Source organism: Lactuca sativa, chromosome 9 (assembly GCF_002870075.4).
Source record: "Lactuca sativa cultivar Salinas chromosome 9, Lsat_Salinas_v11, whole genome shotgun sequence".
NCBI classification, from domain to species: domain Eukaryota; kingdom Viridiplantae; phylum Streptophyta; class Magnoliopsida; order Asterales; family Asteraceae; genus Lactuca; species Lactuca sativa.
In genome coordinates, this window is record NC_056631.2 from 218,049,805 (window position 1) to 218,121,893 (window position 72,089).

The 72,089-nt window shown below is 38.6% G+C and overlaps 1 protein-coding gene and 1 pseudogene across 1 annotated transcript; both read left to right on the plus strand.

Moving 5' to 3' along the window:
• Positions 1-30,436: 30,436 nt before the first annotated feature.
• Positions 30,437-31,650, plus strand: LOC122196158 (expansin-B15-like; annotated as a pseudogene).
• A 3,420-nt stretch (positions 31,651-35,070) lies between these two features.
• Positions 35,071-36,054, plus strand: LOC122196159 (expansin-B15). Its single transcript, XM_042898505.1, has 3 exons — positions 35,071-35,136; positions 35,453-35,642; positions 35,732-36,054. The coding sequence occupies exons 1-3, from the start codon at positions 35,071-35,073 to the stop codon at positions 36,052-36,054; spliced, it is 579 nt and encodes a 192-aa protein (XP_042754439.1).
• The last annotated feature ends 36,035 nt before the right edge of the window (positions 36,055-72,089 follow it).

Genomic DNA, 72,089 nt, shown 5'->3' on the forward strand with positions numbered 1-72,089 from the left:
AGGAACACTCCTTTTGATGTCCATGATCACCAGAGTTCACTTGCGCCATTGTTGCAGCCACGGCGGCTGTAACTGCTGCCTGGAAAATAACAGGATCGAACTGAGGAGGTGGCAGTGGCGGAGTATCGTTGTTCCTTCTTATGGGTCTTCTTCAGGGAGGCATCTTGTTCTAGAACAACCAGGAAGAAGAGGATGATAAGTCCCCTAAATCTGAATCAAGATATATGAAACAAGATATAAGAAACAAGATATATCTCATTATGAAAGTTAAAGTGTTCTACGAAGCGATGTCTAGAGAAGGGGGTTACTAATGCTAGTAACTATCGCTAATAAGAAATATGTAGCAACACTTGAAATGAATCCGTATACTAAATTCGACTCTAGATAAACTACTCCTATAGTATTTTAAGTTGTATGTTTTTGTTCTATCGATATCTGATGTATATGTACTTCGTAAGTTTTAGGCTTGCTGCAACACCACAGTCACTCCCAAGCACATGTTGGTCATGTCTCGAGTAAATATAGTTGACCAGGCTATATTGACCCTAGACATGATTACATAACTGCCCAGGTTTAACCATAGCGTCCAACATCCAAATACTTTTGCTTTGTTCTGCATATTGACTCTGGTTCTGTTATGTATGTATATTTGTATACTTCTAATAAAATACTTATATTTTGAAAATTTAGTTTTAGTTCTAGAGTGCGTCAGCCCCTTAGTATTTATAATTATATACCATGTAAGGTTCGGTACACTTAGTTCACTATAAACAAGGGCTCTACTACCAATCTATCACACCCCCAAATGGGAACGACGGAAACGTTCGGGGGTGGAGGACGTCATGTGTAGTATCACAACCATTGTATCATAGCAATCATAGTAAACACAACCATTACATTGATTACATATATGAAAAAGGTTTACATATGTTTAAGTCTCGTCTGAATACATCAAAAAGTGTAGTTAAAATATAAAGACATGACTTTAATCGCTCCGACTTCTCAAAACTCCAGGAGGTACCTGTCTACTGTTTGCCTGAGGATACAAGCAGTTTTGAAAGTGTATCAGCATAAAGCTGGTGAGTTCATAAGTGATGTTTTGTAATGAAAATCTGTTAATGACTTTGTAGAAATGTTTGTATGTTTCTAAGAAAATCCAATATTTTCTTAGGTAATGAAAATTAGTCTTAAACCCTAAGACCAATTGTAATTTCGTTATTGAATTCTGTTCTGTGGCAACACGAAATTTCTAACTTATACATTCTTCATTTTTATCAAAGTTAGCCTCGTTTTTCTGTTTTATAATGAAGTTTTGGGTCTATAGGAGTGCTTGAGACTTAGTATAATCAAGATATGAGTCGTAGAATGGGTTAGTATGTGTGTAGCATCACAAAATCGGGCCAAACACACCAAACAAGGTGTGTGCGGCTGCACACCCATCCCCAGCCACACACTCTCCCATATATATACTACACTTGTCATTTTTGAACACTTTTTCACTTCTTCAAAGCTAGAACACATTTTCGCTCAAGTACAAACCAAAGTTTCACGCCAAACTTCAATCAAGTGAGTGATTCATCATTTGTTTAGTTAATATGTGACCTTAACTAGCCTTTCCCCTTGCCTTGATCCATGAAAACATCCATTTTTAGTCAAGAACACCAAGAACACGAAGAACACGAAGAACACACACTAGTTTTGCACCTTAATCACCATTTCAAGCCTCTATAACGTGTATACACTTATCATAACTTGTTATATACTAAGAACACTTGATGATATGCTAGAAAAACATGATTTTATCATGTTCATAAAGGGTGTGCGGCCGCACACATCATGCTGGCCGCACACACCCTTTTTAGGTCCAAAAGTGGTAATAAACTTCATATAAGGCTAAAGCATGAAGTAAGAAACCTTCCTAGATGAGTCCTAAAGCCTTAAAATACATTTTGGCACATTCCATAGGGAGTGTGCAGCCGCACACACCCCCTGGCCGCACACCCTGTCCGCACACACACAAATGGTGTGTATTTTGACCATACACTCCCTTGTATAGCCATATACCCCTTATATACAATCATATATGGTTGTAACACTTCAAAATAAGTGTTTACTAGCCTCTAAGGTAGCTTTAATTCAATAATTAGATGTTATAAGCACTAATTATATTCATATATGTATCATTATATGCTAAATAGGATCCGCGTGTGTGCTCAAGTCTTCACTTGACACTTAGCATCCTATACAATCCGTTCATCCAAACCACTCACTACAGGTGAGTTCATACCCCTTTAGTTAACCTATTAAATGTTTTAAATGCTTTTATGCGGGGGGGATACAATTTGAATAATTATAGTTATTATATCAATCACATGTGATTAATAACTACCAAACAAGTGGTTTTCTTACTTTTCAAACTGTGATATCAAACTGTTTTACTTCAAACTGTCTTACAAACTCTTTTACATGTCAAATACTGTTTCTTAAATTCTTTTAAACCTATATTATGTTAAAAGTGTATCTATATAGATATAGTTATATAAGTAGGATTGAAAGGACTTAGGACTGATAGCTCACCTTACTTCATGTTCCTTGTTTGGTTGTGGACTTAGGGTATCAGGGTTATCTGTCCGGGGGTTGTTTGAATCCTAGTTATATATTATGTATATGTATATAGATATAAAAGGTTACTTCATTCAGTACAATACCTGTGGGTAGCAAGGGTATACAATAGATACTATGATGAGAAACTAATAAGAGATACTATAATGAGAAACACACGATAGATACTATGATGAGAAACTAACATACAGGCTAGACAGAGAAAGAACACACAATATAGCTAGCACATACATTAAATATACATTAATACAGTTATGTGAGCCATTAAACGGGGCATGGCACTACCTGCCATGACCTTTTTGTATCCAAAATCTCCTTAATTGGGGAGCGTATGAGTTTGCGTACAGATCTATACTGGATTGACTATCCTGCACCTTACTGCTCGCTATAGTGGGACTTGCAAGTCTACGGGTGCCAAATGTCATTTCTTACGGTGTCTTACATCATCGTTTTACTATCGAGTCGGTGCAGCGTACATGCCGATCACATGGTACTTTAAATAACAATTGGTTTAAGGTAGTTAGTACAGCAGTAGTTACTTAATACAACACTACAGTACGATATTATTTTCCCATTACATTCACTTCGTGAACATGCACACGATGTACAGTAATGTAAAAAATATATTTTTGGTTAATGATAGTCGGATTTGGGAAAATACACACTCTTACAAGAGACACACACACAAATACTAGATGCTTTGGTAGAAGGCTACTTTTAGTAAGAAACATAGGGTTTTCTAGGAGTGTTCAAACAAATACAAACATTACAAAACTTATACATTACATCTTACAAACATCTTACAAAGGCTTTCATACAAACACATACACTAATATACTTATGATCTCACCAGCTTTAAAGCTGATAAACTCTTTCAAAATAACTTTTATTCTCAGGTCACCAGTAGACAGGTACTGGTGCTAGGTTTTTGAGAAGACGGAGCTCGTTCAAGACTCCTCTTTTATTTTGATATATATTTTTGGTGTCTTTATAACTTGACAGAACACACTTGTATGAAATTATATTATTAGTGCAATGGATGATGTTGTTGCTTACTACTTTGCATTGTTGTTATACTGTACATGACGTCCTCCACTCCCGAACGTTTCCGCCGTTCCGACTTTGGGGTGTGATAGATTGGTCTCAAAGCTTTGTTTATAGTGAATCAAGTGTATCAACCCATAAAAGATATACAAACTATAAACACAAGCGAGATTAAAATACTATGATAAAGATTTTATACTTTTAAATAATAAAATATTTAACCAAGTATACATACCTACATTCATACTAAAATCAGTGTCACTAGGACAGAACAAAAGTATTACGATTATTGGGCAGCACAAGTAGACTTAGAGACATATGGTCAACCCTGGGAAGATGTAGCCTGATCAACTACATTATCTGAGGAGTGATTAGCATGTGCCTAAGTATGGTTGCGAGAATGCAACAAGTATAAAAACTTACCGACACTATTACAATGAGAACAGTAGAACATAACATTAAACTTAAAATACTATAGGAGTATTTTGCGTTTCTATAATTACTTATCTGAGAACTAAAGGTCTTTATTAGTATGTCAATAGTTGTTTAGTGGATACGCTAAAGTTATATGTAACTAGGATGTCATAGACTTAGAATCTGTGATCTTTGCTCTATTTCCTGTTCCTTGTTTGGTTGTGGACTTAGAGTTATGATCACTTATTCGAAGGTCTATCAAGTCCCGAAATACATATAACTGGTATGCTCTAGACAAATATTGGAGTAATTGATAAAGATCATCTTATAATTATCTAATTAGATCTACTTAGTGTTGGATTAGTGTCTAAGTCCATAACTATTTTGGTATGTACTTGACCCGATGGTGCATAGTCCTTTGGGTTGCCTTCACTAAAGAAACTTGATAGGATGAATTATGGAGAAAAATGAGTAACTATGATTTATTAATATATTATGAGAATAATATATTAAAGGAGATATCATATTGTTTAATTAATATTAGTCAATAATTAATTAAGAATTAATTTTGTGGCTAAAAGACATTAATTAAATAAAGGGGACTAGAACTGTCAATTGTGTGATAGTTGGATATTGGGCTAATGGACTCCATAGAGGATGGAGTGGAAGAATTCTATGGGTAAACCCATTAGAAATCGTCCAAGGCCTCTAAGGAGGGAGACCATGGGTTGCTTAGGGCCTAAGCAGTCAAATTAAGGTTTCCTTGTTAGATAACCCTAATAGCCTCACTATTTAAGGACCCCTAGGGCACCAAAAACCTGGCCAACAAACTTCTTAGGGTTTCTACATGTTTTTGGGTGCCTCCTCTCTTCTCATTCTTCATCCTCTTGCTCTTGGTGTTTGAGAGCCATTAGAAGAGTGACACTTGTGACTCTAAGCTTTCTAAAGCCATTACAAGGAGGATTTGAGATTGTTATTGCTGCGTAACAATCAAGGTAAGATCTAAACCCCATTCTTGTGTTAATATTGATTATCACATGCTAGATCTAGGGTTTTAAGTCTTGGATGAATTGCATGTACAATAGAGAAACCTAAATCCAAGCATTAGGGTTTGCATGAGCACATAGGATGTTCTTATGGCTAAAACCCATCAGTGGTATCAGAGACTTGATTGGTTTCTATTGTATTAATGCCTAGTATATTCATTCTTGCTGTAAAATTGAGTTTTTGGCCATCTGCCTGACAAACTCGTCGAGTCCCAATGTGGACTCGTCGAGTAGGTTGAACTCGGCGAGTCCATATAGGAACTCAGCGAGTTTAACTGCCAGACAGGCGGATTTTCGGGATTGTTTGCCTATTTTGACTTAGGATAATTGCCATAATTGTTTAAAATTAATAAAATTCGAATTTTATTGATTCCTTATGATTATCTTTGTCAAAATAAAAGATTTTGGTCATCTAATTAGATAATTGTTACCTTATTCGATAAATGTTAAATTATTTGGATTATTTGATCATTATCTTGCATGAAATTGAATTAGGTCATAATTAGATAATTACCAATTAATTGTTTAATTGCCTTATTTGTATTTTGATCTAATAGTTTTGAAAGGTTTCAAAACTTGCCCTCAAGTTTTGAAATTTAAAATTTTAATTAAAAGTTTAATTTCAAAATGTTAAATTCTAAAACCCTAAGTTTTGAAAAAGTTCAAATTGCACCCTTATGGTTTTATTAAATTAATTAAGTGTATAATTAAAAGAGAGTTAATAAATCCATAGTGATATGGTTTACATTTAATTAAATTAAAATTATAATTTATTAAATTAGACCACCTAGTATTTTAAAAGTGTAAAATACACCCTTATATTATATATAACATTAAAAGTCTAATATTATATATGTACAACTTAAACTGCTAGTCTTACCGTTAGTAGGCCTCATTCACGAAACCAATCTGTAAGGGGGAGTATAAGGTTATGGCCTATAAAATGGCCGTTTAATGGGTGTCCACTTTCACCCACCGCTTCCTTGGTTGGTGGAGGGTCGTTAGCCTAACGGGTAGGATAGGGCAAACCCTTTCCATTAAAAGTATAATGAAGTATAAAGTAACTAAATGTTTTATACAAAATTCCCAATCTTAGTTACTTTAGGCAAAAGTGAATTTGATGCAATTCCATGAAATTACACTTTGTACCTTTGCGAAGACGTTAGTGGAGCGTGTGTGGTTAACCGGCACACTAAATGGTTCTAAGAAAAGGTAGCAAAGGGTGACTTAATGTTTGTCATAGTTTGGTGGAGCGTGTGTGGTTAACCGGCACATCGAATAGGTGACTGTAACATTGGGGGCACCATGTAAGTTTGCATGGTTATTCACACCCTGTTATGTGATCCTCGGCATCCCAGTCACAAATCGAGGGGCATATCGAGATTTAAACATGCCATTGAAAAGTTCAATGAATCTCAAAGGATCTAGGAGTTTTTCAATACGTTTAAAACTTAATCTCTTTTTCGTTTTTCATGGTTAAAAATTAGTGAATCGTCATTCACTTACCTTCAAATGTTCTGGAATTTGGGTTACGACATCCCTCTCCCAAGTTGTGGAATATTGCGTTGGGTCCTAGCCTTAATATCTCATTTGGGTGATTTATTAAGGACTCAATCAATCAACTAATTTGAATTTTCTCCCGTTTTGTAGATGTCAAAGTATGACAACTATGGTCTTCCCAAATCCCATGGAACAAGCTTTCCACATGAAGATGATATTCCACGATTCGATCGAGGAACACGAGATCATGCTTCACTTCCTCCACCTCCTCCTATTGTTCTCCCTAACCCACAAGTTCAAAGGCTTGAAAAGTTCAAGCTCACTCAAGCCCTTTTGGCAAATAGACATGACGAAGCAAGTCAGTGTGTGCACACGTCTTAGAGATGAAGTCACACATTGATAGGTTAAGAATGTTGGGATCCATTGTCTGTGAGGAGCTGGCTGTTGACTGGGTTCTTCAGTCGCTTCCTGACTCATATAGTGAGTTCGTAAGAGAGTACTATATGATGAACCACGACGTGACCCTCATCGATCTCACCTATATGCTTATTGCTGCTGAATCAGCAATGATTTGGCGCACTAGAAAAGCAAGGTTGATTGGTGTATCTGCCTTCCAGACCTCTATGGATATAGGCAATGGCAACGAAATGCATGTCATGGTCGAAAAGTTTGATCATAAGAGAAAGGCAAAGTCTGAAGTAGTTCCGTGTGCTATTCCAAAAGAGTCAATTTGCTTTTATTGCGAAGAGAAGGGGCATTGGAGACAAAGCTGCCCAGTCTACCTGAGAGATCTAAGAGATGGGAGAGTCAAGACGTTTGACTCTACTTCAGGTGGAATCCACTATCTAACTCCATTAAGTTCCTATTCAGTGATTCTTAATACATAATGTGATAAGATTACATTTGAATGTTTTGCAGGATCAGTGAAAAGAGAGGAAGCTTGATGGAAGAGCAAGATGAGTCTGATCACGAAGAAATGGATCACGATCGCATGGATTCGAAGATCAGATTTTGAGCTTAGAAAGTTATGATAGAGTTGTTAGCAATATTTGATTACATAGATTTTTCAGTTGATTTTGCATTGTAAGGACATGTTTTCCGCTGCTTTTATGAATAAAATAAATTTTGATTTATCTTATTTATGTATATCCTTGCAATGAAATCGTTGTAAAAAATTGATGTTTGTGTATTTCTATAAATGGATGTGATTCTTAGTTATGTTAATTATGGTAGTATCAAAATTTTCTAAGTAAGGAAAGATTTCCATCACCCAAGTTTCAATTGGACAGAAACTTGGAATCATATGATTTGAATCATGTGATGTATGGAAATCTTGGTACTTAGGAAATTAAGACTAATTCCTTGATCACACAGGTATGTGAGTCAAGTAAAGGACTAAAGGAATAGAACACAATGTTATACACTATTCAAGTCCACCGCAAATAACAATAAAACTATTCGTCATAATTTACTAAAAGTCTAGTAAATGTGGTTATGCTTACAAGATTAAGTAGAATTCTGAATCATTGAAAAGGTTTCAATGAATGGCAGAACGAATTAGAAGAATCAATTAGGCAAAAAGATAAAAGTTTTCTCCAATCTAAGAAGAAGGGAGAGTACTTTTGTATCAGTTTTATGATCATCTTAAGGATTAAGAACCATATCACAATTGCTCCTCTAAGGACATCTTAGTGCACTGGTATGGCTAAGAAGAGGAATCAGAAATTGTTGAAATGGTTAAATCAAAAAGGATGAGTCATACTTTGTTCCAAAATCAAGTCTTAGAATCGTACTCCAAGATTGTGAATTGAGTGACACACATTCATCGAATGTGAAGTAGAAAATTGTTTTCCTACTCTTACACATTTGAATTTGGTATGTTGTGATGTCTTGAAGAAGCCAAAGACCAACTAAGACCAAATGTGTGTAATGTTTTGTCTTGATATATACACACACTAAATCTTGGATATTTGTTTATCAAGAAATGTTCTTGATAAGAGAATCTGATATGTCATGAGGTCAGTGGGAGTCTGAAGATCTTGAAAGGATTCAAGAATTAATCTAGAGTAAACACTAGCGCATGACTTGAGGTTTGTAACCTATCGTGTTGACAAATTTCTATTTCTGTGTCATTCCAGTTGAGTGATTATGCATATGAGTTCTACGAGTTCTCAATAGACTGCATAAGGCAAACACCTTGTTTAATGAAAGTACATTGACTGGAATAGGTGAGCTGCTAGATAACTTGGAAGCAATGGTGGGACCCTTGATGGAAAGAAATTAAGAATGGACAAGTTCTGTCCATAAGAGGTTGAATTTGCCACAAACATTATCTTTCGATTATGGTAATGGCAAGTTCACATGGATAGGAACACATACACCATAAAATCTAAGTGTCATAAGGTTTCTCTCCTTCATGAAAATGATTGTGAGGAAATGATTTCACTAAGAGAGATTTTAAGAAGATAGCAATTGTGAAAATTGAATTCTCAAATTCGATTATGCTTACGACATCCCTTTCCATTGTTCGAATTGTGAGATTTGGCAATTAGTCTAACATTTGGGACTTATTGATATAAGCTCTGAATTTTTTAGACACACATATGAGCTAAGGAAAAGGTGTATGAGTTTAAGCAGCTTAGATAAAGGCTTATCAAAGCATTAGGTAATAGAAATATGAACTTAAGAAATTCATTGGTATTGTTTTCTGGAAGTTCAACTGTCTTCTGAATACATGTCAAAGCTAGTGGGAGCATAAGTGTTATGCTTGTATGATAATAATCATCATGATAGTGGGAGCATAAGTGTTATCATTTTATGATTATTATGGCAAGTATTGCAAGTTAGCAATATTAATTATAGAAAACAAGAGTTATACTTTGCAAAGTCGTAAGGGTTGAAAAGTTGTTTTGCTATAATTAAGGGAGAAAATATTATGCTTCATTTCAAATATAAAGGCTTAGATTATGGAATTTTAATAAATTCAGTCAAGGGTATATTTATTCTCAAAGTTCGATTATGATTATGGCATCCCTCTTCGTAATTCGAATTTTTTGAGAACACGACAAATAGAAATATTATGACGATATTATAGTAAGAAACTGGTAAAGTATCACATTTTTTTATTATGAGTTGTATCCCATACGCTTCGGGTATAGGATCAATTGCATATGCTATAATATTTGACCATTCTAAAATTTTCCAAATGTCTAGCGCATTAAGAAGGAAAAAGGGCTAGAATCGGTTTTGACTAAAATAATTAAACAACTATCAAAGGACGATCCAAAGTTCGCTGAGGATTGGTCGCTTGTGAGTAGTTGGAAGTATGGTATTGGATGGACCATATCGACATTATTATGAATAGATAAGATTCTATTAAGAATGAGTTGTCATATGGCAAATATGGAAATGTTTCCATATTGGGAGTTGGATATTGAGAATCTATGTCTAGATTAGAAATGTTTATGCAAGAAGGATGTTCAAAGGAATGTACTTTGAGTGAGAGACATCATATCTATAGAATTGTTTCTAATAGAGATTGGCCAAGTCTTGATGATTTTGAGCTATGACTTTACGAAAGGATCATTGCATAAAATGTTAATATCTAGCATATTTTATAAGTGGCAAGAATTTGATATTCTTATACTTATGATAAGGATTGGGAGTTGTGAAATGAGTATGATTGGAAATGTGTTCATTTAATCTATTTCACAAAGTAAGGACCATAAGTAAACATTGTGTGCATGCTAAGAGCATGGGACAATTATAGTAATAATTCAAGTAATAAGTTAATTAACCGAAACAACAAATAATGAGTAATCGATATGGTGATAAATAAAAGGTGTTTTATTTATACTCAAAGGTTTGGGACCATATATGATTAGTATTATTCTTGTGTTTCACTTTGCATGTTTTGACTTCCTGAATAATTAATTATTTCAGAATAATCAAATTATTTGAATGGTCCACAGTCGTTCATATGTTGGAAGTAGGTATGAATGAAGACTGTCATGAATTGGTTTGTAGATTGTCTAAAGTGTATTAGACATAGCAAAGGTTTGTTACAACATTCGTGAGTGCTTATGAATATGATTTTGAGCATTGGATTAAATCCAGGCTCACAAGAATCACTTCATGGATTTTATCACGAGTGATTGTGAGTCGATAATATTGTATATTCTTGAAATCGAGACGTGTGAGTTGTTATTTGCTGGTCGGTTGCACATTGATTATAAGTAAACGCACCAGTAACTTGGTGTTTTAAACTTATTGTTGTGTGTGATTCGATAAGTGAATACGATTAAGCATTGAGTCGAAGTTTATCTGTTCCTTTTATCCAAAGTGGGATAAAAGCGATATATGTGGGCCCCTCGATGATTTAGTGATGACACTTAAGCGCTTGGCCAAGCCGGGACTAATTTGATGTGTTTAATTGTAGTCTGTTGTCAGTCGTCATAAATTGGAAATTGGGAAACAACACCTAGACAGAGAGAAGGATTTCAATCCATGTCTCACATCTATGTGATATCAAGAATGGAGGAATATATGATCCCTTATCTAAAGGACATGTATATGATAAGATCAAAGTTGACAGCAACTTTTGAAAGCTATGATTGCAAATCAGGATCTGAAGTCATACGCAGAATAGTTATTAGACTTATCCAAGTGGGAGACTGTTGGATTAGTGTCTAAGTCCATAACTATTTTGGTATGTACTTCACCCGATGGTGCATAGTCCTTTTGGGTTGCCTTCACCAAAGCAACTTGATAGGATGAATTATGGAGAAAAATGAGTAATTATGATTTATTAATATATTATGAGAAAAATATATTAAAGGAGAAATCATATTGTTTAATTAATATTAGTCAATAATTAATTAAGAATTAATTTTGTGGCTAAAAGACATTAATTAAATAAAGGGGAATAGAACTGTCAATTGTGTGATAGTTAGATATCTGGCTAATGGACTCCATAGAGGATGGAGTGGACGAGTTCTATGGGGAAACCCATTAGAAATCGTCCAAGGCCTCTAAGGAGGGAGTCCATGGGTTGCTTAGGGCCTAAGCAGTCAAATTAGGGTTTCCTTGTTAGATAACCCTAATAGCCTCACTATTTAAGGACCCCTAGGGCACCAAAAACGTGGCGAATAAACTCCTTAGGTTTTCTACACGTTTTTGGGTGCCTCCTCTCTTCTCATTCTTCATCCACTTGCTCTTGGTGTTTGTGAGCCATTAGAGGAGTGACACTTGTGACTCTAAGCTTTCTAAAGCCATTACAAGGAGGATTTGAGATTGTTATTGCTGCATAACAATCAAGGTAAGATCTAAACCCCATTCTTGTGTTAATATTGATTATCACATGCTAGATCTAGGGTTTTAAGTCTTGGATGAATTGCATGTGCAACAGAGAAACCTAGATCCAAGCATTAGGGTTTGCATGAGCACATAGGATGTTCTTATGGCTAAAACCCATCACTTAGTTATATCTTATACCTCTTTTCTCGCGTAGATTTAATGGTTGGATTCCATCTTCCCGGAGACCCGTACTACCCCCAACCACGACAATGCAGGATGGTTGGAAGAAGAACCAGAAGATGATCACCCAATCCCTTTGGATGATCATGAAGCTGAAGGCTCATCTGATGGTTCTGACTCAGAGCCGAAAGTCAACAACCAACCCCCAGCTGCTCAAGACCCAAACCCAAACCATCGTCCAACATTTCAAGGACCCACACCCCTGTGGGCCACAAACTTGAATAGATGGAGTCAGGAACAAGGTCAACCCATTCCTTACAACGGACACAGAAGCTTCTACAACCTTACTGAGGGAGGTCCCGTTGACAGAGTCCTACCCATCATAGTTTGTAGGATTGCTCGGAACACAGAGCAGGGTCGAGCAGCTATCCGCCGAGTCGGGGAGATTGACGCCAACTCTGGCGTTAACACAGTCTGCATTCGCCAGCTAGAGTCTGCTCATGAAAGGACTCTGGTCCACAATGCAACTCTGCAGAGAGAACTTGCTGAACCCAAGCTGAAGTCACGGAACTTCAAGCTCAGCAAGCAAGATCCGATAGGCACGTGAGTAACATGGAACGTCTTCTATCGGGGTCAAGAACTCACTCTGGTAGTTCTCGTCGTTGATAGATTCTCATCAACTTCTCTCTTTTGGATATAACCTAGTTATGTAAAACTCTGATCTAATTCCCTATCTTTGTAAATCTTAGGCCTGTTAGGTCTTGGTTAGGTTGTAGCCCTGTCAAAATTTTCCCATTTTGGTTGATGTAAGGCCTCCTTCTGTTGGCCATCTTCCTGAACTTGTCCTGCTCATGAAAGGACTCTGGTCCACAATGCAGCTCTGCAGAGAGAACTTGCTGAACCCAAGCTGAAGTCACGGAACTTCAAGCTCAGCAAGCAAGATCCGATAGGCACGTGAGTAACATAGAACGTCTTCTGTCGGGGTCAAGAACTCACTGTGGTAGTTCTTGTCGCTGATAGATTCTCATCAACTTCTCTCTTTTGGATATAACCTAGTTATGTAAAACTCTGGTCTAATTCCCTATCTTTGTAAATCTTAGGTCTGTTAGGTCTTGGTTAGGTTGTAGCCCTGTCAAAATTTTCCCATTTTGGTTGATGTAAGGCCTCCTTCTGTTGGCCATTTTCCCGAACTTGTTACATCTGTAATTCCAGTAACATTGATAGGTACCTAATCTCATGGGAATTATTACCCAAATGTTATCATCTATTAACTCTAGATCTACATTCAATCGTACTGTTGGGCTATGAAGAGTTAGTCCATGAATCATTCTCATCAAGTTTTCCTATCGATTTCTTATGAATATCATCATCTTTGTAAACTTATAGTTCGAAGATGCCTCCACGTAAATCACCAAGACGCAATCCCCGCACCAACACCACCTACTCCTCAGTTCGACACGATAGCTCTAACTGATGCTGTAGCTGTAGGTGTGGCTACAGCCATGGCTCAATATCATACATCCGGTTCCACTGGAGGAGGAACCCCTGTCCTATCTACTCATGGTGAAATCCATGTGCGCTTGAAAGAGTGCTCCTACAAGGACTTCACCAACTGCAAGCCATTGTCCTTCAAAGGGACTTGCGGAGTCATTGCCCTCTCGCAGTGGTTCGAGAAAACTGAATTGGTTTTCGAAATCTGCTCCTGTCCAGAGGAGAGCAAGGTCAAGTTCGCTGCTTGCACCTTTGAAAAAAAAGCCCTAACATGGTGGAATAGCCATGTTTAGTCACTATCTCTTATAGTGGCTAATGTTATGGGCTGGGAAACTTTGAAAGACCTCATGATTGAGGAGTACTGCCCGAGGGGCGAGATCCAGAAACTGGAGGAAGAATTGTGGAGCCTAACCATGAAGGGCTCCAACGTAGTCGCCTACACCGCCAGATTCTGTGAACTGGTGGCCCTCTGTCCTAACATGGTTCATACTGAGGGAAAGAAAATCGAGAGATATATATGGCGGCTGATGCCACCATACCAGGGAAATGTCTTGGCATCACACCCCAATACATTTGATAGTGCCAAACGAATGGTACAGCGGCTCATAGACCATGGGGTTTGTACCCCAGCCGCAACAACAACCCTAGCCATCTCAGAACCTTATAAAACCGCTGACCCAAGCGGAAGTTCTGGGAGGACAAAAAGAAGACGAAGGCTGCCAAAAAGCAGCAGGTCGTGGCAATTCATGTTGCGATAGCACCTGCCTCTGCTGCCCTGGTAAAGCAGTACGCTAGAAGTTTGCCCAAGTGCAACAAATGCAACTTCCACCACGTTGACGCCTACCGGGAAATGCAGTGTTTGAACTCAACAGGAAGGGGCACACTGCCCGTTTCTGTAAAGCTCCGGCGAAGCCAATCAACCAAGTCCCCGGTGCTGGAGTGGGCCAAACTTGCTACGGATGTGGCGAGGGTGGCCATTTAAAAAGGAGTTGCCCGAAGGCAGGGTTTGTCGGTGGAGTGGCAAGAGTTCAGGCCATAGGCCATGAGGAGGCGATTGCCAAACCCACAGTGGTCACTGGTATGTTCCTCCTTAATAAGTCTTATGCATGCATTCTATTTGATAATGGTGCGGAGAGGAGTTTTGTGAACCAAAAATTTGCTCATTTACTTAAGCAAAAATCATGAGCACTTAAAGAACCGTTCACAGTAGAAATGGCTAATGGCAAGACAGAGAACACTAGTAGTATATTAATCAGGTGTACCCTAACTTTAGATAGCCATTCATTTTCGATTGATCTCATGCCGGTCTCAATTAAAAGTTTTGACGTCATTATCGACATGGATTTGTTGAGTTTACATCGTGCCGATATCATGTGTTACGAAAAGGCTGTTCGCCTTAATCTGCCGTCTGGCGAAACCCTAGTAGTTTAAGGCGAAAAACCTGGCACGAACCTTCGTATCATCTCGAGCATTCATGCTCAGAAATTCTTGCTAAAGGAATGTCGAGCATTCCTTGCTCATGTGGTCGATGTGAGCCAAGAAACGAAGGAAATTCAGAACATTCTAGTAGTACGCGACTTTCTCGACATCTTTCCAGAAGAACTCCCAGGATTACCCCCGCAACGTCAAGTCGAGTTCAGAATCGACTTAGTACCAGGGGCTACTCCCGTAGCCAAATGGCCCTATCGTCTAGCGCCTGCAGAGATGCAAGAACTGTCCTGTCAACTTAACGAACTGCTCATCAAGGGCTTTATAATACCAATCTTCTCACCCTGGGGAGCTCCACTCTTGTTCGTCAAGAAGAAAGATGGATCGTTTCGTATGTGCATCGACTATAGGGAGCTCAACAAACTGACCATCAAAAATCATTATCCGTTGCCTCGTATCGACGATTTATTTGACCAACTTCAAGGGGCGAACTTCTTTTCAAAAATCGACTTGAGAACTGGATATCACCAACTACGAGTGCTAGGAGAGGATGTTCTGAAGACAGCCTTCCGAACTCGTTATGGGCACTACGAATTCGTAGTGATGCCATTCGGATTAACAAACGTGCCTGTTGTATTCATGGACTTAATGAATAGGGTGTGTCGTCCTTACTTGGATCAGTTTGTCATCATCTTTATCGATGACATACTTATCTACTCTCATAGTAAGGAGGAGTATAGCCAACATCTACGACAAGTCCTAGAAACATTACGTTTGGAGAAGCTCTATGCAAAGTTCTCGAAATGCGAATTTTGGATACGAAGAATCGAATTCTTAGGGCACGTGGTTAGCGAAGAGGGAATACACGTGGACCCTTACAAAATCAAAGCTATTGAGAACTGGTCAGCATCGAAGACGCCTACAGAAATTCATCAATTTCTAGGCCTCGCTGGCTACTATCGCAGGTTCATTCAGAACTTCTCCCGCATTGCAAAACCTCTTACAAAACTGACCCAGAAGGGCGTGGCCTTTGACTGGGAAGAGAAGCAGGAAAGGGTGTTCCAAACGCTCAAACGAGCCTTGTGCACCAGACCAATACTATCCCTCCCCGAAGGGATAGAAGACTTCGTTGTCTATTGCGATGCGTCAAATCAAGGGCTCGGATGTGTTCTGATGCAGCGAGGTAAGGTCATCTCCTATGCCTCGAGACAGCTGAAGACACATGAGGTCAACTACACGACCCACGATCTTGAACTGGGAGCAGTTGTGTTTGCTCTGAAGATCTGGAGACACTACCTGTACGGTACGAAAAGCACTATCTTTACAGACCACAAAAGCCTACAACACATATTCGACCAGAAGGAGCTCAACATGAGACAACGATGGTGGGTCGAGCTACTCAGTGATTATGAATGCAAAATTCATTATCATCCGGGTAAAGCCAATGTAATAGCTGACGCCCTCAGTCGGAAAGAATATTATGGTCGTAAAGTCAAATCATTGACTATGACTATCCATTCACACTTATCCACGCAAATTAAGGAGGCTTAGCTCGACGCTTTGAAACCTGAAAACGTGGTGGGTGAATCCCTGAGAGGGATGGAAAAGAATTTGGAAGTCAAGGGTGGCAGAGCCTTATACCTCATGGATCGGATCTGGACACTGAAACATGGTGGCTTGAGAGACTTGGTCATGACAGAGGCACACAACACTTGTTATTCCGTGTACCCGGGTTCAGATAAGATGTATCTAGATCTTAAAAAGTTATATTGTTGGCCTAACATGAAAGCAGAGATTGCTACCTTCGTGAGTAAATGCCTTACTTGCGCGAAGGTCAAGGTCGAATACCAGAAACCCTCGGGTTTACTATAACAACCGGAAATACCGGAATGGAAGTGGGAGCGGATCACTATGGACTTTATAACCAAGTTGCCCAAGACAATGGGTGGACTTGATACCATATGGTTCAACGTTGATAGATTGACCTAGTCTGCACACTTCCTGCCGATCAAAGAAGCAGACAAGATGGAGAAGCTTACAAGAACTTACATACGGGAGATTGTACGACTGCATGGTATTCCCATATCCATTATCTCGGACAGAGATAGTAGGTTCACTTCGAGGTTCTGGCAGTCGCTACAAAGTTCCTTAGGAACGAGGCTGGACATGAGCACAGCCTACCATCCACAGACCGACGGACAAAGTGAGAGAACTATCCAAACCTTGGAAGATATGTTGTGAGCCTGTGTGATCGACTTTGGGAAAGCATGGGATACTCATTTACCCCTTGTCGAATTTTCTTACAATAACAGTTATCACACGAGCATAAAGGCTGCTCCATTCGAGGCCCTCTGTGGCCGAAAGTGCAGATCCCCTCTGTGCTGGGCTGAGGTGGGTGATACCCAGTAGCTAACAGACGGGTTCATGACAGCACTCTCACAGGTCTGGAGATCATACGGGAAACGACAGAGAAGATCGTTCAGATTCATGAACGATTGAAAGCCTCTAGAGACTGACAAAAAAGCTACGTTGATAAGCGAAGGAAACCGTTGGAATTCCAGGTGGGCGACCGCATTCTATTGAAGGTCTCACCCTGGAAGGGCTTGATACGCTTCGGAAAGCATGGAAAGCTAAATCCAAGGTACATAGGGCCTTTCGAGATTCTAGCAAGAATCGACCCTGTAGCATACAAACTTAACTTACCACGCAAACTCAGTAACATACATTCTACCTTCCACGTCTCGAACTTGAAAAGGCGTCTGTCCGACGAGACTCTTGTCATCCCACTCAACGAGATCGATATCAACGAGAGCCTCAACTTCGTGGAAGAACCTGTAGAGATCTTGGGCCGGGAGGTCAAGAAAACGAAGCAAAGTTGTATCCCGATAGTGAAGGTTCGCTGGAACGCCAAGCGAGGACCGGAATTCACTTGGGAGCAAGAGGATCAGATGAAATTGAAATACCCTCGTCTTTTTACTTAGTTATTTGTAACTACTTAATTGCTTAAACTCTAATTTCGGGACGAAATTCTCTCTAACGAGGGGATGTGACAACCCAAAATTTCTAACTTATACGTTCTTCATTTTTATCAAAAGTTAGCCTCATTTTGCTGCTTTATAATGAAGTTTTGGGTCTATAGGAGTGCTTGAGACTTAGTATAATCAAGATATGAGTCGTAGAATGGGTTAGTATGTGTGTAGCATCACAAAATCGGGCCAAACACACCAAACAAGGTGTGTGCGGCCGCACACCCATCCCCAGTCGCACACTCACCCGTATATATACTACACTTGTCATTTTTGAACACTTTTTCATTTCTTCAAAGCTAGAACACGTTTTCTCTCAAGTATCATCCAAATTTTCAAGCCAAACTTCAATCAAGTGAGTGATTCATCCTTTGTTTAGTTAATATGTGACCTTAACTAGCCTTTCCCCTTGCCTTGATCCACGAAAACATCCATTTTTAGTCAAGAACACCAAGAACACGAAGAACACCAAGAACAAACACTAGTTTTGCACCTTAATCACCATTTCAAGGCTCTATAACGTGTATACACTTATTATAACTTGTTATATGCTAAGAACACTTGATGATATGCTAGAAAAACATGATTTTATCATGTTCATAAAGGGTGTGCGGCCGCACACATCATGCTGGTCGCACACACCCTTTTTAGGTCCAAAAGTGGTAATAAACTTCATATAAGGCTAAAGCATGAAGTAAGAACCTTCCTAGATAAGTCCTAAAGCCTTAAAATACATTTTGGCACATTCCATAGGGAGTTTGCAGCCGCACACACCCCCTGGCCGCACACACACAAATGGTGTGTATTTTGACCATACACTCCCTTGTATAGCCATATACCCCTTATATATAATAATATATGGTTGTAACACTTCAAAATAAGTGTTTACTAGCCTCTAAGGTAGCTTCAATTCAATAATTAGATGTTATAAGCACTAATTATATTCATATATGTATCATTAAATGTTAAATAGGATCCACGTGTGTGCTCAAGTCTTCACTTGACACTGAGCATCTTATACAATCCGTTCATCCAAACCACTCACTACAGGTGAGTTCATACCCCTTTAGTTAACCTTTTAAATGTTTTAAATGCTTTTATGGGGGGGATACAATTTGAACAATTATAGTTATTATATCAATCACATGTGATTAATAACTACCAAACAAGTGGTTTTCTTACTTTTCAAACTGTTTTACTTCAAACTGTCTTACAAACTCTTTTACATGTCAAATATTGATTCTTAAACTCTTTTAAACTTATATTATGTTAAAAGTGTATCTATATAGATATAGTTATATAAGTAGGATTGAAAGGACTTAGGACTGATAGCTCACCTTACTTCCTGTTCCTTGTTTGGTTGTGGACTTAGGGTATCATGGTTATCTGTCCGAGGGTCGTTTGAATCCTAGTTATATATTATGTATATGTATATAGATATAAAAGGTTACCTCATTCAGTACAATACCTGTGGGTAGAAAGGGTATACAAACAAGCTCATATACACAAACAACATTACTAGTAAACTATAATAGGTATAGTTTAGAGATATACTAATACTATTACTAGAACAATGAAGCATACAAAGAGTCAGTTCATACATGAGTCAATAACAAACAATAGATACTATGATAAGAAACTAACAAGAGATATTATAACGAGAAACACACGATAAATACTATGATGAGAAACTAACATACATGCTAGACAGAGAAAGAACACACAATAAAGCTAGCACATACACTAAATATACATTAATACAGTTATGTGAGCCATTAAACGGGGCATGACACTACCTACAATGACCGTTTTTGTATCCAGAATCTCCTTAATTGGGGAGCATATGAGTTTGCGTATAGATCTATACTGGATTGACTATCCTACACCTTGTTGCTCGCTACAGCGGGACTTGCAAGTCTACGGGTGCCAAATGTCATTTCTTACGGCGTCTTACATTGTCGTTTTACTATCGAGTCGGTAGCAGGGTACAGGCCGATCACATGGTACTTTAAATAACAATTGGTTTAAGGTAGTTAGTACAACAGTAGTTACTTAATACAACACTACAGTACTATATTATTTTCCCATTACATTCACTTCGTGAACATGCACACGATGCACAGTAATGTAAAAACTATATTTTTGGTTAATGATAGTCGGATTTGGGAAAATACACACTCTTACAAGAGACACACACACAGATACCAGATGCTTTGGTAGAAGGCTACTTTTAGTAGGAAACATAGGGTTTTCTAGGAGTGTTCAAACAAATACAAACTTCACAAAACTTATACATTACATCTTACAAACATCTTACAAAGGCTTTCATACAAACACAGACACTAATATACTTATGATATCACCAGCTTTAAAGCTGATAAACTTTTTCAAAATAACTTGTACTCTCAGGTCACCAGTAGACATGTACCGGTGCCAGGTTTTTGAGACGACGGAGCTCGTTCAAGACTCATCTTTTATTTTGATATATATTTTTGGTGTCTATATATGTAACACCGTAAATTTCAAAACAATTTTCCACATTTTATAAAACATAATTCATTTAATATTCATAAAAAAATCAATGTTTGAAACTCAATCCATGCCATATAAAAATCCCAAGATCTCATAACATAAAAATCCCGTGTGTGTCACTGATCAAGCCGGCGCCTTCCCACGGTCATCACTAGTACCTGAAACAAATAACACCAAACACTATAAGCACAAAGCTTAGTGAGTTCTCCAAAATACCACACATAACACATATTAGCCACTCGAGGCTATAACTCTGTGGGTCCGTGGACCCTACTCTGTGAACCATCTGGTTCTATCTATGTGAACCTTCCGGTTCCAACTCTATAAACATGCACATCATAAATCACATAGAAATAATGCAGTACAACACATAACATACATATAGCATACAAATACTCTGTCACATAACTCTGATTACCTACTCATGGTAAAGTATAGTGAGAAGACTCACCTCGCGTATCTCGATAACTTGCAAATCCCGGAAATCACTCGCGCTCGATCCCCCCGAGCTATAATCCTCCTATAACACAATATATCTCTAATTAACACTTTCACAACTAAGGTTGACTAACCCTATCAAGTCAACACTGGCCAACTCTGGTCAACGGTTAACGCTCAACTTTGATTGGACTCGGCGAGAGAACTAGAGCGACTTGGCGAGTCTATACGTGTTCACTGACTCCCTCGGATCCTCTCTTGACACATCGAGTACTTCCCTAACTCGACGAGTTCCACCTGGCATGAATCGTGGGGCCACCACGACTCAACTCGCCGAGTCTCAAGAACAACTCGGCGAGTTCCGGCTTGACCCAGCCCCCAATTGACTCTCCCTGACTCACTGGGTCATCCCCCAACCCGGCGAGTCTACTCGCTGAACAATTTACGTGAAACCCCAACCCTACTCGCCGAGTCTCAAGAACAACTCGGCGAGTTCATGCCATGCACAAACTCTATTGACCTTCTGAGGTCAGATCTGCTTCCCCAAACCATAGATCTGGCCTTCCCAAGCATGAATGTCACGTAAAGTTCGAAACTTGATGCTTGTATAACCCCCACAAGGCATAAAAAGGAGATTTGGTCCCAAAAATGACAACCTAGGTCCAAGAACTCCATAATACCCCAAAAAGCTCCAAGGGTTAGGGTCTATGGACCTCTTTGAGTCCAGATCCAAGGCACAAACTCGAAGAGGGACCATTTGCTTCACATAATCACTCTCCAAAGGGGTTAGAAAACCCTAACTCTAAAGATCAACCCTAAAACTGAAGGAGGTTCGAACTATTACCTCAAAATGAAGCCTCTAGACTCTGGGTCTGCTGGAATCTCACCTCCTCCTTGCTCTTGCCACCTTCTTCTTGCTAAACAAGGAACACAAAGGCCCAAAAGTGACTTCCTCTCTCCCAAAACGATTTAGCTCTCTTAGGGTTCTCTCAAGGGACTGGTAGCCGCAATGGGAGGCTATAAGTGCCCTTAAATAGGCTCCAAACCCGGGGAATTAGGGTTTCATTAAACAGCGTGGACTCGCCGAGTCCAGACGCGAACCCGTGCCCATAGCCGCGATCGTACTCGGCAAGTTTGAGCTCCAACTCGCCGAGTCTCCTCACAAATCACCAAAATTATAAGAATGAATAATACCTGGGAATCTGGGCTGTTACAATATAACTTGGCAGAACACACTTGTATGAAATTATATTATTAATGCAATGGATGATGTTGTTGCTTTTTTACTACTTTGCATTATTGTGATACTATACATGACGTCCTCCACCCCCGAACGTTTCCACCGTTCTGGTTTTGGGGTGTGACATGTTCTTATGTCTGAAAGTACTTGTATGTATGCCTGGTACCACCAGCTATATCATATGGTTTTGTATGAAAGTTCTTGTATAAAATCCATGGCTACCACCAATATTGTAAGTAATGTATTGTATGAAAACATTGGTTAACACCAATATGTATAGTATGAAAACCCTGACTAACACCAGTATCTATAGTAGTTTTATTACTTAAAATAAAACCATTGAAGAATGAAATTCCATAAACAAATGATTAGTTTATAATTGTTGTGAGTCGTATAACCATGCTTAAATGACATTTGTCACCTCAGGCATTCCTGCCTAACTGTAGCTAGCAGTTTTGGTGTGGGATTGTCAATCCTGAATAGACCTATTCACAAATCTCATGCTCTCCCTCCAGGAGACTCTGGTTATACTATGATAGGATTTAATTCAGTACACCTCTGGGTACAGTTTTGAAGTAGAGCCTCACAATGTTGTACAATCTAGTTTACATATAATTCTAAAGTGTTTTCTTGTATTAGAATCCGTTGGATGCGGTATACGGTAATAATTATACTTAAATAATTATGAAATGCAATGCCCTTGTAGTAAAGAATACCATAAACTAAATCCGCCATAGTTTATATGTTTAGTGGTGAATAACTTTGAATTCATAGAAGTTATGTTTTGAAAACCCCAAACTATACCTATTATAGTTTAAATGTATATGATGTGAATGTTGAATCTGAAAAACTATGCAATTTTGGTAGTAAGTTGAAAACGTCCCTTATGCTCAACACATTACAAAACGGATAAGATATTTAAATATTTTATACAAATATGAAAATCGTTTGTCTGAATCAATTGTATGAGTTTTATACTTGTTAAAAGTCCTTTTGTATTAGTTCACAAAAGCATTTGTGTTTGGCTTGTATTTCCCCCTGAAAACGTTTAAAAATCGTAAAAGTGTAGGGGTATGAACTCACCTCGAGTGAGTGGTTTGTATGAAGGATCGATAAGAGATGTTGAGTGTCAAATGAAGCCTCGAACACAATTGGATCCTATTTAACATGTAATAACACATATATGATTCAAATTAGGATATTTCACTACTAGACATGATAGGAAACCACCCTAAAGTCTTGGAAACACTTGAACTAAGTCTTAAAACCATAGGGGATTGAGTGAAGGAGGTGTATGGCTAACCTAAGGGTGTGTACAGCCCTGGGTGTGCGGCCCATGAGTGTACGGTCATACACTCATGAAAAAGTGTGCATGTTGAGGTGTTTCAAGGCCCTAAGAAGCATCAAGGAAGTGTTCTAGGTCCTATGCTTGGTAGTAATGCAAGTTTGAGGCCTAAAATGTTCTTGAAAGTGGGTGTATGGCCCTAAGGTGTGTGTGCGGCCCTACAAAAGGGTGTGTGGTCATACACTCTTCAAGTTCATGCCCAAGTTGTCGACTTTTAGGTGCATCAAGGCTAAGATCATGTCCAACTAGAAGATAGGGGCCAAACTCTCACTTTGGAGAGCCTTTAAGGAGGTGTACGTCCAACCTTATGAAGCTGTGCCGCCGTACTCCTTCAAAGGGTGAAGAACATGATGGAATTTGATGAACCAAGGCTTGAATCAAGAAGTCTTTCAAGTATAGAAATCATAAAGGATGGAATACTCATGTTTTTGAAGCCTTGAAGAGTTCACGGTTGAAGAAACTTAAGAGAGTAGGGAGTAGTGTGCATCCAAGAGGAGAAAGGAATGAAGTCAGGCGATCTATTCATATATATAGGGGTGGGTGACCGACCACCTTAAGTGTGCAGCCATGAGGAGGGGTGTACAGCCGCACACCCATGTGTACGGCCGTACACTCCTCCTAAGAGAGTGTATGGCCCGATTTTGCTACTTTACGACTTGATAGCTCCTCCCTACTCTCAACCTTGGTTGTACTAAAGTTTAAAACACTTAAACGAACCCTTAAACGATGCTAAAAGGTAACAGAATCGAGTTTAACATTGATAGAATTGACCAATTATACAAGGTAAAAGTTTCGGGTTGTCACATCATCCCCCCGTTAGAGGGAATTTCATCCTGAAATTCAAGCATAGAATACAAATCATGGACTTGGGAAAAGATGAGGTTACTTCTGTTTCATTGAATTCTCGCGCTCCCAAGTTAATTCAGGTCCCCGCTTGGCATTCTAGCAAACCTTCACTATCGAGATGCGACTTTGTTTCATTCGTTTGACTTCCCGGTCCATGATCTCAACCGATTCTTCCACGAAGTGTAAACTCTCGTCTAGTTTGACCTCATTGAGGGGAATCACGAGTGTCTCATCGGATAGACACTTCTTTAGGTTCGACACGTGGAAGACGGGATGTACGTTGCTAAGTTCTCGGGGTAACTGGAGTTTGTATGCTATGGGACCGATCCTAGCGACTTGATAGCTCCTCCCTAATCTCAACCTTGGTTGTACTAAAGATTAGAACACTTAAACGAGCCACTAAACGGTGCTAAAAGGTAACGAAATCAAGTTTAACATTGATAGAATTGACCACTTGTACAAGATAGTAGTTCCGGATTGTCATAGGCTCTCCCACGGTCATACAAGTATACCACATATACAACTATCATACCTCATAGAACATAACCAACTAACATGCCACATAACACTACATCAACTAGTGTACCACACATCATAAAATCGGCCGGCCTTGGTGCCTTCAAGGTGAACTAGATGTAGATTCTTGAAGCCCAATGCCACTCCAAGCTTTCTTAGAAATTCCTTCTTATTGAATGAACCCTAAAATGGCCACAAATACAGTCCTTAAGCTCAAAAACACTCTCACAAGGTATCTCTGGTGTAAAAGGGCGAAATGAGGCTATGGAGGCTGATTAGGGTTTTGTCCAAGAGGCTTAAGGGTGTTTAAATATGTGTCAAGTCCGAGAATTAGGGTTGTGGCCCTCTGTCGCGTACGTCCCGCGTACCTATATGTATGCCTTGCGTATGCGGCCACCCTCCGTGTTCATGCATCCTTAGTATGCTAAGCGTACTCTTGGAGTACGCCTCGTGTACTAAGGGAATTTTTATGCCATCTTTTCCATTTCAAGGGTCTAAACAGTAATACCCAATTTGGAGTGTTACAACTCTCCTCCACTTGGACTAGACTTCGTCCTCAAAGTCCGTAGACGCAAATAGATCGGGGTAATGATCCCGCATCTTATCCTTCGGCTCCCATGTCCCTTTGGAGCTTCTTTGGTGCTGTCATTGCACCTTCACCAGCTTCACCTCCTTGTTACTAAGAACCTTAGTCTATCTATCTAAAATCGCAATGGTTCTCTTAATATAGTTCAGGCTCTCATCAACCTGAATGTCGTCCAATCAAATAACTGTGGCCTCATCAGTGACACACTTCCGAAGCAAAAACACGTGGAAGGTGTTGTGAATCTGGTTAAGCTTGTCCGGCAGATCCAAACGGTAAGCCACCTTTCCCACCCTGGTAGAAACCCTAAATGGACCAATGTATCGGGGCCCTAACTTGACCCTTTTTCGAAACCTGATGACTCCCTTTCATGGCGACACCTTCAATAAAGAAAAGTCCCACACCTGAAACTCAAGATCTGATCGGCGCTGGTCAGCATAGCTTTTCTGACGACTCTAAGCGACTCACAGACGGTCGCGCACCTGCTAAATCAACTTGGTAGTCCTGAGCACCACCTCGGTGGTCCCCATGACTCAGCGTCCAACCTCGCCCCAAAAAATAAGGGTCCTACACTCCGAGGCTCCGACCATACAACATCTCAAACGGGTGTCGGTCGATACTAGTATGATAACTATTGTTATATGAAAACTCTGCTAATGGCAGGTATGTATCCCATCTCCCTCTAAAGTCCAATACACTTGCTCGAAGCATATCCTCCAGTGTCTGGATCTTCCTCTCACTCTGGCCATCTGTCTGGGGGTGGTAAGCTGTGCTGAAATGTAACCGAGTACCCAGTTCCTTGTGGAACTTCCTCCAGAATCTAAATGTAAATCGGACATCCCGGTCAGAGACCACCGACACTGGCACCCCATGCCTAACTACCACCTCTCGCACATAAATATCTGCTAGTTTCTCAACGGAGATGCTCTCGGAGATCGGAATAAAGTGGGCACTCTACGTCAATCTATCCACAATAACCCATAAGGCATCCACACCCCTCGCCGTCCTCGGTAACTTCGTGACGAATTCCATGGTGATCTTTTCCCATTTCCACATAGGAATGGGTATTGGTTGAAACTTGTTGTGAGTCCACTGGTGTTCGGCCTTGACCTTCATGCAGGTCAAGCACTGCTCCATGAACCATCCAATCTACTGCTTCATCCAGGGCTGCCAATAAGTCAATCTCAAATCCCTATACATCTTTGTGGCCCACGGGTGAATAGAGAACTTGGATCTGTGTGCCGCCTCCAGGATCTTCTATCTCACACCCTCGGTTACCGATACCCACACCTGGCCACATTGTGTCAGAAGACCTCGACTATCCCGAACAAACAAGGGAAACTGACCCTGAATTCGCTCTATCTTCCAGTTCTCTTTCTTCAAGCCCTCCACTTGATCCTTCTTGATCATATCTAGAAGTGGAGAGACCACCGTCATCCTCAAATAAACGCTCCTAATCAAAGAACCCATCGTCTTGTGGATCAAGGCATCGGCCGCCATATTGGCCTTCCCTAGATAATAAAAGATCTCGCAATCATAACCTTTCAGTGCATCCAACCACCTCCTCTGTCGCATGTTTAGGTTATATTGATCCATCAAATACTTCAAACTTTTGTGGTCAGTGAAGTTGGTGCACCGAACTCCCTACAAATAGTGCCTCCAAATCATGAGGTAAAACACCACTGCCTCCAATTCCATGTCGTGACTGGGGTAGTTCGCCTCGTAAGGCTTCAACTTCCTTGAGGCATATGCAATCACATGCCTTCTCTGCATCATTATTGCACCTAACCCCGAGATCGATGCATCACATTACACTACCAAATCATCCAGCCCCTCAGGTAGTACGAGAATTGGAGCCTCACATAACCTCTGTCTAAGGGCCTCAAAAGCCGACTGCTGATCCGGGCCCCATCGAAATGTCACACTCTTCGTGTTCATATTATTGTTGAACCTCATCTTTTTTTTACAAATCTCTATAACTCTGTGATGTAAACAAAGTTATCTGAAATCATGTCAATCTGTTGTATGTACAACTCAGTAATCTTCTAAAACCTATAATTCTTACTATCGAGTTCCTTCATGCGATTCTTGTGTGTGTACTTGGTTTTAGTGCAATTCATGTATGCATACTTCTTTATTATGCTTTTAAATTGCACAAATGTCATGTGTGTAGGCTTGGAGATGCAATGGCAAAGGCTTGTGTCTTGTCGCAATTTGATTACTAGGCTGGAGAATCGAATGAAGTTGTAGTCACCTAGCCACCTAAATAGCCTTGGAACCAGGTAATTGCCATTTTTACTTGATTTTCTACTTGCGTCTGCTTCAAATTTATGTAATTTTGATGATTGGGTTCACCATATGAACATACACGCCAAAATTACTTACAAAAATCCATAATTACACAAGTTCTTTCAGGAATTTAATGTGGTTTGATCAATGCAAATACACAAGCTTCAAGTAGTACATTAATCATGAATGTGCAACTATATGTAGAGTCTAGAGTGTAATATGAATCTTGATTTGATATAATTCTAACATCATGTTAATTTAATGGTTGATTCATCAGTAGGCAATGGGCACCATCTTCAGGTCCAACCTCCATTACACATGACATAGACAACTGGAGTTTTAGCAGGGTTTGCTTCATTTCTTTATTTTCATATACAAACACCTTTTGATTATTATAATATATCTTTTGAGGTGTTAAATTGTTTTATAGGATCCAAGTGAAAGCCAAACAGTGAGTCGCACAAACAGTATAAGATCAAATTTAAGTGAAACGAATCGTTCACGTAAAAAAGCTGAACCTGCATATTATTTTGTGGGAATGCAATACATATTTGATCAATGCAAATCCATGGGTAATTAATTTTCTAAGATCAATCTGTCCCCAATCCTTGTTTTATCTTTGTTACATTTATTTATTTTTTATAACATTTCTCCGGTTACTATAATAAAGTTTGGGAATATGACCTCTGATTTACTTGCATTTGGAGCAACGGATGGAACTTTGACAGTTTGTACTGTTTCTGAGCCACCTTCAGTTATGAAGAAGTTAACTGGTCACTCAAAAGATGTCACAGGTCGGAATATCTGGTATTTGGTCATTAGTCTTTTGAAAATCAGAAAACCATCTTGGTTTCATCTTACTTGCAAAATTTTCTCCAAGTCATGAGCTTCTCCCAATTATATATTTTCAAGTCTGAAGATGGTGGTGCAAACAAGTAAACATGGCTACACAATCAGTTTTCTTGATATTGTATGAAACTTTTATACGATTCCAAATTATGTTTTATGTTTTAGTAAACAATTGTATAAGATATTCAAATGTTTTGATATTGTATGATTTAATGTTTTTGTAGTTAAATTTAGTGTTTTTGCGCTTTTGTATTTGAGGAAACTGGAAAAGTAAACAAAAATAGAAGTTGAATGTAAATTCTATATAATATCTATAGAGACGGCATTTCGTAGCTATAGGTCTAGCTATGGAGACGACATGCCGTATCTATAGGTCTATCTATGGGGGCGACTTGTCATCTCTATAGGTCCAGCAATGGGGATGACAACCCCAAACCAATAACAACGATATGTCGTCTCTAAAAGGTACCCATGGCGACGATATCTATAGCGACGACCCAAATTATCTATTGCGACGGGGCTATAGCGACAAATGTTATAGAGACGAATTGTCGTCACAACCACCTATAGAGACGACTTTCTATAACCTATAGAGACGACATTTGTCGTCCCTATAGGTCTCGTTTCTTGTAGTGATATAATATTTCAATATAATAATTAAAATAAATGTAGTAATAAATGAATATCAATTTAATTAATGGACTTAGCTTATTATTTCAAAATTTCCAAATTAAAGCTCATTAGTGTATTTTATTTATTTATTTAAATTTAAAAGATAAAAAATCAATTTTAATAATTCATTATTTTTCTTATTTTTTATAAATCCAAAGTTCTTAAATATTTAGACATTTATATTTAATTTTTTTAAATAATCCATATAATATATGGGTCACACCTAGTTACAAAATATAACCCCATTTAGGATGCACTAAGAGAGATTTATCTACATAATGATTATACTGAATAAACACGACATTGTAAAATTCTAATCTCGTTGTCTTTAAAAACCAATGACCCAAGCCACCATCACCCATATGAGTTGCAAAATAGCCTCTTAACTCCATAAATGCTCAATTTCACAACACCCCCGGCTTCGTTGTGGTGGAGGCTGATGAGAACATCAACCTTTGGAGCATTTTTAAATTTGGTTGGGTGATTTACGGACTAATTCGAACTTCACTTTCATAACCGGCAGACAGAAGGTAGTGTACTAATATTATTAACGTTGAAGTACGATTTAATTAATCTTAAATAGATATGGAAGAAATATGAAAGCTTACTTTAAATGATGAAATAAATGGCAGCTTTGATTCGAATTCAAGACTTACTAATACCTGACATAAACTTATATTAATTACTTTTGAAAACTTAGTGAATAGATACTACAGTTAATTTTGATAACTTAAAATGAAAACGAGTTGCATAATTATGAAAAAAGAGATTACCTATATAATTGTATTTACAAATTCCCACAAACTAACTTATGTATAATGTTTATATTCTTGACTTATTTGCGATAACAATGTTCACAATAAATTTAGACTCAGCAAATACTGAAATACCTTTCTCAACAGAAAATTTACTTACTGATATTTTGAACATACTATGAAGATATAAAAATAGAAATGTTGAAAATTAAATACCGAGAGTATTTCAAGGACTACAATTATGACAACTAAATAAAAATATTAATTATCACATTCTTGTTACCAATATAAATACCAAAAGAATACCGAGCATATTCAAAGTAAAATGGCGTTCAACCTTCAAAACCCATTTTCCATTTTCATTTTTGTGTGTTCAATTGCTTCTCTTTTTGCAAGCAATTCTTTGTGTTCAAGCGATGACCTCTTTGCAAATGGAGATGGGTTTTCACCAGCTCTAGGAACATGGTATGGAGATCCAAGAGGCGCTGGAAGTGGTAACAAAATCTCAATATAATTTGTTTCATTTTCGGGAAAAAAATCTCATTACTTGTGAAGAATATTAGTATTCATTTTATCAAATATATCTACAGGAGGAGCTTGTGGATGGGCTAATTGGGCTAATGATGTACAGTCACCACCATACTCAGCCATGATAGCAGCAGGAAATTCTAGGATTTATTTACAAGGAAAAGGATGTGGGGATTGTTATTAGGTGAAGAAGTTAATCCCAAAGTGATTTTCTTGATTATGATTACAAATATATATATATATATATATATATATATATATATATATATATATATATATATATATATATATATATATATATATATATATATATATATATATATATATATATATATATATATATATATATATATATATATATATATATATATATATATATAACTTGACTATTGTGGTTAATTCTTCTCAGATTAAATGCAGTCGAGAGCCATACTGCTCTCTGAACCCTATTACTATAACAATAATTGACGAGTGCCCAGGTGCATGTAACAATGTTCCGTTCCATTTTGATTTAAGCGGGACTGCTTTTGGTGCAATGGCGAATCCAGGACAAGCTGATAACCTCCGTAATCTTGGCCAGGTTGATATTCAATATCGAAGGTACGTGCATGATTTTATTAAACGAGTGATTGAGTATATATAACAAAGATCGTTATCTAATAAGACAGTCTAGCTACGTACATGTGTAGGGTGCCATGCTACTATGGTAGAACAAAGATCGCTTTCAAGATTGATGCAAAGACAAACCCTAACTGGTTCGCACCTGCAATTGAGTTTGAAGATGGTGATGGTGGACTTAGTTCAGTGGAGATATCTCCGGCTGGTAGTCAACAGTTTGTACCAATGAAGAATATTTGGGGTGCTGTTTGGGAAGCCGACGTCAGCCCATCTTTCCATGGCCCATACTCGTTCAGGCTCAGGTCTCCAACCGGCAAGGTAGTGGTAGCTTCTAATGTTGTTCCGAATGGCTTTGTACCTGGTCAAACATATTTCTCAAACGTCAACTTTTAGCTGCTAGCAATGTTTATCGATAGATTAATTGGATCAAAACTAAAGTAATATTTTCAGCTTACTTTGACTATAATGTATGCCATCTAGAAATTAGAAGGTTGATCCTTAAGATCGTTATGTGTAAGACCCTACCTTTTAATTATATCATTTTAAAATACTATTTATGTTTACAAAGCATAATGTTTAGCCAAGACTTATTCCATTTATGTTATTTTTGTGGTTAGATAATTATAAGATTCAAGGGGTTTAATTATGACTTTTACAATACACAAAAATAGTAGCTAGTACGATGCTTTCCACTTTTAAGTTCCCAAAAATAAGCCTTTTTTCTTTCCCAAAATTCCATGTAAGTGATCCAAATCACTTCTATTTATCTCCAACATCTAAAGTCTCAGTACATGTCAAATTAAAACAGAAATATATATTTTATTCTGAACAATTTCCATATATCAATACTATAAAATCATCCCATGTCGTAACATATGCAATGTAATGCAAAGTTTTGGGAGACCACACATGAGATCTCGTTGTCGTCGGAATTGTTGGCTCCTCTACAATTTTGGATGACTTATCAATCCCTTATAGCCTTCGTCTTCCCAAAGTCACAACTTCAAGTCATACTTGGCATGGCAACGCCACCGTCCCTTATTGACATGGTTGTATGTATGGGCGGAGACAGTAAGGGGTTGTCAGATGTTTTTGTTAGGTTTTATAGGTTACAAAATTCATGCGGTGGAAAATAACTTAACCCTTAAGTTCACATGCAACCTAATTAGATCTATGGTTTCACTATTGAAAGCTATAAATCATAAACATCAAAGAACCTTAATATGGAAACCCTAGAAATTTCGAAAATAATAAAAGGTTAGGGTTTACATACCTTTTAGTTATTGTTTGTAAATAACTAATCAAATCATTCTTCAAAAACTGTTGGAAGCAAGCACCATAAATCTCGTGTCTTTGATGGTTCTCACCCAAGGGAAAATTTCCTATATATCCTTCCAAACTTTAAGAATGTCCTTATAAAATATTAAATTACGTATATGTCATTTTAAAACTATAACATTTACATATTTATCCAACCCTATATTTTAATTAGAATTACAGGATTTTAATATTATAAAAGTTATATAAAATTTAAAACTATATATAACTTTACCAAAATACCCTTTACAATTAAATCCAAAATAATTTTAATCAATTAAGCGTGTAACTAATTCAATTCAAGGCCTCTTTCTCTTTACATAATCGATTCATACACCATCCTTTTCACAATTTGCCTCACCTTCTTCTCTCATATATCCTCTATCGACGACCATCACTGGTAGTAATTGGTGAGAACAGGAGGGGGAAATCGTGTGTTACAGTGATTTAGTCGTGAATAGGGGAGGCTGTACCTAGGTCACAACCATGAAGAGTTGACGTCGAATTGGGTTTTCGAAGTAGCTTGGCATGAAGGCGACTTCCCTTGCTGCAGTAAACATAAAATCCCAAAGTAGAACCCGAATTCTAATCTCCCTGTGATTTGTGTTGTTAAGGTTTTGCATTTGCACCCAATTTCACACTTTGTTGGTTTGGATCATCTTTCTTGGTTTCAAATATCAAAATTATTGTTTAAGTTTGCTTTAGGGTATATATATGCTTAGGAGCCCCAATTCTCACGACTAGAATAAGAAAACAACCTGATGAAAGTCTTGAAGATTTCACGTTTTTGAGGTTTAGTTTTTACCTGTTTGAGGTTTTGTCATATTTAATTAGGTTTAATGCTAATTAAATCTATTTACTTCTATTTATTAATAATCTGGAAAGGGTAATTTAATACAATCATCTTTTATTTTGATTTTTAAATATATTTTTTGGTATTAAATTGATTAATACCTCATTAACTTATAAGATTGGATATAAATGTAATTTTAATAGGTTAAGAAGGATATATACGTAATTATAAACTTTGAAAGGATATAGATGTAATTATTAATGTTTGCAAGGACATATGTGAAAATTTTCCCACACCCAAACCCTAACAACTAAGGAAACTTGAAGAGATAGGAAAGGGATATGATTTTCGACTATTCTCTTAGTAGAAGTAATGGCCGAAAATGTGATGCCAAGAGACCTTATTTATAGCTGATACAAGAAGCTTTGGAAACCTTAATTGGAATATAATATTATTATTTTAAATTTGGTAATTATCCAACACCTTAATTATCTTTAAGAGATATTTTAGAAACCCTATAATTTCTCCCCAAAACCGTCCACCACCTTGGGGAAGGTTTTGGAACCCCTATTTTCAACTATTGAACAATTACAACTTTAATCCTTGCACTTTAATTAATCTAATTAATAAAAAATTAATTGAAATTAATTTCTGATTGGTTTTTAATTAAATAATAATAATATTTCTAATTAATATATTATTCTCTTAATATATCAATAAATCATTTATGTCATTTATTAATGTAACAACCAAATTTTAAAAAGAAAATTTTCATTTTTAAATAATCAAAAAATTTCCAATAAACCACAAAATCTCAAGAACAATTGTTTTCAAATTCATAACATCAACAATTTTATTTTAAATATCAGAGTGTCCCATAAAAAAGCATGAGAGAGTGCATGTCGCGCTATCAAGCATTGCCCTTTCCCTTAGGCTCAGAAGTACCTGAAACAAACCAACAAACAGTAAGCTAATGCTTAGTGAGTTCCCCAGAGCATACCCCACATAATCCATATAATCACATAATCCACATTAGCTATAAAAGCTACATAAACCATATAAGCCATGCATACAAACATATAAGGAAGTTGTGGGTTCCCCATGGTCTTACTCCATGATGCCATGGGCTCCCCACATGGTCTTACACCTAAGTGCCATGGGCTCCCCACATGGTCTTACAACCAGGTGTCATGGGCTCCCCCTATGGTCTTTAATAGGAAAACCATGGGCTGCCCACATCGTCTTACATCCAGGTGTCATGGGCTTTCCCATGGTTTTCCATACAAGTATACCATATATACAACTAGCATACCTCCTAACACATAACCAACTAACTACCATGCCACATAACACTACATCAACAAGTGTACCATATATCATAAAATGGGCGGCCTTGGTGCCTTTGACCCATTGGTATGGTGAGGAGACTCACCTCTATCTGCAGAATCCGAAAGATGCTCTCCTAACAGTCCGCGAACACCCGTGTTGTATAATAATACCATTACCCTAGGTTAGGGCTGAACATTATCCAATCGAAGAACCCAAACCCCAAGTTCTTTCACAATGGCCCAAAAGGTCTTCCTTTGCTAATGGGCCCAAAGTCGATGTCCAAAATCATTAATAGGCCTCATGGCCCAATAAAGCCCAACCATAGTAACCGTGGCCCAAAAGAGATAAGTTTGCCCACTAACTCAAAATGTGACATGGCCCAAAGATTGATTAAGTCCCAAAGGGATTACACTCTCAAAACAAGTCTAAGCCCATCTGAGGTGTGTACGCCTAGCGTACCACCCTAGTATGTGCAGGGTACTGAGTCCCTAAGCTATACGCGCTGCACATGCTAATATATGCCCATCGTACAAACAAATTAAGCACATCTTCCATTAAGTGCTTAATACTCGATGTTCTAATGTCCAATCTTTAAATCTGAGTCCATTAAGACGTTCTAAGGCATAAATTTGGCAACTTTGTGCCTTTGCATGTTCCATATCTTCCCAACAACCCATTAAGACCTTTTCAAGAGTCTGAATCCATGCATGAGGTCAAAACACCCATCAAGACACTATTGTGGTTAATTCTTCTTAGATTAAATGCAGCCGAGAGCCATACTGCTCTCCGAACCCTATTAATGTAACAATAACTGACGAGTGCCCAGGTGCATGTAACAATGTTCCATTCCATTTTGATTTAAGCGGGACTGCTTTTGGTGCAATGGCGAATCCAGGACATGCTGATAACCTCCATAATCTCGGCCAAGTTGATATTCAATATCGAAGGTACGTGCATGATTTTATTAAACAAGTGATTGAGTATATATAACAAAGATCATTATCTAATAAGACAGTCTAGCTACGTACATGTGTTGGGTGCCATGCTACTATGGGAAAACAAAGATCGCTTTCAAGATTGATGCAAAGACAAACCCTAACTGGTTCGCAACTGCAATTGAGTTTGAAGATGGTGATGGTGGACTTAGGTCAGTGGAGATAGCTTCGCCTGGTAGTCAACAGTTTGTTCCAACGAAGAATATTTGGGGTGCGGTTTGGGAAGCCGACGTCAGCCCATCTTTCCATGGCCCATACTCGTTCAGGCTCAAGTCTCCAACCGGCAAGGTAGTGGTAACTTCTAATGTCGTTCTGAATGGCTTTGTACCTGGTCAAACGTATTTCTCAAACGTCAACTTTTAGCTGCTAGCAACATTTATCGATAGATTAATTGGATCAAAACAGAAGTAACATTTTTAGCTTAGTTTGACTATAATTTATGCCATCTAGAAATTAGAAGGTTGATCCTTAAGATGGTTATGTGTAAGACCCTACCTTTTAATTATATCATTTTAAAATACTATTTATGTTTACAAAGCATAATGTTTAGCCAAGACTTATTCCATTTATGTTATTTTTGTCGTTAGATAATTATAAGATTCAAGGGGTTTAATTATGACTTTTACAATACACAAAAATAGTAGCTAGTATGATGCTTTCCACTTTTAAGTTCCCAAAAATAAGCTTTTTTCTTTCCCAAAATTCCATGTAAGTGATCCAAATCACTTCTATTTATCTCCAACATCTAAAATCTCAGTACATGTCATATTAAAACAAAAATATATATTTTATTCTGAACAATTTCCATATATCAATAGTATAAAATCATCCCATGTTGTAACATATGCAATGTAATGCGTGATTCAAACATATAAAAGTTTTGGGAGACCACGCATGAGACCCTGTTGTCGTCGAAATTATTGGCTCGTCTACCATTTTGGATGACTTATCAATCCCTTATACCCTTGGTCTTCCCAAAGTCATAACTTCAAGTCATACTTGGCATGGCAACGCCACTGTCCCTTATTGACATGGTTGTATATATGGGCGAAGACAGTAGGGGGTTGTCGGATGTTTTTGTTAGGTTTTTAAGGTTACAAAATTCATGCGGTGGAAAATAACTTAACCCTTAAGTTCACATGCAACCTAATTAGATCTATGGTTTCACTATTGAAAGCTATAAATCATGAACATCAAAGAACCCTAGTATGGAAACCCTAGAAATTTCGAAAATAATAAAAGGTTAGGGTTTACATACCTTTTAGTTATTTTTTGTAAATAAATAATCAAATCATTCTTCAAAAACTCTTGGAAGCAAGCACCAGAAATCTTGTGTCTTTGATGGTTCACACCCAAAGGAAAATTTCATATATATCCTTCCAAACTTTAAGAATGTTCTTATAAAATATTAAGTTACGTATATGTCATTTTAAAACTATAACAATTTACGTATTTGTCCAACCCTATATTTTAATTAGAATTACAGGATTTTAATATTATAAAAGTTATATAAAATTCAAAACTATATATAACTTTACCAAAATACCCTTTACAATTAAATCCAAAATAATTTTATTCAATTAAGCGTGTAACTAATCCAATTCAAGGCCTTTTTCTCTTTACTTAATCGATTCATACACCATCCTTTTCACCATTTGCCTCACCTTCTTCTCTCATATACCCTCTATCGACGACCATCAGCTGTAAACCAGTGTCGCCTTCATGCCAAACTACTTTAAAAACCCAATTCGACGACAACTCTTCATCGTTGTGACCTAGGTACAGCCTCCCCTGTTCACGACTAAATCACTGTAACGCACGATTTCCCCCTCCTGTTCTCACTAATTACTACCAGTTGAAGCCTCACCACTTTACCGAAGATATGTCATTTTAAAACTATAACATTTACGTATTTGTCCAACCCTATATTTTAATTAGAATTACAGGATTTTAATATTATAAAAGTTATATAAAATTCAAAACTATATATAACTTTACCAAAATACCCTTTACAATTAAATCCAAAATAATTTTATTCAATTAAGCGTGTAACTAATCCAATTCAAGGCCTTTTTCTCTTTACTTAATCGATTCATACACCATCCTTTTCACCATTTGCCTCACCTTCTTCTCTCATATACCCTCTATCGACGACCATCAGCTGTAAACCAGTGTCGCCTTCATGCCAAACTACTTTGAAAACCCAATTCGACGACAACTCTTCATCGTTGTGACCTAGGTACAGCCTCCCCTGTTCACGACTAAATCACTGTAACGCACGATTTCCCCCTCCTGTTCTCACCAATTACTACCAGTTGAAGCCTCACCACTTTACCGAAGATGTGTCTCAACCCCTATTTCGTTGGCTTCCCCTGCTGCAGTAAACATAAAATCCCAAAGTAGAACCTGAATTCTAATCTCCCTGTGATTTGTGTTGTTAAGGTTTTACATTTGTATCCAATTTCACACTTTGTTGGTCTGGATCATCTTTCTTGGTTTCAAAACATCAAAAAAAAAATTTTAATCTACTTTAGGGAATATATTAGCTTAGGAGCCCCAATTTTCATGACATGAAGAAGAAAACAGCTTCTTGAAAGTCTTGAAGATTTCATGTTTTTGAGGTTTAGTTTTGACTTGTTTGAGGTTTTTGATGGGTTTGAGCCATAAGAACTTTCCTATGTGCACATACAAACCCTAATGCTTGGATCTAAGTTTCTCTAATTGAACATGCAATGTATCCAAGACTTCTATTGATAGATCTTGTATAAACATTCAAATCATAACATACGAAATCGGATCTAAAGGAATACCTTGAGTTGCTTGCTTGAATCTTCTTGTCTTTGGGGCTTAGAGTCACAATTGGCACTCCTCTAATGGCTTACAAACACCAACTAGCAAGAGGATGATAATAGAGAGAGAGAGAGAGAGAGGAGGGTGAGAAATCGGCTAGGGTTACTCCAATAACAAGGGTGCCGATTTCCTCAACCCCATGGGTCTATATATACTAGTGAGCCTCTTAGGGTTTCACCCTTAAAACACTAATTGAATAACTTAGGCCCTAAGCAATCCAATATCCTTATTGATAAGCCTTTGGACGATTTCTAGGCTCTTCCAAACCCTAAAATCATCCACCCTCTTATTCATAAGGAATCACAGCCCAAAATACAACTATCATACAATTGACAGTTTATGCCCCTTTATTTAATTAATCTCTTTAAGTCACCAAATTAATTCATAATTAATTTATGAATTATATCAATCAAATAACAATATTATTATTCTTTATATTATGCTCATAATATATTAATAATATTTCTTCTCTCATTATAAATCATCATGTCAAGTTGCTATGGTGAAGGCAACCCAAAAGGACCATGCTGAACCGGGTCAAATACTTACCAAATATAGTTATAGCCTTAAACACTAATCCAACAGTCTCCCAATTGGATATGTCTAGTAACTATATATGCAAATACAAACCGATTAGCAATCGTAGCTCTCAAAGACGCTGTCAACTCTGATCTTATCAGTTCTGTCCTTTAGGTAAGGGATCGTACAGTCCTCTGTTCAGATATCATGCGGACACAATCACAATCCAGCGTTTAGTTTCTTGATCTCATATTTATTCGCCATAGAACTTAATCTAACACATCAATTAAGTTCTGACCGGGCCCGGCACATAAGTCAAATCAAATCATCGAGCGGCCGAGATATCGCTTTTACCCTCTTAGGATAAAAGTAACAGATAAACTTCGACTTATATGCATTTACTTATTCGCTAATCAATCATACACAACAATGTGTTTTATAACATCAATTTACTGATGCGGTTTCACATCATCAATGTACAACCAATTAACAAATAACAAACCATATATCTAGGTTTTAAGACCATATGATGTTATCATCTTGCGAGCACTGACAATATATATATATATATATATATATATATATATATATATATATATATATATATATATACACACACCTTAAAGTGATTCCAGCAAACACGGGTTTCTTCCAATGCTCAAAACTAGTTCATAAGCACTCATGAATGTTGCAGCAAACATTTGTTATGTCTAATACCATTTAGACAATCTACATACCAATTCATGAAAATCTTCTTTCATACCTACTTCCAACATATGAACGATTGTGGATCATTTGAATAATTCAATTATTCTTAATAACTTAATTATTCAGGAAGTCAAAACATGCAAAGTGAAACAACAGTTAAACGATCAACATAAGTCAGTAACTTTACTCATAAATAATACTCCTTTATTTAATCATCAAATGTCAATTACATTTATCTATTATAAGTTTCTAAAACTATCTAATCTAAACTAATATCATCTTTCAGCCCAATACTCCTAGCATGCTGCATGTGCTTAACCCTACTCAGTCACTTCGTAAGCAGATTTGCTGGGTTATCTTCTGATGATATCCTCTTAACCACGAGATGTCCTTCTTCTACTCGATGTCTAATAAAGTGATATTTTCTGTCGATATGACGAGATCTACCATGATCCCTCGGTTCCTTGGTCAACGCAACCGCTCCTCCATTATCACAGAAAATTTCCATAGGCTCCTTTATGGCAGGTACAACTCCAAGATCACCAATGAAGTTCTTCAACCATATTGCCTCCTTCGATGCTTCGCTTGCTGCAATGTACTTTGATTCACACGTTGAATCAACTACGGTTTCCTGCTTGGAACTTTTCCAAGTTACTGCTCCTCCATTAAGGGTAAAGACCCAGCCCGACTGCGAAAGATAGTTGTCCCTGTCGGTCTAAAAACTGGCGTCACTATACCCTCGTACCTTTAAGTCATCACTCCCTCCGAGGACTAAAAACCATTCTTTGGTAATCCGAAGGTACTTAAGGATATTCTTGACCGCAATCCAATGGGTTCTGCCAGGGTTCCCTTGATATCTACTGACCATGCTCAAAGCAAAGGCCACATCAGGGCGAGTACAAGTCATAGCATACATGATTGAGCCAACTGCGGAAGCGTAAGGTACTCGGCTCATCTCTACTATCTCGGCTTCGGTACTCGGACTTTGAGTCTTACTCAACTCGGCATTACTTTGTATCGGTAATTCTCCTTTCTTTGAATTCTCCATACTAAAACGTTTTAGTACTTTATCTAAGTAAGTGTTCTGACTAAGTCCTATTAGTCTCTTACTTCGTTCTCTCACTATCCTTATTCCCAAAATATAGGAAGCCTCTCCGAGGTCCTTCATAGCGAAGCACTTCCCGAGCCAGGACTTAACCTTATGCAGTGTCGGGACGTCGTTTCCTATGAGTAGTATGTCATCGACATACAGAACGAGGAAGCTGACTATACTCCCACTGGCTTTGACATATACACATGATTCATCTTCGCTTCGTACAAATCCAAACTCTTTGACTTTCTCATCAAAGCAAAGATTCCATCTGCAAGACGCTTGCTTAAGTCCATAAATGGACTTCTCAAGCTTACACACAGATCCAGAAAACCCTCTGGCTAAGCCATGTAAACATCCTCAGCCAACTTCCCGTTAAGGAAAGCAGTCTTGACATCCATTTTCCAAATCTCATAATCATGAAATGCGGCAATAGCTAGCATCACTATAACGGACTTTATCTTCGCAACTCGTGAGAAGGTCTCATCATAATCAACTCCGGGAGTTTGAGTAAAGCCCTTCGCAACCAATCGCGCCTTATATGTGTGTACATTCCCATCCACGTCATTCTTCTTCTTGAAGATCCATTTCCACCCAACGGTCTTACGTCCGGGCACATTATCAACCAAATTCCAAACTTGGTTGTCATACATGGATTGGATCTCGCTGTCTATTGCCTCTTTCCATTTAGCAGACTCTGGGCCTGCCATGGCTTCCTTATAGCTATTAGGTTCATCTAGACTTATTAGTGTACCATCACTAATATACGTGTCCCCTTCGGTAGTAATATGAAAACCATAAAATTGGGGTTGAACTCTAACTCTTTAGGAACGTCTAAGAGGTAAGGACTGGTCAATAGGTTCAACCGGAGTTTCCTCCTCGGGTTGAATGCCAGCGGTAGAGGTTCCTTCATCAATCGATTCTTTAATCTCTTCAAGCTCGATTTGCCTCCCATTGTCTCCTTGGCTTATAAGTTCTCGCTCTCGGAAAATCCCTCTCCTCGCAACGAAGACAACATTTTTATTCGGTCTATAGAAGAGATATCCAAAGGATTTCTGCGGGTAGCCGATGAAAATACATCGCTCACTACGAGGTCCAAGCTTGTCATGAGTATCTCGTCTTACGAAAGCCTAGCAACCCCAAACCTTGATATGTGCCAACGAGGGAGCTTTCCCTGTCCACATTTCGTGATGTGTTTTGGCAACCTTCTTAGTAGGGACTCGGTTAAGGATATGGGCGGCAGTCTCTAAGGCATACCCCCAGAATGAGATAGGTAGTGAAGCACGGCTCATCATAGAACGAACTATGTCTAACAAGGTTCGATTACACCTTTCTGCCACACCATTAAATTGTGGTGTCCTAGGCAGCGTCAATTGCGAAACTATTCCGCATTCCTTGAGATAGTCGTGGAATTCAAGACTTAGGTACTCTCCTACTCGATCGGATCGAAGCATCTTGATTTTCCTGCCCAATTGATTCTCCACTTCATTTTTGAATTCTTTGAACTTTTAAAACGTTTTTGACTTCTGCTTGATTAACTAAATATACCCATATCTACTATAATCATCGGTAAAAGTCACATAGAAGCGGCTCCTAACCTTTGTGGTAGATCTAAAGGGTCCACATACATCGGTATGTATGAGGTCTAATAAACCCTCACCCCTTTCACATGTGCTAGTGAAGGGTGACTTGGTCATCTTTCCAAGTAAACAAGATTCGCATGTGTCTTCTTCCCTAAGGTCGAATGACTCCAACACTCCATCCTTTTGGAGTTGGGCTATGCGCTTCTTGTTGACATGTCCAAGACGACAATGCCACAAGGATGCTCTAACCATACTGTTTGAAGAATCCATACACAACACATCATTTCCTAGGTTATCTACAACCATAATAGTTTCATAAATTCCATTACAAGGCATTGCTTCAAAGTATAAAACACCTTTTAGATAAGCATAAATACAACCATTCATATTATTAAATGAATATCTAAATCCTTGTTTAAACAACCCATGAAAAGAAATGATGTTTCGTGCCATATCTAGCGAGTAGCAACAATTATTTAAATCTAAATTCAATCCATTACTAAGCCCTAAAGAATACACTCCAATCTTGGTAACAGGCAACGATCTTCTATTCCCCATGATTAGATTTATTCTTCCGAGCTCCACATCTCTACTTCTTCCTAGTCCCTGCAAATCAGAACAAATGTGGTAACCACATCCTGTGTCAAGAACCCAAGAAATAGTGTGGGATGAATCACTATATTTAATTGTGTATATACCTGCAAAAGATGGCTTGATCTTTCCATCCTTGATGGCCTGCAGATATTTCGGGCAGCTTCTCTTCCAATGCCCTATTTTGTGGCAATGATGGCACTCTGCCTCCTTTGGGTTAGGGTTGGGTTTAGCAAGATCAACCTTGGTCCCACTAGAAGAGAAACCATCTCGGGACTTTCCCTTGCGGTGGCTCTTTGACGGAGCCTTCCTCTTTTTGCCCCTTCCCTGCCCTATAGCCAAAACAGGAGCAGTGGACGGATTGGGAGTTTGTGCAACAGACTTGTCCTTAAGGTTGCTCTCAGCAACCATTAAGAGCCCTTGGAGCTTTCTTAGGGTGACCTCTTCCTTGTTCATGTGGTAGGTCATCCTAAATTGGTTGTAACACAGAGGCAAGGAGTGAAGGACCATGTCGATTGCCAAGTCTTCCCCAAATTCGACATTCAACTTGCGAAGACGATCGACATACCTTTTCATCTTTTGCAAGTGTACAGTTAGGGATTCTCCATTTCCCATTTTAGTAGTGATCATGTTAGTGAAGATCTCGTAACGCTCCTGCCTCGCGTTTTGATGGTATCTCTCCAATAAGTCTTGATGCATCTCGTACGGATACATGTCCTCATAGGACATTTGGAATTCGGCGTCATTGTGGCTATCATGATGCAATGAACTTCATTGCATCACGCTCATGAGTCTCAAAAGCAGTCATTTCAGCCGGAGTAGCGATTTCTGGATTGATCTTTTCAAGCTTCTCGTCAAGGACATACTCCTTGTCCTCGTAGCGAGCAATCGTGCGAATGTATCTTATCCATTCGCTAAAGTTCATTCCATCGAAAGTCACCTTTTGGAAAAGGCTCATCAATGTGAACGAGCTAGCAGCAGCGTTGTTTGCGTTTGACATCTACAAATAGAAAAGACAAAGTTTGATTAGAATTAAATCCCTAATTATCACCCAATATGAAAAATTAGGGCTAGGATCCAACAACATTATTTACATATTAGAAAAAGGGATGCCGTAATCCAACATGCAAACAATTTGAAGGTAAGTGAATGAAGATTCACTAATTCTCCACCACAAAACATAACTTTAAGTTTTATTTAGAATTCCTAGATTTCGATGAGATTCATTGAACTTTTCAATGGCATGTTTAAATCTCGATATGCCCCTCTCGTTTGTGACTGGGATGCCGAGGATCACAAAGTGGGTGTGAATAACCATGCAAATCTACACGGTGCCTTCATTGTTACAATCACCTATTCGATATGCCGGTAAACCACACACGCTCCACTGAACTATGATAAACAATGAATCACCCTTTGCCATCTTTTCTTAGAACCAATTAGTGTGCCGGTAAACCACACACGCTCCACTAACTTCTTAGCAAGGGTGCAAAGTGTAATTTCATAGGTTTGCATCAATTCACTTTTCCTAAAGTAACTAGGATTAGGAATTTGAAAAACATGTAGCTACTTTGTATTTCAATATTATGCTTTTAATGAGGAGATAGGGTTGCCCTATCCTACCCGTTCGGCTAACGACCCTCCACCGATGAAGCAAGCGGTGAGTGTGAGTGTACACCCATTAAGCGCCATTTTATAGGCAGCAACCTTATACCCACCTTATAGACTGGCTTCGTGAATGAGGCCTACTAACGGTAAGACTAGCATTTTAATTTTATATATATATATATATATATATATATATATATATATATATATATATATATATATATATATATATATATATATATATATATATATATATATATATATATATATATATATATATATATATATTAAACTTGTAATCATATAGTAGTATGGGGTTGAATTTTAAACTTGTAAAATTCTAGGGTTTGAAATTTAAATTGTCTAAATAAAACTTTTAATCACAAAAATTAAATTTCAAAACTTGAGGACAAGTTTTAAACTTTTCAAAACATAAGGGATCAAATAACAAATAATTTAAATTAACCATTTAATCTCATAATTATCCATATTTGATTTATTTAAATGTCTCTTGCAAAACAATTTACCAATTTAAATTAAAATAATCAATTAATATCATATAAGGAAATTATTATTCAACTAATTGGTAAATATCTTTTGTTAGGTCAAGAATATACTCACATATATGTTAAAATTCGAATTTTATTGACCCATAAAGATTAAGGCAAGTTTCCATAAGAAAAACAACAAGAAATCTCGAAACAAGCTCCTTCTGATGCTCGAACTCGCCGAGTACCACAATGGACTCGCCGAGTTGAGGCCTACTCGCCGAGTCCACTATAGAACTCGCCAAGCTCATCAGGCAGAGGGACAAAAATCGAATTTTGCACTCAACAAGCAATCAACCTATGCATCAATTCAATAGAAACCAATCAAGGCTCTGATACCACTGATGGGTTTGAGCCATAAGAACTTTCCTATGTGCACATACAAACCCTAATTCTTGGATCTAGATTTCTCTAATTGAACATGCAATGTATCCAAGACTTCTATTGATAGATATAGTATAAGCATTCAAATCATAACATAAGAAATTAGATCTAAAGGAATACCTTGAGTTTTCTTGCTTGAATCTTCTTGTCTTTGGGGATTAGAGTCACAATTGTCACTCCTCTAATGGCTTACAAACACCAAATAGCAAGAGGATGATAATAGAGAGAGAGAGAGAGGGGAGGGTGAGAAATCAGCTAGGGTTACTCCAATAACAAGGGTGCCGATTTCCTCAACCCCATGGGTCTTTATATACTAATGAGCCTCCTAGGGTTTCACCCTTAAAACCCTAATCGAATAACTTACGCCATAAGCAATCCAATATCCTTATTGATAAGCCTTTGGATGATTTCTATCCAAAAATCGTCCACCCTCTTATTCATAAGGAATCACAGCCCAAAATACAACTATCATACAATTGACAGTTTATGCCCCTTTATTTAATTAATCTCTTTAAGTCACCAAATTAATTCATAATTAATTTATGACTTATAGTAATCAACTAACAATATTATTATTCTTTATATTATGCTCATCATATATTAATAATATTTCTTCTCTCATTATAAATCATCCTGTCAAGTTGCTATGGTGAAGGCAACCCAAAAAGACCATGCTCAACCGGGTCAAATACTTACCAAATATAGTTATAGCGTTAGACACTAATCCAACAGTTTTGTCATATTTAATTAGGTTTAATGCTAATTAAATCTATTTACTTCTATTTATTAATAATCTGGAAAGGGTAATTTAATACAGTCACCTTTTATTTTGATTTTTAAATATATTTTTTGGTATTAAATTGATTTATACCTCATTAAATTATAAGATTTGATATAAATGTGATTTTAATAGGTTAAGAAGGATATATACGTAATTATAAACTTTGAAAGGATACAAACGTAATTCCTAATGTTTGCAAGGACATATGTGAAATTTTTCTCACACCCAAACCCTAACAACTAAGGAAACTTGAAGAGATAGGAAAGGGATATGATTTTCGACTATTCTCTTAGTAGAAGTGATGGCCGAAAATGTGATGCCAAGAGACCCTATTTATAGCTGATACAAGAAGCTTTGGAAACCTTAATTGGAATATAATATTATTATTTTAAATTTGGTAATAATCCAACTCCTTAATTATCTTTAAGAGATATTTTAGAAACCCTATAATTTCTCCCCAAAACCGTCCACCACCTTGGGGAAGGTTTTGGAACCCCTATGTTCAACTATTGAACAATTACAACTTTAATCCTTGCACTTTAATTAATCTAATTAATAACAAAATTAATTGAAATTAATTTCTGATTGGTTTTTAATTAAATAATAATAATATTTCTAATTAATATATTATTCTCTTAATATATCAATAAATCATTTATTGTCATTTATTAATGTAACAACCAAATTCTAAAAAGAAATTTTTCATTTTTAAATAATCAAAACATTTCCAATAAACCACAAAATCTCAAGAACAATTGTTTTCAAATTCATAACATCAACAATTTTATTTTAAATATCAGAGTGTCCCATAAAAAAGCATGAGAGAGTGCATGTCGCGCCATCAAGCATTGCCCTTTCCCTTAGGCTCAGAAGTACCTAAACCAAACCAACAAACAGTAAGCTAATGCTTAGTGAATTCCCCAGAGCATACCTCACACAATCCACATAATCAAATGATCCCCATTAGCTATAAAAGCTACATAAACCATATAAGCCATGCATACAAACATATAAGGAAGTTGTGGGTTCCCCATGGTCTTACTCCAGGATGTCATGGGCTCCCCACATGGTCTTACACCTAAGTGTCATGGGCTCCCCACATGGTCTTACAACCAGGTGTCATGGGCTCCCCCCATGGTCTTTAATAGGAAAACCATGGGCTCCCCACATCGTCTTACATCCAGGTGTCATGGGCTCTCCCATGGTTTTCCATACAAGTATACCATATATACAACTAGCATACCTCCTAACACATAACCAACTACCATGCCACATAACACTACATCAACAAGTGTACCATATATCATAAAATGGGCTGCATTGGTGCCTTTAACCCATTGGTATGGTGAGGAGACTCACCTCTATCTGCTGAATCCGAAAGATGCTCTCCTAACAGTCCGTGAACACTCGTGCTGTATAATAATACCAGTACCCTAGGTTAGGACTGAACATTATCCAATCGAAGAACCCAAACCCCAAGTTCATTCACAATGGCCCAAAAGGTCTTCCTTTGCTAATGGGACCAAATTCGATGTCCAAAATTATTAATAGGCCTCATGGCCCAATAAAGCCCAACCATAGTAATCATGGCCCAATATAGCCCAACCATAGTAACCATGGCCCAAAACAGATAAGCTGGCCCACTAACTCAAAACGTGGCATGGCCCAGAGATTAATTAAGGCGCAAAGTGATTACAATCTCAAAACAAGTCCAAGCCCATCTGAGGTGCGTACGCCTTGCATACCACCCTAGTACGTGCAGGGTACTGACTCCCTAAGCTATACGCGCTGCATATGCTAATCTACGCCCATCGTACAAACAAATTAAGCACATCTTCTATTAAGTGCTTAATACTCGATGTTCTAACGTCCAATCTTTAAATCTGAGTCCATTAAGACGTTCTAAGGCATAAATTTGGCAACTTTGTGCCTTTGCATGTTCCATATCTTCCCAACAACCCATTAAGACCTTTTCAAGAGTCAGAACCCATGCATGAGGTCAAAACACCCATCAAGACACCATTTTTATGGCATGAATGAGTCAAAGGATCTTAGATCTACTCTTCTTAAGCACTGGAGTTGCTCCAACTCTCTAGAGATGATCTATAAACACCAAAAAGGAGAATATAGAAACCCTAACTGGATCTAATGAATAAGATTGCAAGATCAAGACTTTATACCTCCAGAAGCCCTTCAAGGTGAACTAGATGCACATTATTGAAGCCTAATGACACTCCAAGCTTGCTTAGAAATTCCTTCTTCTTGAATGAACTCTAAAATGGCCACAAATATACTCCTTAAGCTCAAAAACACTCTTACAAGGGATCTTTGGCGTAAAAGAGCGAAATAAGGCTATGGAGGCTGATTAGGGTTTGGTCCAAGAGGCTTAATGGTGTTTAAATAGATGTCAAGTCTGAGAATTAGGGTTTTGGCCCTCTGTCGCATATGCCCCGCATACCTATATACACGCCCTATGTACACGGCCACCCTCCGCGTTCATGCATCCTTATTACGCTAAGCGTACTCCTTGAGTATGCCCCGCGTACTAAGTGACCTTTTATGCCATCTTTTCTATTTCAATGGTCAAAACAGTAATAACAAATTTGGAGTGTTACAACTCTCCTCCACTTACAACTCTCCCCTACTTGAACTAGACTTCGTCCTCGAAGTCCATAGATGCAAATAGATCGGGGTAATGCTCCTGCATCTCATCCTTCGGCTCCCATGTCCATTCAGAGCCTATTCGGTGTTGTCATTGAACCTTCACCAGCTTCACTTCCTTGTTACGAAGAACCTTAGTCTTTCTATCTAAAATTGCAATGGGTCTCTCAATGTAGTTCAGGCTCTCATCAACCTGAATGTCGTCCAATGAAATAATTGTGTCCTCGTCTGTGACACACTTCTGAAGCTGAGACACATGGAAGGGGTTGTGAATCTGGCTAAGCTCTTCCATCAGATCCAAACGGTAAGCCACCTTGCCCACCCGGGCAAAAATCCCTGAATGGACCAATGTATCGGGGCCCTAACTTGCCCCTCTTCTGAAACCTAATGACTCCCTTCCATGGTGACACCTTCAGTAAAACAAAGTCCCCCACCTGATACTCAAGATCCGATCGGTACCGGTCACCTTAGCTTTTCTGATGGCTCTGTGCGACTCGCAGCCAGTCGCACACTTGTTGAATCAAATAGGTAGTCCAGATCACCACCTCATTGCTCCCCATGACTCGGTGTCTAACCTCGCCCCAACAAACATGGATCCGACACCTCCGACCATACAACAACTCAAATGGGGGTCGGTCGATACTAACATGATAACTATTGTTATTTGACAACTCTGCTAGTGGGAGGTATGTATCTCAACTCCCACCAAAGTCCAATACACAAGCTCAAAGCATATCCTCCAGTGTCTGGATCGTCCTCTCTCTGGCCATCTATCTGGGGGTGGTAAGTCATGCTAAAATGTAACCGAGTGCCCAGTTCCTCGTGGAACTTCCTCCAGAATCTAGATGTAAATCGGACATCCCGGTCAAAGACCACCGACACTAGCACCCCATGCCTAACCACCACCTCTTGCACATGAATATATGCTGATTTCTCAGCGTAGATGCTCTTGGAGATCAGAATAAAGTGGGCACTCTTCATCAACCTATCCACAATAACCCATATGGCATCCACACCCTTTGTTGTCCTCGGTAACTTCGTTATGAAGTCCATGGTGATCTCTTCCCATTTCCACATAGGAATGGGTAACGGCTGAATCTTGTCGTGAAGCCTTTGATGTTTGGCCTTGAACTTCCTACAGGTCAAGCACCGCTCCACGAACCACTCAATATCTTGCTTCATTCAGGGCCACCAGTAAGTCAACCTCAGATCCCTATACATCTTTGTGCCCCCCCCCCCCCCCCCCCCGGTGAATAGAGAACTTGGATCTGTGTGCCTCCTCCAGGATCTTCTGTCTCACACCCCCGGTTACCGGTACCCACCCGGCCACACTGTGTCAGAAGACCTCAGCTATCCCGAATAAACAAGGGAAACTGACCTCGAATCCGCTCTATCTTCCAATTCGCTTTCTTCAAGCCCTCCACTTGAGCCATCTTGATCATATCTAGCAGTGGAGAGAACACTGTCATCCTCAAACAAACGTTCTTGATCGGAGAATCCATCGTCTTGCGGCTCAAGGCATCAGCCACCACGTTGGCCTTCCCTGGATGATAAAAGATCTCACTATCATAATCTTTAAGTACATCCAACCACCTCCTATGTCACATGTTTAGGTTATGTTGATCCATCAAATGCATTAAACTTTTGCGTCGGTGCAGATGGTGCACCGAACTCCATATAAATAGTACCTCTAAATCTTGAGGGCAAACAGCATAGCCCCAAATTCCAGGTCGTGTGTAGGGTAGTTCACCTCGTGAGGCTTCAACTGCCTCGAGGCGTATGCAACCACACGCCCTCTTTGCATCAGTACTGCGCCTAACCTCGAGATCGATGCATCATAATACACTACCAAATCATCCAGCCCCTCAGGTAGTACGAGAATCGTATCCTCACATAACCTCTGTCTCAGGGTCTCGAAAGCCGACTGTTGATCCGGGCCCCATCGAAATGTCGCATTCTTCTTGGTCAGGCGGGTCAAAGGCACTGCAATCTTGGAGAAATCCTGGATGAATCTCCAATAGTACCCCGCTATACCCATAAAGCTACGAATCGCAGATGTGTTCTTCTATACTTCCCACCGCATCACTACCTCAACCTTAGTTGGATCCACCGAAATACCCTCCTGTTTGATGATGTGCCCTAAAAATTGCACCTCTCGCAACCAGAAATCACACTTTGAGAACTTGGCATAAAGCCTTTCTGTGCTCAGTGTCTCCAATACCTTCCTCAGATGCTGCTCATGCTGCTCCTTGGTCTTAGAATAGACCAAAATATCATCGATAAACACAATCATTGACCGATCCAACATCGGTCTACACACCCTGTTCATGAGATCCATGAACGTTGTTGGGGCGTTGGTGAGCCCAAATGGCATCACCACAAACTCATAGCGCCGATACCAAGTCTTGAAAGTTATCTTCGGTATATCCTCATCCCGAATCCACATTTGATGGTACCCCAATCGAAGATCAATCTTGGAAAACCAAGACTCACCCTGCAGCTGATCGAACAAATCATTGATCCTCGGTGGCGGATAACGGTTTTTCATCATTAGATTGTTCAGCTCTTGATAATCAATACACATCCTGTGTGACCCGTCCTTTTTCACAAATAGGATCGGTGCTCCCCACGGGGAACTGCTTGGACGGATAAACCCTCGGTCTACCAGCTTCTGAAGCTGCATAGATAGCTCCTGCATCTCGGGCGAAGCTAGCCGGTACGGTGCCTTGGCTATCGGAGCGGCACCCGACACCAAATCAATGCAAAACTCCACTTACGTCTCCGGAGGCACTCCAGGTAACTCCTCGGAAAAGGACAACTCGAAACTCCTGTACAACCGGCACACTACCTAAATTCCGTCGAGGTCCCAACCCTCGTATCTGAGACATATGCCTAAAATCCTAAACAACCCTGCTGAAGAAGTCTCCTAGCCCTCGAAGCTAAATAAAGGGTTAGCCCATATGAGGCCCTCTCTCCATGAATAACAAGTTCTCCCCCACTTGGGGTTCAAACCCTTACCAACTGGCGCTCACAATCTATCATGGCCCCATTGGCCCCCAACCAGTCCATCCCGACGATCACATTCAACCCTCGCAACGGTATCGGGACTAAATCAACATGAAACCTCTCCCCAAGCACATTCAGGACGCAGTCGTGATACACCCTTGCAGCACTCACAGTGCAGTCATCTGCAATCTCAACCTCAAGCGGGGAATCCAAAATCCCCGGCGCGTCCCGGAACTTCTTGCTAAGTGCAGGACATACAAACAACCGGGTAGCACCCGAATCGAATAGAACGTGAGCCGACAGACCATTGACCAAAAAGGTCACTATACATGAGCGTATATATACACATAAGCAATACAAATCAATATCAAGCAAGAAATATAAAACACGTACCAGCCATAACCTCTTGCACTGCCCGAGCCTCCTCAGTAGTCAACTGAAATGTGTGGCTCTTCACCGTTGGAGCATCCGCCTTAGCAAGGTGTCCATCAGTGATCCTCATTGTGGCGGGCGCAGGCACCACCGCTGCTCCTCCTCCTCCCTGCAACCTCAAACAATCGGTCCGTTTGTGGCCAGTCTAGTTGTAATGAAAAAAAATCTAGCCCTTCTTAGGGCAATCCCTGATCAAATGCCCCGACTGGCCACATGCATAGCATCCCGATCCTGCTGTCTGAAAAGCCCAACTATACGGCTTACCGCACTTGGCACACCGGCCACGGCCCTGTTGGCCCCTACTGGAAGAATCCGAGGTCTTAGTATTTTTATCTGGACCTACTGCTATCTGTTCCTGCTCGGGCTTCCACTTGGTTCGAAAATCCAACTCCATTTCTCGCTCACGGGCCTTTTCTACCACCTCATTCAGAGTTTTGCACCGTGTAAAGCTCACAAACTATCGGATATCATCCCTCAATATGGAATGATACCTCGTCCTTATCATATCCTCATCTGTAGCATACTGTGGGATCAACATGCTCGTTCCCGAAACTTGGCGGTCATCTAACCACCTCCTTTGTCGCATGTATAGGTTCTATTGATCCATCAAATACTTCAAACTTTTATGGTCAGTGAAGACGGTGCACCGAACTCCATACAAATAGTGCCACCAAATATTGAGGTAAAACACCACTGCCCCCAATTCCATGTCGTGAGTGGGGTAGTTCGCCTCGTGAGGCTTCAACTTCCTCGAGGCATATGCGATCACATGCCCTCTCTGCATCAGTACTGCGCCTAACCCCAAGATCGATGCATCACGGTACACTATCAAATCATCCAGCCCCTCGGGTAGTACGAGAATCGGAGCCTCACATAACCTCTGTCTCAGGGTCTCGAAAGCCGACTGCTAATCCGGACCCCATCGAAATGTCACATTCTTCTTGTTCATATTATTGTTGAACCTCATCTTTGTTTTTACAAATCTCGATAATTGTGTGATGTAAACAAAGTTATTTGAAATCATGTCAATCTGTTGTATGTACAACTCGGTAATCTTCTAAAACCTATAATTCTAACTATCGACTTCCTTTTATGCAATTATTGTGTGTGTACTTGGTTTTTGTGCAATTCATGTTTGCATACTTCTTTATTATGCTTTTGAATTGCACAATTGTGGTGTGTGTAGGATTGGAGATGCAATGGCAAAGGCTTGTGTCATGTCGCAATTTTATTACCAGGCTGGAGAATCGAATGATGTTGTAGTCACCTAGCCACCTAAATAGTCTTGGAACCAGGTGATTGCCATTTTGACTTGATTTTCTACTTGCTTCTGCTTCAAATTTATGTAATTTTGATGATTGGGTTCACCATATGATCTTACATGCCAGAATTACTTGCGAACATCCATAATTACACAAGATCTTTTAGGAATTTAATGTGGTTAGATCAATGCAGATACAAAAGCTTCAAGTAGTACATTAATCATGAATGTGCAACTATATGTAGACTCTAGATTGTAATATGAATCTTGATTTGATATAATTCTGACATCATGTTAATTTAATGGTTGATTCATCAGTGGGCAATGGGCACCATCTTCAGGTCCAACCTCCATTACACATGACATAGATAGCTGGAGTTTTAGCAGGGTATGCTTAATTTCTTTATTTTCATATACATACACCTTTTGATTATTATACTGTATCTTTTGAGGTGTTAAATTGTTTTATAGGATCCAAGTGAAAGCCAAACAATGAGTGGCACAAACAGTATAAGATCAAATTTAAGTGAAACGAATCAGTCACGTAAAAAAGCTGAACCTGCATATTATTTTGTAGGAATGCATTGCATATTTGATCAATGTAAATTCATGCATAATTAATTTTCTAAGATCAATCTGTCCCCAATCCTTGTTTTATCATTGTTACATTTATTTATTTTTTATAACATTTCTCCGGTTACTGTAATAAATTTGGGAATATGACCTCGGATTTACATGCATTTGGAGCAACGGATGGAACTTTGACAGTTTGTACTGTTTCTGAGCCACCTTTAGTTATGAAGAAGTTAAATGGTCACTCAAAAGATGTCACAGTTCGGAATATCTGGTATTTTCTCTTTAATCTTTTGAAAATCAGAAAACCATCTTGGTTTCATCTTACTTGCAAAAGTTTCTCCAAGTCATGAGCTTCTCCCAATTGTATATTTTCAAGTCTGAAGATGGTGATGCAAACAAGTAAACATGGCTACACAATCAATTTTCTTGATATTGTATGAAACTTTTATACAATTCCAAATTATGTTTTATGTTTTAGTAAACAATTGTATAAGATATTCAAATGTTTTGATATTGTATGATTTCATGTTTTTGTAGTTAAATTTAGTGTCTTTGCGCTTTTGTATTTGAGAAAACTTGAACAGTACATAAAAATAGAAGTTGAATGTAAATTCTATATAATATCTATAGAGACGACATTTCGTAGCTATAGGTCTAGCTATAGAGACGACATGCCGTATCTATAGGTCTAGCTATGGGGGCGACTTGTCATCTCTATAGGTCCAGCAATGGGGATGACAACCCCAAACCAACAACAACGATATGTCGTCTTTAAAAGGTACCTATGGCGACGATATCTATAGTGACGACCCAAATTATCTATTGTGACGGGGGTATAGCGACAAAGGCTATAGAGACGACTTGTCGTCACAACCACCTATAGAGACGACTTTCTATAACCTATAGAGACGACATTTGTCGTCCCTATAGGTCTCGTTTCTTGTAGTGATATAATATTTCAATATAATAATTAAAATAAATGTAGTAATAAATTGATATCAATTTAATTAATGGACTTAGCTTATTATTTCAAATTTTCCAAATTAAAGCTCATTAGTTTATTTTATTTATTTATTTAAATTTAAAAGATAAAAAATCAATTTTAATAATTTATTATTTTTCTTATTTTTTTATAAATCCAAAGCTCTTAAATATTTAGGCATTTATATTTATTTTTTTAAATAATCCATATAATATATGGGTCACACCTAGATACAGAATATAACCCCATTTAGGATGCACTAAGAGAGATTTATCTACATAATGATTATACTGAATAAACACAACATTGTAAAATTCTAATCTCGTTGTCATTAAAAACCAATGACTCAAGCCACCATCACCCATATGAGTTGCAAAATAGCCCCTTAACCCCATAAATGCTCGATTTGACAACCCCCCCCCCCCCCCCCAGGCTTTGTTGTGGTGGAGGATGATGAGAACATCAACCTTTGGGTCGTTTTCAAATTCGGTTGGGTGATTTGCGGACTAATTTGAACTTCACTTTCACAATCGGTAGACATAAGGTAGCACTAACATTATTAACGCTGAATTATGATTTAATTAATCTTAAATAGATATGAAGGAAATGTGAACGCTTTCTTTAAATGACGAAATAAATGGCATCTTTAATTCGAATTCAAGACTTACTAATACCTGACATAAACTTAAATTAATTACTTTTGAAAACTTAGTGAATAGATATTGCAGTTAATTTTGATAACTTAAAATGAAAAGGAGTTGCATAATTATGAAAAAAGAGATTACCTATATAATTGTATTTACAAATTCCCACAAACAAACATATGTATAATGTTTATATTCTTGACTTATTTGCGATAACAATGTTCACAATAAATTTAGACGAAACAAATACTGAAATACCTTTCTCTACAGAAAATTTACTTACCGATCTTCTGAACATACTATGAAGATATAAAAACAGAAATGTTGAAAATTAAATACCGAGAGTATTTCAAGGACTACAATTATGACAACTAAATAAAAATATTAATTATCTTACCAATATAAATACCCAAAGAATGTCGAGCAAATTCAAAGTAAAATGGCGTTCAACCTTCAAAACCCATTTTCCATTTTTATTTTTGTGTGTTCAATTGCTTCTCTTTTTGCAAGAAATTCTTTGTGTTCAAGCAATGACCTCTTCGCAAATGGAGATGGGTTTTCACCTGCTCTAGGAACATGGTATGGAGATCCAAGAGGCGCCGGAAGTGGTAACAAAATCTCAATATAATTTGTTTCATTTTCGGGAAAAAATCTCAATACTTGTGAAGAACATTAGTATTCATTTTATCAAATATATCTACAGGAGGAGCTTGTGGATGGGCTAATGATGTACAGTCACCACCATACTCAGCCATGATAGCAGCAGAAAATTCTAGGATTTATTTACAAGGAAAAGGATGTGGGGATTGTTATCATGTGAAGAAGTTAATCCCAAAGTGTTTTTCTTGATTATGATTACAAATATATATATATATATATATATATATATATATATATATATATATATATATATATATATATATATATATATATATATATATATATATATATATATATATATATATATATATAACTTGACTATTGTGGTTAATTCTTCTCAGATTACGTATATGTCATTTTAAAACTATAACATTTACGTATTTATCCAACCCTATATTTTAATTAGAATTACAGGATTTTAATATTATAAAAGTTATATAAAATTCAAAACTATATATAACTTTACCAAAATACCCTTTACAATTAAATCCAAAATAATTTTATTCAATTAAGCGTGTAACTAATCCAATTCAAGGCCTTTTTCTCTTTACTTAATCGATTAATACACCATCCTTTTCACCATTTGCCTCACCTTCTTCTCTCATATACCCTCTATCGACGACCATCACCTGTAAACCAGTGTCGCCTTCATGCCACGCTACTTTGAAAACGCAATTCGACGACAACTCTTCATCGTTGTGACCTAGGTACAGCCTCTCATGTTCACGACTAAATCACTGTAACACACGATTTCCCCCTTCTGTTCTCACCAATTACTACCAGTTGAAGCCTCACCACTTTGCCGAAGATGTGTCTCAACCCCTATTTCGTCAGCTTCCCCTGCTGCAGTAAACATAAAATCCCAAAGTAGAACCCAAATTCTAATCTCCCTGTGATTTGTGTTGTTAAGGTTTTACATTTGTATCCAATTTCACACTTTGTTGGTTTGGATCATCTTTCTTGGTTTCAAAATATCAAAATTATTTTTTTAATCTACTTTAGGGAATATATTAGCTTAGGAGCCCCAATTCTCACGACATGAAGAAGAAAACAACTTGTTGAAAGTCTTGAAGATTTCATGTTTTGGAGGTTTAGTTTTGACTTGTTTGAGGTTTTGTCATATTTAATTAGGTTTAATGCTAATTAAATCTATTTACTTCTATTTATTAATAATCAGGAAAGGGTAATTTAATACAATCACCTTTTATTTTGATTTTTAAATATATTTTTTGATATTAAATTGATTAATACCTCATTAAATTATAAGATTTGATATAAATGTGATTTTAATAGGTTAAGAAGGATATATACGTAATTATAAACTTTGAAAGGATACAGACGTAATTCTTAATGTTTGCAAGGACATATGTGAAATTTTTCTCACACCCAAACCCTAACATCTAAGGAAACTTGAAGAGATAGGAAAGGGATATGATTTTCGACTATTCTCTTAGTAGAAGTGATGGCCGAAAATGTGATGCCAAGAGACCTTATTTATAGCTGATACAAGAAGCTTTGGAAACCGTAATTGGAAAATAATATTATTATTTTAAATTTGGTAATTATCCAACTCCTTAATTATCTTTAAGAGATATTTTAGAAACCCTATAATTTCTCCCCAAAACCGTCCACCGCCTTGGGGATGGTTTTGGAACCTCTATGTTCAACTATAGAACAATTACAACTTTAATCCTTGCACTTTAATTAATCTAATTAATAACAAAATTAATTGAAATTAATTTCTGATTGGTTTTTAATTAAATAATAATAATATTTCTAATTAATATATTATTCTCGTAATATATCAATAAATCATTTATTGTCATTTATTAATGTAACGACCAAATTTTAAAAAGAAAATTTTCATTTTTAAATAATCAAACATTTCCAATAAACCACAAAATCTCAAGAACAATTGTTTTCAAATTCATAACATCAACAATTTTATTTTAAATCTCAGAGTGTCCCATAAAAAAGCATGAGAGAGTGCATGTCGCGCTATCAAGCATTGCCCTTTCCCTTAGGCTCAGAAGTACCTGAAACAAACCAACAAACAGTAAGCTAATGCTTAGTGAATTCCCCATAGCATACCTCACACAATCCACATAATCACATAATCCACATTAGCTATAAAAGCTACATAAACCATATAAGCCATGCATACAAACATATAAGGAAGTTGTGGGTTCCCCATGGTCTTACTCCAAGATGCCATGGGCTCCCCATATGGTCTTGCACCTATGTGCCATGGGCTCCCCACATGGTCTTACAACCATGTGTCATGGGCTCCCCCATGGTCTTTAATAGGAAAACCATGGGCTCCTCATATCGTCTTACATCCAGGTGTCATGGGCTCTCCCATGGTTTTCCATACAAGTATACCATATATACAACTAGCATACCTCTTAACACATAACCAACTACCATGCCACATAACACTACATCAACAAGTGTACCATATATCATAAAATGGGTTGCCTTGGTGCCTTTGACCCATTGGTATGGTGAGGAGACTCACCTCTATCTGCCGAATCCGAAAGATGCTCTCCTAACAGTCCGCGAACACCCGTGTTGTATAATAATACCATTACCCTAGGTTAGGGCTGAACATTATCCAATCGAAGAACCCAAACCCCAAGTTCTTTCACAATGGCCCAAAAGGTCTTCCTTTGCTAATGGGCCCAAAGTCGATGTCCAAAATCATTAATATGCCTCATGGCCCAATAAAGCCCAACCATAGTAACCGTGGCCCAAAAGAGATAAGTTTGCCCACTAACTCAAAATGTGACATGGCCCAAAGATTGATGAAGTCCCAAAGGGATTACAATCTCAAAACAAGTCTAAGCCCATCTGAGGTGTGTACGCCTAGCGTACCACCCTAGTATGTGCAGGGTACTGAGTCCCTAAGCTATACGCGCTGCACATGCTAATATATGCCCATCGTACAAACAAATTAAGCACATCTTCCATTAAGTGCTTAATACTCGATGTTCTAATGTCCAATCTTTAAATCTGAGTCCATTAAGACGTTCTAAGGCATAAATTTGGCAACTTTGTGCCTTTGCATGTTCCATATCTTCCCAACAACCCATTAAGACGTTTTCAAGAGTCAGAATCCATGCATGAGGTCAAAACACCCATCAAGACACCATTTTTATGGCATGAATGAGTCACACGACCTTAGATCTTCTCTTCTTAAGCATTGGAGTTGCTCCAACTCTCTAGCGATGATCTATGAACACAAAAAAGGAGAATATAGAAACCCTAACTGGATCTAATGAATAAGATAGCAAGATCAAGACTTTATACCTCCAGAAGCCCTTCAAGGTGAACTAGATGCAGATTCTTGAAGCCTAATGACACTCCAAGCTTGCTTAGAAATTCCTTCTTCTTGAATAAACTCTAAAATGGCCACAAATGCACTCCTTAAGCTCAAAAACACTTTCACAAGGGATCTTTGGTGTAAAAGGGTGAAATGAGGCTATGGAGGCTGATTAGGGTTTGGTCCAAGAGGCTTAAGGGTGTTTAAATAGGTTTCAAGTCCGGGAATTAGGGTTTCGACCCTCTGTCGTGTATGCCCCATGTACCTATATGTACGCCCTGTGTACGCATCCACCCTCCACATTCATGCATCCTTAGTATGCTAAGTGTACTCCTTGAGTATGCCTTGCGTACTAAGGGACCTTTTAGACGATCTTTTCCATTTCAAGGGTCTAAAGTGTAATACCTGATTTGGAGTGTTACAACTCTCCCTTACTTGGACTAGACTTCATCCTCGAAGTCCATAAATGCAAATAGATCGGGATAATGCTCCCGCATCTCATCCTGCGGCTCCCATGTCCATTCGGAGCCTCTTCGGAGCTATTATTGCACCTTCACCAGCTTCACCTCCTTGTTAACAAGAACCTTAGTCTATCTATCCAAAATTACAATGGGTCTCTCAATGTAGTTCAGACTCTCATCAACCTGAATGTCGTCCAATGAAATAATTGTGGTCTCGTCAGTGACACACTTCCGAAGCTGAGACACATGGAAGGTGTTGTGAATTTCGCTAAGCTCGTCCGACAAATCCAAACGGTAAGCCACCTTGCCCACCCGGGCAAAAACCCTGAATGGACCAATGTATTGGGGCCCTAACTTGCCCCTCTTCTGAAACCTGATGACTCCCTTTCATGGAGACACCTTAAGTAAAACAAAGTCCCCCACCTGAAACTCAAGATCCAATCGGCGCCGGTCAGCATAGCTTTTCTGACGTCTATGTGCGACTCACAGCCAGTCGCGCAATTGCTGAATCAAATCGGTAGTCCTGAGCACCACCTCGATGCTCCCCATGATTCGGTGTCCAACCTCGCCCCAACAAACAGGGATCCGACACCTCCGACCATACAAAATCTCGAACGGGGGTCGGTCGATACTAGCATGATAATTATTGTTATATGAAAACTTTGATAGTTGGATGTATGTATCCCAACTCCTCCAAATTCCAATACAAAAGCTCGAAGCATATCCTCTAGTGTTTGGATCGTCCTCTCACTCTAGCCATTTTTCTGGGGGTGGTAAGTCGTGCTAAAATATAAATGAGTGCCCAGTTCCTTGTTGAACTTCCTCCAAAATTTAGATATAAATCGTACATCCCGGTCAGAGACCACCGACAATGGCACCACATGCCTAACCACCACCTCTCGCACATAAATATCTGCTAATTTCTCAGTAGAGATGCTCTCGGAGATCGGAAAAAAGTGGGCACTCTTCGTCAACCTGTCCACAATAACCCATATGGAATCCACACCCCTCGCTTTCCTCGATAACTTCGTTGTGAAGTCCATGGTGATCTCTTCCCATTTCCAAAAAGGAATGGGTAACGGATGAACCTTGCGGTGTGGCCTTTTATGTTCGGCCTTTTATCTTCGGTATATCCTCATCCCGAAACCACATTTGATGGTACCCCTACCGAAGATCAATCTTGGAAAACCAAGACTCACCCTGCAGCTGATCGAACAAATCATTGATCCGCGGTAGCGGATAACGGTTTTTCATCGTTAGCTTGTTCAGCTCTCGATAATCAATACACATCCTGTGTGACCCGTCCTTCTTTTTCACGAACAGGATCGGTGCTCCCCACGTGGAACTCCTTGGACGGATAAACCCTCGGTCTACCAGCTTCTGAAGCTGCGTAGATAGCTCCTGCATCTCGGGCAGAGCTAGCCGGTACGGTGCCTTGGCTGTCGGAGCGGCATCCGGCATCAAATCAATGCGAAACTCCACTTGCCTCTCTGGAGGCACTCCAGGTAACTCCTCGGGAAGGACATCTTGAAACTTATGTACAATCGGTACACTACCCAAATCCGTCGATGTCCCAACCCTCGTATCCGAGATATATGCCTAAAATCCCGAACAACCCTGCTGAAGAAGTCTCCTAGCCCTCGCAGCTGAATAAAGGGTTGGCCCATGCGAGGCCCTCTCTCCATTAATAACCACTTCTCCCTCACTTGGGGTTCGAACCCTCACCAACTGGCGCTTACAATCTATCATGGCCCCATTGGTTGCCAACTAGTCCATCCCGATGATCATCTTCAACCCTCACAACGGTATCGGGACTAGATCAACACGAAACCTCTCCCCAAGCACATTCAGGACGCAATCCTGATACATCCTCGCAGCACTCACAGTGTGGTCATCTGCAATCTCAACCTCAAGCGGGGAATCCAAAATCCCCAGCGCATCCTGAAACTTCTTGCTAAGTTCAAGAGATACAAACGATCGGGTAGCACCCGAATCGAATAGAACATGAGCTGACATACCATTGACCATAAAGGTCCATATACATGAGCATATATATATACACTTAAGCGATACAAATCAATATCAATCTAGAAAGATAAAACGCGTACCAGCCATAACGTCTGGCACTGCCCGGGCTTCCTCGGTAGTCAACTGAAATGTGTGGCTCTTCACCATTGGAGCATCCGCCTTAGTAGGGCGGCCATCAGTGATCTTCATTGTGGCGGGTGCAGGCACCACCACTGCTCCTGCTCCTCCGTGCAACCTCATACAATCGGTCCATTTGTGGCCGGTCTGGTTACAGTGAAAACAAATCTAGCCCTTCTTGGGGAAATCCCTGATCACGTGGCCCGACTGGCGACATACGTAGCATCCCGAGCCTGCCGTACGACAAGCCCCACTATGCGGTTTACCGCAATTGGCACATTGGCCACGGCCCTGTTGGCCCCTACTGGAAGAATCTGATGTCTTAAGCTTTTTATCCTAACCTACTGCTATTTGTTCATGCTCAGGATTCCGCTTAGTGCGGAAATCCAACTCCATCTCCTGCTTACGGGCCTTCTCCACCACCTCATTCAGGGTTTTGCACAGTGTAAAGCTCACAAAATATCGGATAGCATCCCTCAACATGGAATGATACATCATCCTCAAAATATCCTCGTCAGTAGTATACTGTGGGATCAACATGCTCATTCCCAAAACTTGGCGGTGATCTCCGCCACAATCTCGATGATCTGTTGGAGCTCATGAAACTCCCTCACTAGTCGTTGCACCTCAATAGGTGGTGCAAACTCCAAATCGAAACACCTGACGAACTTTGCCCATGTCATCTCAGCAACACCGGCTGCTCCCACCCGGCTAGTCACCTCACCCCACCAATCTCGGGCTTGATCCCTCAGCATACACGAAGCAAAACCCATATTTGCTGCATCAGGGTAAGAACTCATGTGATAGGCATTCTCTATGTCCTCCACCCAACGTCGGCTAACTATGGGGTCCCTGAACCTTAAAAACTTCGACGCCCCGCACGCCTTGAACTCCCGAAACGAGGGAGTTCGGGCCCCGAACTAGCCCGCAACAAACTCGACTCTGAATGCCCATAGCCTCTCCTCCATGATCTCGATCATCCCTTCCTTGACTATCCCAAAAATCACTGGGGTAGAGTCAAGGATGCCCCTCGTAAGCTTGACTGCGGTAAGTTCATGCAGCCTCTCGTCAAAGGGCTCGGTACCATCGCTCGACCCAGCCCCAGATCCTGATCCTGATCCCCCAGCTCCATTTCGTGTCACCACCATATTGTACTGCAATAACATAAAACATAATGATCAGGATATCGAAAAAGGGGGTCCTTCCACACCGGTTCTCCTTAGAGCTTCCAGATCTAACATTGGTTCTAGTACATGTCCTATGCTTTTAGTAGTACAGGCCCAATACTACCTTCCACACCTACCTGTAACTTCCCTAAGGCTATACCTGATAACTCTAATTCGTCCCAGAACAAGTCATATCTCACAGGCTACCACATAGCTCAAATCCTAGCCTATCCTAAGATTTACTCCATCCATATCAAACCAGAACTCAATCATAACGATTTGCCTTATGCATGCAAATTATACACAGAACATGATAAAATAGACTTTCAAATAACAAACTCTACCCTAAGACCACAACTAGACAAAGAATATGAAATAAGGCCAAATCAATCATTCTGAGGCTATAAGATCCTAACCGTATACAATTTTGGAAGCATACACGTAGCAAGATTCATACGATTATCATAACTCAAATATCAGTATAACATGGCTAACATAATGGGGGAACTACTTATTTGGCTCAACCGATCACGTGCATTGCACTCTCCTCTTTTCTAGTAAGAAGTTTTTAACTTCTATTTTTGAAAACAGTTTTATCATTTCCTTAGTTTGAGTCATGACACACCCGAGAGTGTGCCTAAATCCCTCAAACCAAGGCTCTGATACCAACTTGTAACGACAAAATTCTCAAAAGAAATTTTTCATTTTTAAATAATCAAAACATTTCCAATAAACCACAAAATCTCAAGAACAATTGTATTCAAATTCATAACATCAACAATTTTATTTCAAATATCAGAGTGTCCCATAAAAACGCCCTGAGAGAGTGCATGTCACGCCATCAAGCCTTGCCCTTGAGCTTAGGCTCAGAAGTACCTGAAACAAACCAACAAACTGTAAGCCAATGCTTAGTGAGTTCTCCAGAGCATACCCCACACAATCCACATAATCACATAATCCATATTAGCTATAAAAGCTACATAAACCATATAATCCATGTATACAAACATATAAGGATGTCGTGGGCTCCCCCATGGTCTTACTCCAGGATGTGGGCTCCCCACATGGTCTTACACATAAGTGTCATAGGCTCCCCACATGGTCTTTAATAGGAAATCCATGGGCTCCCCACATGGTCTTACATCCAGGTGCCATGAGCAACCCCCATGGTCTTTAATAGGAAAGCCATGGGGTCCCCACATGGTCTTACATCCAGGAGTCATGGGCTCTCCCATTGTCTTCCATACAAGTATACACATATACAAATAGCATACCTCCTAACACATAACCAAATAACATGCCACATAACACTACATCAACTAGTGTACCACATATCATAAAATGGGTCGGCCTTGGTGCCTTTGACCTATTGGTATGGTGAGGAGACTCACCTCTATCTGCTAAATCTGAAAGTTGCTCTCCTAACAGTCTGTGAACACCCATGCTGAACAATAATACCAGTACCCTAGGTTAGGGCTGAACATAATCCAATCGAAGAACCCAAACCCCAAGTCCTTTCACAATGGCCCAAAAATTCTTCCTTTTCTAATGGGCCTCATCGCCCAATAAATCCCAACCATATTAACCATGGCCCAAAATAGATAAGTTGGCCTACTAACTCAAAACATGACCTGGCCCAATGACTGATTAAGGCCCAAAGGGCTTACAAGCCCAAAACAAGTCCAAGCCCAGATGAGGTGTGTATGCCTTGTGTACCACCCTTATACATGTAGTGTACTAAGTCCCTAAGTTGTAAGCGCTGCATACACTAATCTATGCCCATCGTACAAACAAATTAAGTACATCTTCCATTAAGTGCTTAATACTCGATGTTCTAACATCTAATCTTTAGATCTGAGTCCATTAAGACGTCCTAAGGCATAAAGTTGGCAACTTTATGGCTATGCATGTTCCATATGTTCCCAACAACCCATTAAGACCTTTTGAAGTGTCTTAATCCATGCATGAGGTCAATACACCCATCAAGACACCATTTTTATGGCATGAACGAGTCAAAGGACCTTAGATTTACTCTTCCTAAGCTCTGGAATTGCTCCAACTCTCTAGAGATGATCCGTGAACACAAAAAGGGACAATATAGAAACTGTAACTAGATCTAACGAATAAGATAGCAAGATCAAGACTTTATACCTCAGGAGCTCTTCGAGGTGAACTAGATGCAGATTCTTGAAGCCCAATGCCACTCTAAACTTGCTTAGCAATTAGTTCTTCTTGAATGAACTCTAAAATGGCCACAAATACACTCCTTAAGCTCAAAAACACTCTTATAATGGATCTTTGGTGTAAAAGTGCGAAATGAGGATATGGCCTATGGAGGCTGATTAGGGTTTGGTCCCAGAGTCTTAAGGGTGTTTAAATAGGTGTAAAGTCCGAGAATTAGGGTTTTGGCCCTCTGTCTCGTACGCCCCACGTACCAATATGTACGCCCTACGTATGTGGCCACCCTCCGCGTTCATGCATCCTTAGTACGCTAAGAATACTCCTGGAGTATGCCCCGTGTACTAAGGGACCTTTTATGCCATCTTTTCCATTTCAAGTGTCTAAAGAGTAATACCTGATTTAGAGTGTTACAATTAATCATATAATAAATCAATAACTCAGTCTCCTTCTCCAAAAGTCATCTATACAATTACTACAATGGAGGGCAACCCAAAAGGACTTTCTTAATAATTCATATATATATATATATATATATATATATATATATATATATATATATATATATATATATATATATATATATATCAATTTAGTTATTGGCTTAGACTCCTAATCCAACAGTCTCACACTTGGATATGTCTATAACTATAATTGCAAGTATAACTTCTGAATTATCAGCAAATGGTGCTTTCTAGAGCAACTCCAGTCTATGATCTGATCATACATTAGTCCTAGGATAAGTGATCAAATATTCCTTCATTCTTCAAGATATCATATGAACACGAGACATTGATTAGAATAAATATCATTGTCTAAAATTCTATTTCCCGATTTCTTGATTTGTGATGACCTCATAAAACTTCTAATTGAACACGTCAATTTAGTAATGGATGGGCCCAATACTACAAGTCAACACCAAATCACCGAGGACACCAAAGATATCGCTTTTCCAATTAGAGCAAAAAGAATGAATAAACTTTGACTCATATGCTTGCATTATTTACTAACAAAATTATACATGACACTAGGTTTTATAACATCAGGTTACTGTTGCATTTTCGCAATACCAATGTAAAACCAACTTGTAAATTACAACTCATATATCTTAGTTTTAAGAATATAAGATATTATTGTTTCAGAACTACTCGTGATATAATCCATGAAGTAATTCTTTGGGCGTGGGTTTAACCGATACTCAAAATCTCATTTTTTAAATACTTGTGAATGTTGCAGCAACATAATTGCTATGTCTAATCTCCTTAGACAGTCTACAATCCAATTGATGACAATCTTCGTTCACTATTTACTTCCTAAAGTGTGAGCGACTGTGGAGTTTTGAATAATCAAATTATTCAGGAAGTAAAACATGCAAATCAGAACACAAGAATAAATAATTGACAAAGGCAGTAAACAAACTCATAAATAATCTATATTATCCAATCACCAAAATCAATTACATTTATTCTGTTACAAGTTTCAAACTAATCATCTAACTACTAGAACTAATATCATCTCTCAAGCCAATGCTCCTAACATCTAGACTATGCTTAACCCTCCTCAGAGCCTTCGTGAAAGGATCTGCAGGATTGTCTTCCAACAACACTCTTGTTACTATGAGATGAACTTCTTCAACTTTATGTCTAATATAATGGTACTTTCTTTCGATATGTCTAGATTTACCATGATCTCTCGGTTCTTTGGTCAAAGAAACCGCTCCCTCATTATCGCAGAAAAGCTCTATTGGCTTCTGAATGGTTGGAACTACTCCAAGATCGCCGATGAAGTTCTTTAGCCAAGCCACTTCCTTTGATGCTTCACTCACTGCTTTGTACTCTAAATCACAAGTAGAATCAGCCACCATGCCTTGCTTGGAACTTTTCCATGTAACCGCTCCTCCATTTAATAGAAACACCCATACAGATTGAGAACGAAGTTTGTCTCTATTTGTCTGAAAGATGATGTCATTATACCCACTCATTCTCAATGTCTTACTACCACCAAGGACTAGAACCAAGTCCTTTGTCCTTGGCAGATACTTGAGAATGTTCTTCACTGTTGTCCAATGAGCTCAACTAGGATTTCCTTGAAAACAACTAATAGTGCTTAAAGCAAAAGACACATCAAGGCGAGTATATGTATAGATGATCGATCCTAGAGCCGAAGCATAGGGGACTCGACTCATTTCCACTATTTCTTCATATGTACTAGGGCTTTGATTCTTACTCAACTTGGAATTTCTTTGAATAGGTAGCCCTCTTTTTCTTGGAATTTTACATATGAAACTATTTTAGTACCGTATCCAAGTATGTACTTTGTCTAAGACCAATTCGTATTTTCTTTCTATCCCTTAAGATTCTTATCCCAAGAATATAGGTTGCCTCTCCTAAATCCGTCATAGCAAAAAACTTTCCAAACCAAGACTTTACTTCTTGCAAAGTTAGAATGTTGTTTCCTATAAGAAGTATGGCATCAACATACAGCACCAGAAAGGCTACTATAATCCCACTAGCCTTAACATACACATAGGACACATCTTCACTCTTAAAGAAACCAAATTCTTTGACTTACTCATGGAAGCAAAGATTCCAACTGCGAGACGGTTGTTTCAATACATAAATGAGTTTTTTAAGCTTACAAACACTATTAGGAAACTTTGCATCTATAAAACACTCTGGCTAACTCATGTAAACATCTTCAACCAACTTCTCGTTAAGGAAAGCAGTTTTGACATCCATCTGCCATATTTCATAATCATGAAAGGCAGCTATGGTGAGAATTATCCAAATAGAATTTATCTTGCTCACTAGTGAGAATGTCTCATCATAGTCACTCCTTGGGGTTTGAGTAAAACCCTTTGCAACCAGTCATGCCTCGAAATTGTGTACCTTTCCATCCATGTCGGTCTTCTTCTTGAAGATCCATTTGCAAACAACTATCTTTTGACTAGGTTCTTGATTTCAAACTTTGTTATCATACATGCACTTGATCTCGCTATCCATTGCCTATTTACATTTGTCATCCTCAGGACATGCCCTCGCTTCCTTATAATTAACCAGCTCATCTAAATTTACTAGTGTAGGATCACTGAAAAACGTGTCACCATCTTTAGTTATATGGAAACCATAGACTCAGGCGGCATGGTAACCCTACTAGATCAGCAAATAGGTAATGAATTTTCAATGGGCTCAATATGAATTTCTTCATGTATTTGAGTGCTAGTGTCTTCTAAGGTTCCTTCATTGGTTAAGTGTTAAATCTCTTCAAGGTCAATCGTACTCCCACTATCCTCTTTTCATATGAGCTCTCTCTCACGAAAGACTCATCTTCATGCTACAAAGACAATATTCTCACTATTTCTGTAGAAAAAATATCCAAAATACTTCTTTGGGTAACTAATGAAAATACACCTCTCACTTCTAGGTTCTAGCTTGTCATGAGTCTCTTGTCTAACAAAAGCTTCACAAACCCAAACCTTCATATGTGCTAACGAGGGAACTTTCCTTGTCTACATTCTGTGAGGTGTTTTGGCAACCTTCTTCATAAGGAAAAGATTGAGGATATAGGCGGCTATCTCTAAGGCATACCCCCAGAAAAAATAGGAAGAGAAGCTCGACTCATCTTGGAATGAACCATGTCTAACAAGGTCTGATAGCGCCTCTCAGCTACACCATTCCATATTCGTATTTCTTCACTCTTGTTTGCTATCATGTTGATTTGATCAGTTAGGTTAGAATTGTTTAGACGTGTTCTTTTTAATATATCACTAAAACTAGAGACAGTAAAATTCAAATCATCTGATTCAGATTCGTAAAGAGCGACTACAATATTAACAGAATGGAGAATAGATTGTACCTTACTGATGACTCTCTCATAATCACTGACCTGTTTCGGAATAGGTCTTACAGCAAAACAGTAGTCAGAGGCCTGCGCGCTGTCAGTGACGTATCCTCTTTACTCCGAAACATCACCACGCACCATCAAGCATCTTCCCTCGTACATAGGGACTACAGACTTCACAACGAAGCATCCACCAAGCATGGGCTTCCGAACTTCCTCATCTTTTGAATCTATTGACCAGACTTCAACACGTCCAAACTCATCCACATCCTCCTGCACAATCAAAGCAGGCTTAGCATTATCAACACTCTTTTTCCTTCTAAGCTCTTTTAACTTTCGAAGATAGTAAGTTTCATCATCTTCTTTATCCTTCTTCTCACTCATTCTTCTCAACATACACTAATTGGACAAATGATTCTTGCCATGACAATAGTTGCAATCATAGCCGGAATCTCCCATCAGCTTCTTTTCTTTCTTCGCCTCGTCCTTTTGGGAGTTGTTGAAGCTCTCATCCTTCGCTTTGTCAGAACTATAGTTCCCTTGTCAGTTCCTGTTTTTAAGGCATCCAAAATTCTTTTTAGCAAACTTTCTGGGATTTGACACCATTAGAGCGTATTCTTCTTTTATAAGCTCACAATCAGAGAGATCAGACTCCGAATATTCTTCTACTACCATCTTGCCCTTCTCAACCAGGGCTAATGACCCCATTCCAGACACAATCTTCCCTTCCTTTGTTACTTCATATTTGTGGGATCTTAGAATTCCCACCAGTTTCACCAAAGTGTAGCTCTTAAAATTTCCATGAGCTTTTCGTATGGACAATAAATAACCCAACAATCTCCCCCTTTGTGTCAAATAAGGAAGAAAATTCTTCATTGTTGTTGGTGATGGGTTTGAGCCAAAAGAACATCCTATATGCTCATTCAAACCCTAATGTTGGGATCTAGGTTTCTCTATTGTACATGCAATTCATCCAAGACTTACAAACCCTAGATCTAGTAGTATATTTCGTAATTGACATAAGAAAATAGATCTAGATGAGTACCTCTTCTTTAATGGCTTGAATCTTCTTGTCTTTGGAGCTTAGAGTCACAAGTGTCACTCCTATAATGGCTTACAAACACCACAAGCAAGAGGATGCTAATTGAGAGAGGGAAGGAACAATTTCGGCTTCTGGAGACTTTTAGGGTTCAAGTGGCCGAAATTTGGATGCCCTGGGGTCCTATTTATACTGGTGCTATTAGGGTTTCAGTCAAAACCGTAATGGACAACTTAGGCCTTAAGCATTCCAAGGAAGCTTCTGGAATAGGGCCTCATTGGCTGAAATTTGGATGGGCACATCCCTAATTTCGTCCAAGCCTAGTTCCATAAGCCTTCTCAGCCGAATACTCAACTATGACACATTTGACAGTTTAAGTCCCCTTTATTTAATTAATGTTTTTTAGCCACAGAATTAATTCTTAATTAATTCTTGTCTAATATTAATTAAACTATATGGTTTATCCTTTTATTATATTATTCATATAATATATTAATAAACCATAATAACCTCCCACCCGATAAATCATCCTATCATGTTGCTTTGGTGAAGGCAACCCAAAAGGACTATCGAAAACTGGGTCAAGTACATACCAAATATAGTTACGGGCTTAGATACTAATCCAACATTCTCCCACTTGCATAAGTCTAGTAACTACAAATATAAGTACAATCTGATTAGCAATTGTAGCTCTCAAAGACGTTTTCGAACTCTGATCTTATCAATAACCTGTCCTTTAGATAAGGGGTCGTATAGTCCTCCGTTCTAGATATCGTGCGGACAACTACATGGAACATAGTCATACTTATTGTCCAGTAGTTGTTTCTTGATCTCTGATTCATTTGACATAGAACTTAATTGAACACGTCAATTCAGTCCTGACCAGGCCTAACACATAAGTCAAACCAAATCATCGAGGGGCCCTGATATCGCTTTTACCCTCTTAGGATAAAAGGAACAGATGAACTTCGAATTATATGCATTTACTATTCACTAATCAAATCATACACAATAATGTGTTTTATAACATCAAGTTACTGATGCGTTTACGCATTATCAATGTACGACCAATTAGTAAACAATAAACCATATATCTAGGTTTTAAGACCATATTATATTATCATCTTGCGATCACTCGAGATAAATTCCATGAAGTGATTCCAAAAAGCGTGGGTTTATTCTAATGCTTAAATCAAATTCATAAGCACTCATGAATGTTATAGCAAACTTTTTCTATGTCTAATACATTTTAGACAATCTACACACCAATTCATGACAGTCTTCTTTCATACCTACTTCCAACATATGAACGACTATGGACTGTTCGAATAATTTATTATTCAGGAAGTCAATACATGCAAAA

Coding starts and splice junctions, on each gene's coding strand:
- LOC122196159 (XM_042898505.1), top strand. CDS start 35,071: ATGGCCCAAAGATTGATTAAGTCCCAAAGGGATTACACTCTCAAAACA. Junction 35,137..35,452: donor CAAGTCTAAGCCCATCTGAG/GTGTGTACGCCT, acceptor AATTCTTCTTAG/ATTAAATGCAGCCGAGAGCC. Junction 35,643..35,731: donor AGTTGATATTCAATATCGAA/GGTACGTGCATG, acceptor CGTACATGTGTT/GGGTGCCATGCTACTATGGG.